Source organism: Dioscorea cayenensis, unplaced genomic scaffold (genome assembly GCF_009730915.1).
Source record: "Dioscorea cayenensis subsp. rotundata cultivar TDr96_F1 unplaced genomic scaffold, TDr96_F1_v2_PseudoChromosome.rev07_lg8_w22 25.fasta BLBR01000218.1, whole genome shotgun sequence".
Classification (NCBI taxonomy): domain Eukaryota; kingdom Viridiplantae; phylum Streptophyta; class Magnoliopsida; order Dioscoreales; family Dioscoreaceae; genus Dioscorea; species Dioscorea cayenensis.
The window spans coordinates 99434-171522 of record NW_024086609.1 but is presented as its reverse complement, the minus strand read 5'-3'; the positions used below and the strand labels follow the sequence as shown (position 1 = coordinate 171522).

General features: G+C 33.3%; 4 protein-coding genes across 4 annotated transcripts in view; 1 reads left to right on the top strand and 3 right to left on the bottom strand.

Annotated features, from left to right (window-relative positions):
• Positions 1–1466: 1466 nt before the first annotated feature.
• LOC120253816 lies at positions 1467–5301 on the bottom strand. Its single transcript, XM_039262036.1, has 6 exons — positions 5222–5301; positions 3434–3544; positions 3274–3369; positions 3068–3166; positions 2098–2161; positions 1467–2029 (listed from the first exon to the last, which is right to left on the bottom strand). Exons 2-6 carry the CDS (start codon positions 3458–3460, stop codon positions 1917–1919), a joined length of 399 nt encoding a protein of 132 aa, XP_039117970.1. The 5' UTR covers positions 3461–3544; positions 5222–5301; the 3' UTR covers positions 1467–1916.
• Positions 5302–28540: 23239 nt separating this feature from the next.
• LOC120253823 lies at positions 28541–41734 on the top strand. The gene is made up of 10 exons (XM_039262045.1): positions 28541–29972; positions 30101–30580; positions 30694–30995; positions 33111–33845; positions 33931–34209; positions 34327–34488; positions 34600–35481; positions 35571–35786; positions 37954–38214; positions 40953–41734. The coding sequence occupies exons 1-10, from the start codon at positions 28670–28672 to the stop codon at positions 41283–41285; spliced, it is 4953 nt and encodes a 1650-aa protein (XP_039117979.1). The 5' UTR covers positions 28541–28669; the 3' UTR covers positions 41286–41734.
• Positions 41735–47542: 5808 nt separating this feature from the next.
• On the bottom strand, positions 47543–51753 carry LOC120253824. The gene is made up of 3 exons (XM_039262046.1): positions 51401–51753; positions 49595–49791; positions 47543–48228 (listed from the first exon to the last, which is right to left on the bottom strand). Exons 1-3 carry the CDS (start codon positions 51693–51695, stop codon positions 47737–47739), a joined length of 984 nt encoding a protein of 327 aa, XP_039117980.1. The 5' UTR covers positions 51696–51753; the 3' UTR covers positions 47543–47736.
• Positions 51754–71213: 19460 nt separating this feature from the next.
• The window catches only part of LOC120253820 (protein DETOXIFICATION 16-like), a 3100-nt gene continuing 2224 nt past the window's right edge, over positions 71214–72089 (bottom strand). The window contains exons 7-9 of the mRNA XM_039262039.1: positions 71765–71883; positions 71569–71655; positions 71214–71447 (exon numbers count right to left, since the gene is read on the bottom strand). Coding sequence (XP_039117973.1) covers positions 71214–71447; positions 71569–71655; positions 71765–71883 — 440 coding nt within the window. The remainder of the gene's footprint in view (positions 71448–71568; positions 71656–71764; positions 71884–72089) is intronic.

Below are 72089 nucleotides of genomic sequence, written 5' to 3'. Positions count from 1 at the left end.
GATTAGGTTCGATTTGTGACATTCAGTCCAACTTATATGTCATCGTGCATGCGAAACTTTGTTACTCATGCAAGAGGATAAGTTATAATTAATTGATTATGCCACAAATTATTAGTTACAAATTAAATATGGATTTATTAAAAACAATTTAATTAACGAGAAGTACTTAAATATTCAATTCTTTAGTAGATTTCCATATTATTTTTTTATAATTTAATATAAAAAAACAAAGACTAAACTTTTATATATCTTCCGCTTTTTGAAACTTACAAAAATTAACGTAATTCATATTAAATTATATTTATTTTATATAAATGAAAAATATACTCGAGTAAAAATGCTCTCATGTAAAAACATTTGAATCATTAAAAAAATATATAAATAAATAAAATAAAATAAACATGAATATATATGTGTATATATATCAATTTGCCTGATTTTGTTGATCATTTAAAGATATATATATATATATATATATATATTCCAATATATAGATAAAACTCCCAAGATTTGTAAACTATGCAACTTATATAAGTATACTAGAAATCAAAAAGAAAAAGGAAAAAAAAATAAAAACAATTCCTAAAGAAAAACAAATAACATACATGAACATTAAAAATAATAACAACAAAATAAATAAAACATTGAAACCTTGGGTATACCGTATACGTACTAACTTAACCTACTATCTTATATTAGTATTAAATTAATTCTTGTATTTTTGTGTTAATTAATTTGAATTATTGAATTATTTAGTTAAAAAAAAAACCGAACCGTATGAACCGTCAAACCGGAATCGTTGAACCAAACAACCAGAACCGGAACCGAAACCGAACCGGAACCGAACCGCCAAGAACCTTGCCTAGGCGGTTCGGTTCCGGTTCAAGGTTTCCTTGAACCGGAACCGGCGGTTCAGGAACCGGCGGTTCAGGAACCGGCGGTTCAGGAACCGGAACCGGCGGTTCAGGAACCGTGGCCATGTCTAGGTTAGACTATCCCATAAAAAATACTAAGAGAGAACACAAAAAATGAGAGAGATAATAAGAGTGTTAGATAGGCCCAAAGAAGACAACTATTATATATTTTGTGTGTGGGGATCATGCACATAGGATGGAACAATTGGATTGCTATTCAACAGCTCCCAAAATGGATTGCTATTCAACAGCTCCCAAAATGTCCTCACAAGACACATGCTCATATATATATATATATATATATATATAAAAGCAAGACCACCATACTGTAACTTTTATTATCAACTGACCGGTCTGATATAGAGACACCAGCCTACTAAATAAACCAGTCAGTTCATGTGTTCAGACCGTCTCACATCCGATCTAAAACCCATAATTTGGCTTGGCATCAAAGTGTATAGATCAAATTAAAAAGTTTCACCTGGCACAAAATGTAATAGTAAAATAATTTCTCCAGTAAATTACTGTCAATTGTTGCCATTAAAATATCAATGAAACAAACCATGCATCTCTCAAATTTTCAAACCCTATAAAGATCACTTCATTTAATACATTCCACTGCCTGAATTTCTATACAAAAGCTTGCCATTGTCTTCGGTCATTTAACTAAAAAAACAGGAAGGAAAAAACGATGAATTATATATATATGACAACATAAACTCCACCCAAAATTTCCTAAAGATGAAAAAGATGGACTCAGATGATCTGCAAACCACCAAAGTACAAAATGTAGCCAGTCTTGCTTCCCGGAATACTTGTTCCTTCGGCTTCTTGGTAGGTCTACAAATTCTCTTAGCAGTTAGTATTTGCTCACGAAATGATCAAAATAGTTTTGTAAAGAAACTGAGATTAATGTTATGAAATTGTATCATAAGTTAAGATTCAAAAGCGAGAAGGCCCCATGTCTCATCTCCAAATTGGGATAAGAATTTTCAAGCAGTCTTAATCTTCTTCTTCCTCACTGATCCAACCATAGCATGGCTCCCTTCTTCTTTTCTTCGAATCTTGCATCTCCACTACAGGTAAAGGATCCTGAGCATGGCAGTGTTCCCTTTCTGGACAAATCCTGATGGTCAAAGATTATATATAAAGTATTGAGGGAGTGTTTAGAACGAGTCATTACCAGAGCTATGTGCAAGCTGTTCCACATGAGGATTCGAGCTTGACTCGCCCACTTCTTTTCCACCCTGTTTATGATTAATTTTAGCATCAATTGCATTAAAAAAATTAAGAAAAAATACATGCTATTAGATGATGGCAATGAAAAGATGCAACGTGTGATGAAACTTTTTACTCAAATGTGAACAGAAAAGATGCATACTATGGTGAGTTCTGCATCTCTAAATTCTTACTTGCCAAACTAGTTCCATATGGTTACTACATTTGTTGCAGAATGATATCAGAAATAGGATTTTTACAAATCTGTGATACTCTTCTTCTGTTATAACATAGGGATACACAACACACATCACAATAAGATACATATGAACGATTCATCCTGATAAGTTGATATTCACAAACACATGGCGCAAATGGAATGGCTGTGGTGCAATGTACAGGTCTAGGTAAGGATTTTCCAACACAAAGAAAAGTGCCGCTTAAAATAGATATATGGAACAAAGATTACTGTTTAAGAACAGGATTATTCAGTGTGGATTCAATATAGGCCTTTTTAAAATAAAGACCTAGAAAGCTAAACTTTTTTTTATTAAGCTACACATAAGATGCTTCCAAAACATGGTAAATTATTTTGCCTGCTTATCTTGGCTAAAATTGTTAACTTATATGTTAAAAGAATGAACTGGCCAAAAACAATGCTGTAGAAACAGAGCAACAAACATTTGTAGCTATGTTAATGTTAAGTTAGATAAATACAGAGACTAAGGAAATCAGAGAGATAAATTTCACCATAGAAGACGCATGTTCAAGGAACTGAATTACAATGCACAGTGCAAATGTAGGAAGTCAGAAGTTGACAATAGTCCACAATGAAGCAAGATATTGAGAAGAGCAATGACTGCAATAAATTTCTAATGCCCAAGCAGCAATGACAGAGAGATTGACCAACTGGAAAAAACAACAAATTAAGTTACCTTCTGTTGCTCACAACTCTGTTTGTCCAAGATTGAGTCGACCACAACCTGGTAACCGTTATCCTCAATAAAAACCCATCCATCCTCTCCACCGTATTCCTGCAGAAGAAGAATAAGAAAAAGAAAAAAAAATCCTTCTCAATTAAGAAAGAAATGAATGGCCACAGCACAAATCAAAACGTAATTATGGGAATTGAGAGCAAAACCTCAATAAGCTCCTTGATGGTGCTGACAATGTGATCCTTTTTGAAGCCATATTGGGTCAAGACCTTCAAGGCTGCACCCATCTTATTTGATACCACCTGGATGCAAATTCATTGAAAACAATGTAGCAATAGAAGCAACTGCAGCCTTGAGAGGGAGTACCTTTTTAGATTTTGCTCTAGGAGCCATCAACAATAATAATGACCAAGCAGTTGCAAGGATAATTAAGGCAAGAAAAGAAGCAGTCTCCCTGCAACAAGCCCTGCTTTGGTTCTGAAAACCACAAATAAGGAATGTTTTAAGTTCTATTCCACGTGTCCATCTCGGATAAAAAGAATCACAAGTAAAAGAAAGACATTTGGTTTGTTCTAACCCCCAAAGTAATTCACTCCATCTTACTAATAGGGCATCATGGCCCGAATAAGACAACAAAGCATAACTAAAGCTATCAAGAACAAGCCCATGTTGCAAGCAGACGCAGGAGAATAAACCCTATCAGGAGAATAAACCCTACCATGGCACGCTCCAACCAAAACACATCACATCTTCATAAATGAAGAATCTAACCTACAAACCCTTTAAGAAGCACATTTCTTTCAAAATTCTTAGCCATCCACAGGACCCTTTTTGCTTTAAATAAAAAAACACGCATAGGAAGAACAAGAGAGAACCAAAATTAGGTTTAAAACAAGTGTTAGTTCAATAAATAGTTGATGGCACTCCAAAACTGGAACCCATAGAATTTCCATAAACTGAACAACCTAAAGACACATGAGAAACACTTAAAAGAACCATATTTTCTCCCATGATTCCACAAAAGTCACAGGATCCTTTTGGGTCAAAGACGGAAAAACAAGGTGTGAGTGAAACCAAGAATTGATTTAATATGGGCATTAATTCCAAAAACAACCTATGACACACTCAAACCAGAACCCCATCATACCTTCATAATCCCAAAAATATAAAAACCCCAAGAGAAACACTAAAAAAAATGACATTTTTCTCATACTCCTAGAAAATTCACAGGATAAAAAAACAGAAGAAAAAGATCAAACCAAGAAATGATTTAAATGAGAATCAATTTGAAAAACAATCCAAAACACGCCCCAACCAAAACCACTCATATCTTCATAAACCCAACAATCTAAAAACCTCAAGAGAAACAATTAAAAACCCACATTTTCTCTCATAATTCTACAAAACGAGCAGTGTTCTATAAAACGTGAGAAGAACAAGATGAAACCCACAATCAATTCAAAGCAAGCATTAATGGAAAAATAATCCATGACATACTCCGACTAAAACCCATTCCTAAACCTAACAATCCAAAAACACCAAGAGAAACAATTAAAAAAAAAAAAACACATTTCCTTTCATAATTCTACAAAACACACAAGATTGGATCAAAGACGAGAAGAACAAGATGAACCCAAAAATCAATTCAAAACAAGCATTAATGAGAAAAACAATCCATGGCATACTCCAACTAAAACCCATCAAATCTTCTTGAACCCAAGAATCCAAAAACCCCCAAGAGAAACAATTAAAAAAACCACATTTCCCCTTTTAATTCTTACAAAACCCACAGAATTGGATCAAGAAAGAGAAGAACACGATGAACTCAAAAATCAATTCAAAATAAGCACTAATGAGAAAAACAATCCATGGCATACTCCAACTAAAACCCATTAAATCTACTTAAACCCAAGAATCCAAAAACGCCCAAGAAAAACAATTAAAAAAACCACATTTCCCCTTCCAATTCATACAGAACCCACAGAATTGGATCAAGAAAGAGAAGAACAAGATGAAACCAAGAATCAATTCAAAAAAGCATTACTTGAAACAACAACAGGTTAAAGAAAAACGGGAAAATGCATCAAAAATCGAAACAGGATGAAGAAAACAAGTAGAAATTTTGCGAAGAAACGAGGGAATTGGGAGCTATACCCAAGTTGGACACTGAGGAACGCTGCACTATTGAGACGAACTCTTCGCTTGATATGATCTTTGTGAAGGTCTCGTCGAACTGCGACCTAAATAACGATATTATTATGAGTGTGTTTTTTTTTATCTTAATTTTTTTAAAAAAAAATTACTTTTGTTTACTTTTATTTTTCTTTTTTAAAAAATCCTTAAATTAATTTTTTAAAAGAATATTTAGAATTTGAAAGGGGAGGGGCAACTTTTATTCACAAAAATATTCATATATATATATGGTATAATTGCTATACAGGTCCCTATAACCCTAAACCCTAAACCCTGTAATTGTGTACATTTAAGTCCTCATATTTGATCGAGTTGGGATTTTTTAGTCCGAGGTGTAGATGGCATTATTTTTGTCGTTTCTTTTGAGCTGGCACAGCTTTAAATATTCGCTGTTAGATACAATTAAGTCCTCATATTTGATCAAGTTGGGACTTTTTAGTCCCCCTATTTCATAATAAAAAAATCACATTCACCGTTAAGTACAATTAAGTCCTCATATTTGATATATTTAGGACTTTTTAGTCCCCCAATTTCGTAATAAAAAAAATCACGTTGGCGCAAAAAAAATGGCAAAGTTAACGCCATCTATGCCACGGACTAGAAAGTCCCAACTCGATTAAATATGAGGATTTAAATGTATCTAAAAGTATTACAATAACTAAAAGGGCAGAAAGTACACAATTACATGAACTTGTTCCTGTACGGCAATTAAACATATATATATATATATATATATATAGGGGCATGTCATTGATGGCATCCGTAGATTTCCAATCTATAGACTTCCCCTAAAGGATAATTAAATTACCATTCAATGGCCCATCATCGTCTCTTTTCCCTCATTTGCCCTTGATGCATTCCATGTTCTCTTTTTAGATCCCAACCCCACATCCGTAGATTTCCAATCTATAGACTTCCCCTAAAAGACAATTAAATTACAAATCAATGGCCCAGCATCATCTCTTTTCCCTCATTTGCCCTTGATGCATTCCATGTTCTCTTTTTAGATCCCAACCCCACTCGTCACTATCATCTTCCCCCTTTCTTATTTTCTATCATCTATGAACATCCTTCCTAGATGATGTTTTCCATTCCCATATATATATATATATATAATACTTTTAAAAAGGAATATGACCTTATAATTTTTTTCCATACATATTTTGATGTATATTATAACGAATGAAATACGTTTTAAGAAATAATTTTAGTTTAATAGATTTCATATATGGATATATTAACAATTTTAAAAAATAATTGTGAAGAAACGTAACTTTGTTATTCGACATATGATAATTATAAATAAATAAATGTCTCCATTAAAAAAATTATTTTTTTAGAAAAGAAAATTTAGAGTATTTTGTGAGTAAAAATAAACTATAATTATTGATAAAAAAAATTACTCGTTGTTTAGAGGGAAAATAAATTGAAAAAAGCTTTTAACTTGAATTAAAAGACTATATGGATCCCAAAATACTCTAAAATTGTTGTTTAGTGCATAAGCAACAATAATGTTTGTTTACTTAATTTACAAATGCTTGAAGTTTAAAATATTGTTGAATTTTAGGACATTCCTTGACATGTGTACTTTCACATGCAATAAATATATTTTGTGTGACACCCTTGTAGCCTCAAACTTTACTAATTATGTTTGTGCTAACTCTTGTAATTGTATGGGTCCAATCAAAGATTCCAATACAATACTATATGTTAGAAAAATAGAAAATCCATAGGGGAAACCAAGAGAGCAAGAAGACAACTCAAATACACAAAATTTACGAGGTTCAACAATGTGCCTATGTCCTTGGGAGTGGAGCGGCTGTATTCCTCTTATTTACTCGTCTTATCAGACAAAAGATCAGGTTACATAAATTTATAGGCAAAAAACCTAAGCTTATCCGGATACGAACCCTATCCGAATCCTAATCCTATCTAGATCTTATACAATTTACAAGATTACCAAATCATAATTCTAATTAGATACAAATTACCCTTGTAACGTACCGCAAAGGCGTTGCCCCCGCACCCCAACCTATTAAACCAATGCTCCCCCAATAGGACAGATGTTTTCACTCCGCTCCATCAGTTCCCGCATTTACTCATTTATTTCTATATATGAGTCATACATAACAATCTCCACCTTAGCGAATATACCCCATAAAGATATAAATCAGGGAGCTCCTTATCATCCAAATAGGTTGACTGTTATATCTTTTTAATATTGCAACTCCACCTACAATTGTATATCCCATTAGCTTGTAGATATTTTATGCATTCCTTTCCCCTTTCATCACTATCAAACCATCTTTACTCATCGTAATGTAATCCTTTTCAGTTTTATAGCCAAAACTTTTTTGCATACAAAGTACCTAGAGAAAACCAAAATTTTCTTTAATTCTATACCATGTCTAACATCACACAAAAGTCCAAAAAAACACCATTATGCATCCGAATCTTGATCTTCCCCTTTCTAGTAATAGCACACGCTTTATCATTGCCTACGTAGACAAAACCAAAATCCCTGGATTTGAAATGAATCAAACCAGTCCTTGTTCGAAATCATGTGAAACAAACATACTATATCCAAAATCAATGAATCTGAGATTTGACATGATGAAACTGAAAGATGATCCCATCGCTACACTCTTAATTACCATTTTGGACCACATTAGCAAATTTTGATGAATCATCGTTCCTTTCATCAATCTATAGCTTCCTGTTTGACTAGTCCTTTCTAATATGCCATATATGCCGATACTTATAATAGTGTACAGATTTTCTAATTCTGGAATTCCTATTGCTAAAACCATTATCCCAGTTTCCTGGTTCCCTTTCACATACAACTCTTCAGTCTAAGAACCTTTAGCATTATTCCACTTCTGTTGATTGTGGGGCAACAACGGTATAGTAATCTCATCTACTTTGATTGTATGTTCCCCCCATGTGAGTGTAGTCACTAGATGCTCATACGAAGGTGGTAAAGAATACGGCAAAATCATAGCTTTGTCTTCATCTTCAATCTCGACCTCACTGCAAATCACTAACTGTATGATTGAAGAAATTGATATGTTGTGCCAGATCTACATCCTCGGACATCGTCAGGCCGTACGGCTTCTGCTTCAGATACAACTTATTTGTCAGAGACTTTAACATATATCTACTCTCCAATTTTCTTGAGACCTCCACCGAAGATGAAATATCCATGATGTGATACATAATGTCAATCTGCCAAACACAGTCGAATAAGTGTCGTTGCTCTTGTTTGTAAATCCACCCAAACCTGGTCTTTCAAACCTTGAGGCTTTATCGCTTATAATGCTTTCAACATCCCATGTTGCACTAGCCACTAGAAAATCCTCTCTGTTGCCACAATCTGAAATTCCCAATTATATCAAACCTTTCCACATCAAATTTTATAACAGAGTTCATCTTGATAGCAAAACCTCACTCAGATACCACTTGTTAGAATAATAGAGAATCTGCAGAGAAAATTAAGAGAGCAAGAATACAACGCAAACACAAGATTTGTTCAGTAATGTGCTTACACCCTCGGGAGTGGAGCGGTTGTGTTCCTCTTTTCACTGGTCTTATTAGATAAAAGATCAAGGTTACATGAATTTATAATTAAAAAATCTAAGCTTATTCTGATACAAAACCGATCCATATCCTAACCCTATATGGATCCTAAATTTATGCAGATCCTAGACCTATCCATTACAAATCCTATTCATATATAATTTACAAGATTACTAAATCATAATTCTAACCAGATACAAATTACCCTTGTATCGTACCATGGGGCATTGCCCCCCACACCACCAACCATCAAACTGATGCTCCCCCAATAGGACAGATGTTGTCGCTCCACTTCACTTCGTTCCCGCATCTGCTCGTTTGCTTCTGTATATGAGCTATACACAATACTATATATTTAGAAATTGATTAGATGTATTTTATCATAGATATGTAATAAATTATAATATATTTTTATTAGATTTAGGTTTTATTTTTTAGTTGATCATGCATTTTTTCCCCCATATTTCTAGTTCAATTTCACTCTTTTAGTTCAAGTTACTGCTCTTCATCGTTTACATGTAGATAAGTGGAGTTCGGCTCTTATTTGAAACATGGGTGACCTGTGGTACCTACCACACCCATGGATCGTGATGCAGAAATTTAAAGACTAAAACCCTAGAAGAAGCACAACGTGCTCGTGTCAGCTAATATAGGCGTGGATCTTTGCCACCATCACAACCCTAATTTAACCCTCCTTTATATAAAGCCAAGAAAAAGAATTTTAAAGTATTTTTTGGCTATGAGAACGAAGGGACAATTTTTCTAAGGGGTTGGAGATCATCTAAAGCTATCAAAGAGGAGAGAGAAAACAAAGATCAAAGGAGAGATTCATCAATCTACAAGAACAATACACGTGGAGGAACAAGAGTTTATTCTTTCTTATTCTTTGATTTATTTCATGTTTAGATCTATGATAGATATGAATATGTTAGCTTATAAATCGAACATGAGCAAGTAGATCTTTTGTTCTAGGATTGGGATTAGCCCAATGTTTAGATAATTGATAATGTATTGATGTTTATTTTCTTATTAATGTTTATTTACTTTTGATTCACTTTTATGGAACTTAATGCCTGTGAATGAGTTGGGCCTCTCATATTTGCATGATTTTAGATACCAAAGGAAGGACCGAAAGGTGAACTAAGGTGTTGGAAACCCTAAAATTGAACATGAAATCCTAGATTATGATTTCTTGAGGATAACTGGATGTCATTGAACTTAAAGGATCTAATTAGATTCAATTACCACAAAAGTAGGAGTTGTTGTAAGTTAGATACCTCACTATATTCTGAAAAGAAATAGTAAGTATCCTACGATATTCCACCTTCAAAGCAATTAAACTAAATTAATAAAAAAAATGTCAATACGAAATGTTTTATCTATCATTGTGGTGAACCTTAATCCTAGAAGCCCTTGAAACCTGAATTATTCATCTAAGCCATTAGTAGCCTTAACTTTGACAATTTTAGTTTTCATTAGTTATTATTTCCACAATTCACATGCCTATTAATTCATTTGAATAACCCCAATTGCAAGAAATTGGTAATTAGCAACAAAGTCCTCGTGGGAACGATATTTAATTTACTACTTGAATGATCTGTACACTTGCGGTACACATCAATCATGTATAAGAATGTCATGAAGATAATGGAATTAAAAAAAAAACCTTATATAAAGGATTGTTTTGCGTTGAATTCTATTCATGATGGAATGCTGAGCCTGGATGTTAAACAAGTAAATCTCTAAGGCTACTAATAGCTTAATCCATAACATTAAAATACTAGCTCACCATCACACTTGACCTAACAAAAAATCATTTTCATTGGTTAGTTTTTTGCATGGTGCCTAACTATATGTAAGTATAAAGCCACTAGTTCCTCTACTGGCATATGAGTGGTATCCCTCATGTGACCAAGTTCTCTTAGTATAGTCTAGAGCCCGAGGAATGCGTTTTTAGCCATTTGTATCTTTTCAACGCAATTTCAACTTTTGTATCTTATATTTGAATAATGTGCACAATCTTACATAGAGTCCTAACTATAAAAGGTTTTTAAGGTAGTTCATATTGTCATTATCAACTAAACACCATGAGTAAAATAACTGCTATAGTAGCTTACATTAGTGTTGACATAGATAGATCATCTAAGCCACTGTTAGCTATTCTAGATCTATTTTTGAGTGAGAGAAAAGACTTTTGAACATGTTATATTAAGGCATAATACAAAGCAATTGTACCATATGTTACAAACAACAATATATTATTTAGTACCTATAACAACTAAATCAATGAATGATTGCCCAATTATTAAAAAAAAGTGATATTATTTAGAAGAAGATCCAGTGCATGACATTATTTAGAGTGAAATATGGAATGTTGTTTATTCCTATATTGATTTTAATATAGCATATTTGGATTACTTCATCATAGTTAATTGAATGAACTCAAACCAAAAATTATTTTCTTGGCACCTTAGAAGTTCACATAGTAATCTAGTTCCCGTAGTCTCTCTAGTCATTATATTTATTATGTTATTTCAAAACATAGACATATATATCAAGGTCTTTTCACTACTTAAGCATGCATATACATATATATATATATATATATATCAAGGTCTTTTCACTACTTAAGCATGCATATACATATATATAAGGTCTCTTCGCTTGATATGTTGCGATCTTCTGCATGATCTTTGCTGCTTTACTTGGTGGAAAGTATCCCCCAAGATTTTTTTTTACCAAGTCATTCCATGTCTTAAACAACCCTGGTGTTAAAGAAGTGAGCCATCGATATGCTGAACCTCTCAAATTGAATGGGAAAAATCACAATCTGACCGCATCATCTGTAATTGTGTTCACCTTCAATGTCAGAAAGATCTATAGGAACTTTGAGAGATGGGCATTTGGGTCTTCATCTGCTAGGCCATCAAACTGAAAATAGTTCTGAATCATCCTAACAGTACTAGCTTTGACTTTAAAGTTGTTTGTCGCTACTGCTGGGGCTTAGAACTGAACTCCTCTCTTGTAAACTGTGGCCTCTCATACTCAGGAAGTGTTATTCTTGGTTCAGCAATTACGACAAACTCTCTATCTTCACTATCACTTTCTACTTCCACAACTAACTTCTCTCGGACCTTTTTCAACAATGTCCTCTCGATCTCACTATCTCCTTCTATTAGGCCAATAGAGTTAGATCTGGCCATGAACAGTTACCTACAAAATAGGGTATTGAGAACGAATAACAAAGTAATAAAAGAATAAAATAAAATAATACAACAAAAGAATAATTGGCTAAAACACTAAACTATGAGTTTTCGTAGAATCTCTCGACTAGGCGTCCCCAGCAATGGTGCCAAAAACTTGACAGACGTGTTGCGTTAAGGGTTAAATCTGTATATACCGCAAGTGTACGGGTCATCAAGTAATTGTAATATCCTAAACCTTTGGATACCTATAAGAAATTTTATTCATGGTATTACTACAGTTGTAGTAAGATTTTTCTGCAGAGCAGTTTTGTTGAGAAACCCAAGTGGGAAGCTAAAGGACCTAAGTGTCAAAGTTTATTGAAGAGTTGGGTTCACCAGTAATCAAAAAAAGGTTTGATCTTAAGTGCTTCCGGAAACCAAGGACTAGAAGGTAAGGTTGCAGGGACCTTTTGAAAATACTGTGTTATATTCCAGGGACCGTTGGACAGTTTGTAAGGACCTTTTGAAAATATTATTTCATGATTCAGGGACCATTGGTGACTTTTCAGGAACCTTTTTGTAAGGGATTTTATTTTTAGGGACTGACAATGAATTTTGGCAGACATTTAAATTAAGAGTTAAGGTGTGGAAATTGTTGGCTTTTGTGTGGCTTTTCTTCTTCTTCTTTACAGTATCCCGAGAGAAAGAAAAAAGAAAGAAAGAAGAAGAGATGAGATGAGAGAAGAAATTATACATAGAGGCTTAGAGATGGTCGGAGGGAGTTCGCCGGAGTGCTTAGTAAGAGTTCTTTTGGTTTGAATGATGAATGATGTATGGTTAAAGAACTTGGGCAAGCATGCTAGAATTTTATCTCGTTTTCATGAGTTTTGGCTTGGTTTTGAGTGGCAAAAGCATGGTTTAGTGTTGTAGATGATAAGTGATTCAAGTTGCTTTGGAAAACCATTGTATTTGTGATGGATTTTGCTGGGAATGAAGAATAAATTCTCGGTTTCACTGTAGTGTTACTGTAACACTGAGATTAGGGTTTGTTGGGTGATTAAGTTGATGATGATGATGGCTAAGTTGATGATAATAATGATTAAGATGGTGTTGATGATGATGGCTGAAATAGAGTTGGTTGAGATGTTGGTTGGATCAAACCAAGTGGGAGTAAGTTGATTGAGTTTAATTGATTTGGGCTTGGTCCAGATTTGGGCTAATAACTATGGGCTGAACTAAATTAAGGAGAATTGGGTTCAGTTGAACCAAGCTGGTTTAAGAGGTTTTGTATAACAAATGGAATTGGTTCAATGCTGGTTGGTAAAATTAAACTTGGTTCAGTAGAATTAAGGTTGGTCCAGCTTGGTTTAGGAGGGTTTAGCCCAAATTGAGTTGGTTTAAGTGTAATTGGAGACCAAATTGATTATGCAAGGTCAGGTTTTAACCGATTGGAGTGAATAGGCCCAATTAGAGAGTCATTTATTTGTTTCTTGTATTTTCTTTGGGTTCAATTTCGTAATTAGCCTGCATTTATTCATTTTATTCCATTATCCTGTTAGGTGTTGTTCAGGCTTGGGAGGGAGTTTCAGGTCTAGCAAGGAAACGCAAGGGAAGCCAGGTGAGTTGGTAGTGACTATTGTTTTTCAATAATTTGTTAATTGCTATGATTTTGAAATAGTTATTTAAATGACTACTATTTGAAAATAATTGTTTAATTATTTCATTTTATATTATTTAATAATTTTTATTGTTAAAAGATACTTATATTTATTTGCAGTCTACTATGACATAGTAATCGTATTAGTATATCTGGTTTGGACAGTTATATTTAGATTCAATTGTGGAAAATACATGAAAAATATGATTCCCTTATTCTTTTTGGGTATTTATTTTAATGGGTATGTGTACCTTGACCTTGAGTTGATTTGTGTTAAAATCATTGAATATGCTTGTGTTTATCATTTCCGTGGGGAAATGACAGATATTTTAGATATTGATTTTTGTCCTGGTTATGGACTCCTCGTTGCGAGATGAATGTTTGTATTACTTGGTTGGTGATATCCTACTATAGTAGGCGGTTTTCAAGGTCAGCATGTTGAGGTGGCGTGATGGACCAGCAGACTTATTGGTCATGTTCAGGTGGGAGTCTAGAGCCCTAACTGGATGTTCATCGGGAAGTGGGGGTTACCACACGGTGGACAAATGGGTCAACGTTAAGGACATGAGTTCCTTGACGGCTCTGAACCTAACCGCGGCCACAACGAAGGTTTAGAGAGGTTTATAGACCATGTTGCGTTCCTTTGGTAGTATTATATTAAAGTTGTGGTTTTGGCAGCTCTCAACCTAGTCGTGACGGCGGCTAGGTCAGGGAGTGTTTTAGGCAGATGATTTGAGGGCGGATTTTACTTTACCTATTATTTTGGATTGTGATGAGGAGTAAAGGCAGCTGTCGCTCTTAGGAGGGCAGTCTCTCACAAAAATTTGGATTTTCTGGGAAAATTGTTTTGATGTTGATTTATGATAAATTTATGTTTCAAAATCTCTTTAAAGTTGTATTTTGCCAAAATTATGGTCTTTGTGAAAGTTTGGAAGTTATTTGGGAAAATGGATATTTATATACCTTATATACGCTATATATATAATTATTTAAAATTATTGAGCCACTATCGACCAACTGAATGTGTTGCAGTTGTAGGAGCAAGACCCTACTAGTTTGCCTATGCGAGTATAAAGCCAGTCGGGCCTGATTCATGATTGCAGTGGGTCCCTTTTCTTTCTACTGTTGGTGTCATGATTTTGTAGCGGTTATACCAGTAAGTTGGAGTCATTATGTTTATTGTATTTATACATTTGAACCTATAGCTGTGTCAAGTTGTTAATCATGTTCTGTAAGTCTGATTTGGTTGTTCAGGTGTGTCAGTTTTCCAGTTAAAATGGATTTTTGACAAATGGGTGCCACATTTACCTTGGTAGAAGGGGTGGGTGTGACAGTAATACTTCGTGGGTGAGAACAAGGGTCGTATTACTCAGGGAACAACAAGAGGCTCCTATTACTTCCTTTTCGGTTAATCAATAGCATAAATATCTATGGTGTATCTTAATTTTACTTCTACAAATTAATTAATAAAATAGAATTTAGGATCGTTAGGTATGATTGGAAGGAGTTTAGGAAATCGCATGAAGATTCCCTTAATGATCACTTGTGAAATAGCTTTAAGGGGTGATGATTCAATCTAATATTTGATTGGAGGAGTTCAAGGGCCTACTAATCCCAATCACTTAGCAACCAGGTCTTAAAAACTAGGAACTTAAGATGGGATCTCTTCCACCCCAGTATCCTATGTCTGTCTTAAGTTTAAGAACTCTACTAGAAGGGCTAATCAAATCTTTATCTAGAAATCTAATCAAACCCTAATCCAAAAATCTAGCAATACCTAATCTCTTAGCGCATACATATGTCTAATAGAGCATAGGTCTTCAAATGTGTGGGCATATCTTCCACTCCACATCAGTAAAATATCATTAAGTCAACATGCAATGAATCACAAAAAACTAAAAAGAATATTGAATTGCCAATAAAGAATCACAAGTAACAATCAAGGTGAATTTACATGGAATTCCCCTTGAATTTGGGTCTTCTCATAGATATAAAAGTGGTAATCAATGAATAACAATAATTCACAGGAAATATAGCAAAAAAAAATTATAGTTTAACTCCCTCCAATATGGTTATCGATGGTTGAGGTTGAGAAGCTATCAAGATTGTTAAGAAAACACCAAATCTCTTCGTGCGCTCTCCACTAGTGATGCACGTTGAATTTTTCTTGAGAAAATCGCAAGAATTAACTGAAATATTGATGAAAATTGTCTCCAGCTACACAGGTCTCCAGAAATCCGGTCACTTCTCCCAAGTTCGGCAAAAGAATCCTCTCTTTGTTAGTAAATTCTAGGGGTATTTATAACCCGAGTCCGCCATGGCTTCACCGCGCTAGTTGTGACGGCCGTGGTGAGTAAGTTCTGTTGCTTGGGCCACAAGTTACATCTTAGCATGGTCTGTTTTGGCGTTGTGTGGATTGGTCATGGCCATTACAATTCACAACGCCCGTTCTGAATTCTGTGTAGCCCGTTTTGAATTCGATGATGTTCTTTGTGATTCCACACTGACACGGCTTAATTATGGGCATGATAAGAGTGGACAACAGCTGTGGTAAATGTTACCATGGGTGTTGTAAGTCATGGTGTTACTCTAGTTCAGCAACTTGACATGTTTCGCTTCGAAACACCTCTATATTTGCTCATTTGCCCCTAGAACAAAATAAAAGCCCATGGTGAACAAAAGAATGAAATTATATACTATTTTGATGTTAAATATGCAAAATCTTATGCTAAATGCAGTATAAATGATATGTAAAATATGTACTCTCAAGCACTTATCATTCATCCTAAGGTATCTTACATAATTGTCTCTTTGACTACTTAGAATGCGACATATGTATTTTGTGATATCTTGCCTCTATGTTCCTTTTCTTTTAGAATACACTATTAGGGTGAATGTGCCATTTCTAGGGCATTCTTGACCTTTTGTTAGTATAATGCTTTGTAGTGATTTATTTGAACTAGTGAGAATAAAAGTTGCCTCAAACCTTATCCTTTATCACTTTATCTTCTCCAATGGGCTAGACTTAAGAGAAATTTTCCATCACTTTGACTATACATCTCTTCATTGGAGTTTCAAAAAAAAAAAAAAAAATTCAAGTTTTTTTGGAATTAAAGAGCCAATCTTCCTTCATTGAAGTTGATTAGAGTATCTTTGTAAGTTGGTGTTTTAATTGTCTTGTCTATGCTCTTTGGCATTTTGTAGTGATTCTTTAAGGTTTCTAAGTTTAAACTTTTCTACAGAGGTTATGGGATCTTTGTTTTGAGTAGTAAAGTGTTGAATTCTATGTTTTTTTTATCTTGTTCTTGATTCTATATGGAGAGTTTTGAATGTCCTCTTTTAGATGGAATTTTGGATTCAAACCATAAGCTTTGAATGCTATTGGATGAGGGATGCATTCTAAACCCATCTCCAACAATGACTTTAAATCCCAAATTTGGGGTCATTTAAGTATTTTGTGATTTAATAGTAATAATAATTAAAAGGAATGTGTAAGGAATATTATGAGAATGTAACTTTTGGGGTAAATTTTGGGATTTATGGTTAGAGTATAATTCACTGTAGTAGAACCAAATTTGGGATTCGGAGTAAAATTTTGGGGTTGTGCGTTGGAGATGGTCTAAGAAGACTTGTAGAGTTTAACTCGGGTAAATTTTTTACTAAATCACTAAACTTTGGCTCATTTTCTCTTTGATCACCAAATTTCAATTTGAATCAATTTGGCCACTCAACTTTAATTTGATTTCACTGGGCAATAAATCAAGGATTTCAACCCCTAACTGATTACATGGTTGTTTGAAAATTTGAATTAGTTCTCCCTATAACACATTATTAAGTCTATTGGAGGTGTCTATGTCATTGAAAAAGAGCCACATCATTCATTTGGGGTCGGAAATCCCTTGATTTATTACCTAATGAAATCAAATTAAAATTGAGTGATCAAATTGATACAAATTGAAGTTCGATGATCAAAGTGAAAATGAGCCAAAGTTTAGTGACCTACTAAAAAATTTACCCAGTTTAACTCTCTGTTACTATATCTCACACTGAAATTACTATAGACCTAGGAGATTTTTTTTGGGGCACTGTAGCAATCGCGCGTTGACACATGTCGTTTTGCAATATTTGAAGTTAGGGTTTTAATCTTTATCGAGCTGTCATTCCACCATCTTAAGTGCATGCTGAAATTTTTAGTTTTCGGCATCTAATTTGATTCATTTAGTTTGTTGCGATTGATTTCCATTTTGGTATTTTGTTTTTATGTTTTTGTATTTGGAATGCTTTCGTAATTGTAGGGGGAGAGCCTCCGAGAAAAGGCAGGGCCTTGGAGGGAGTTTGACCACATTTTGGGCTTCATTTGTGGTTAATTTGTGTTATCGAAACACATAATCGAGTAGAATTTGAATGATAACAAATATGAGTATTTACACTTGTGCATGATTTTAATGTTGAGGTTATATAACTCATGTTTGGTTGAGAAATTTTGATCCTTATTCTTCTTTGTGAAAAGAAAGGTTGTATTATTGAAAATGTGGTACCTCTTATGAAGGGTAAGTCTTGTGCTCTATTATGCAAATATTGTGAAAATGCTTTCGTCTAATTTGATGGAGACATGCTTTGTGCGATTCAATGTAGTGGAGATCCTCACAGCTGACCTGTAGAGGCAGCGTGGTTGATCATTATATTACCCATATCAAGAGACGTGTAGAGAGCCTGAATGGGACAAATGCTAACTGAGACACTCGAAGTCACCACACGAGGATCTCAAAGGCCTTTGGGAATGATTTATTGATGACTTTTGTAGTCTAAAAATGCTAAAAATGCTTATCTTTTCTTAATCTATTTTTTTTACTTCGATGGTGATTATACCTGAGTTCAAGCTTAAAGTACGTGGATTAATATTGCTACAACATTAATCATACTCATTGGTTTCATTTTAATTCTATTCGAAGTATGTGGCTTATTCACTCGCTTAGTAATAACATTACTCATTACTCATTTTTTCCCCTCCTCAGGTTTAGCAGTGTGTGTGTAGCTTTCCCCTATGCTAGGCAGTTGTTTGTGTGTTGTTTTGAGTTGGGTTTGTACACATCTTTTGCAGCATGTTATGTATTAAACATCCTTGTATATAGTAGATCCGTTGGGTTGTATATTTGAGCTATATATCACATCATGTACTCGTATTTTGGTTATATGTATGTCTATCTATTTTGTTCTTTCCAATTTTGTTTGGTGAATTCCTTAGCTGTAATCTGATATAGGTTTGTTCAAGTTCTCTATTAGTCTTGCTCTAATTCAAGAAAGGTGTTGTTCACCCCAATCGGATTAACACGGTGGTTGTCTCATGCCTAACTTGAGTCGGGGCGTGGCATATTTATTGCTGATTAGGTCCGGAATTATCTTGAAGGCTACACATACCTTATTGTCTTAGAAGCATACATTTCTTCCAAGAGAAGAGTGACAATGATGATCGCTATAACGAGTGTCATAGCAAAGGCCTCATTTTCACATTCATCGCCAACTATGTGTTTACATAATGAATGAATCAATTTAAGCCTATCAAATTCATCTCATATTTAGCTTACTAGAGCAATTTTTAATAATTTAAGTCATCAAAATAAATAGACTACATTGTACATTTTATTTCTTATGAAATTGAGTGTGTGTTATGAAGGAAACTTCAACCTAAATCCTTTTGAATTTTGCACCATAAAAACCCAGGAGCAGTAATATCATGGTTGTCAGACCCGGACCGGTCCGGCCGGTTCAACCGGAAAAACCGGGAACCGGCCATGTGACCGGTCCGGGCATGACCTTTGAACCGGGTATATAAAAACCCGGTATTAATTTAATGACCCGGCCGATTCGACCGTGAACCGGCCGGTTTACCCGGTAATCCATTGGCCCGGATAATAAGTTTAAAAAATAAATAAAATAAATAAAGGTCACGGTGGATGGAAAAGAGGCCGCAGCTAGAGGAGATGGAAGAGAGACGGAGGCAGGGATTTGCGAGGGAGATGGAAGAGAGATAGAAGAGAGACGGTGAGAGTTGGATGAGAGAGAGAGAGAGAGAGAGAGACGGGGAGAGACTCAGAGAGATGGAAGAGAGACGGTGAGAGCTAGATGAGAGAGAGAGAGAGAGAGATTGGGTGGAAGGGGGCGGCAAGTAGACGAGAAAGAGAGAGCGGGGAGAGAGATTGTATTTTTTTAAATTTTTGTTTTTTTGAATTTTTGTGAGTCCCGGGATTGAAGTCTTGGGACTTGGATTAGGGTTTTTAATATTTTATATATTTTTTAAAAATCTATATATTACACTAAAATTTTGAATATTAAATTCATTATGTTTTAGATATTTTAAAAATAACAGAAAAGATATAAATTAAAATAATTATGTTTTTAAATTATCAAAATATAAGTTAAATTATTTTTTTATCATTATTAATTATTACAATATTTTTTTAATATTTTATTATTGACCCCGGTTCAACCCCGGTTCGATCCGGTTGAACCCATCGACCCCTGACTCCTGAACTCAACCGGGTCAATGCCCGGGCCGGGTCTGACAACCTTGAGTAATATATCACCATTTCAAACATCTTCTATATAGAAGAAGACAATCAAAGCAAGAATAAATCATGCGCCTATATAAAATAAGGAAACATATAACTTACAATGTCATATGAAACTTAAACAGAAAATGCCACTCATGCAATTAAGTTTCAAAGCACAAAAGAACATGACAAATCAAGAAAAAAGATTATACTAGGAGAAGAACACCCTCACCTTTAATTAATTACTAAGAATTGAGTAGAGTTGAAACATTTAAAAAATTAAGCAAAGGAAAAGCATCAAATCAAAGAACACACACCCCTTATTTATTAATAATAGTTGAGCAGGGTTATGTCATGAACAAAAGAAGAAAAGAAAAAAGAATAAAAATTCACAATGTAAACATATATGTTATATAGAAGAAAAAAGTTAATTAGCATTTGAACACACCAGAAGGTAAGGTAGATGAAGATTAAAGAAGAAACTTAAAAACCATAGAATTATGTATAAAGTCTATTTAATTAGCATGCAACACTAGAATAATGTCATTGTCATAAAACCAAAATTAAGAATATATCCAAACAAAAATAGGATAGAAATAGAAGCAAAAAAGAACATGCCATAAAATGCTATCAACTTTACCCAAAAAAAGACAAGGCAAAGAAAAGCAAGCTTCAAATCAAGGAAGAATGGATAAGGATTCTAGCACTATGTTAAAAACAGTGCATGACATTAGAGAAGCATGCATGTACTTTAAGTAATTAACATATAATACTAGTAGTGCATGTATTAAAAACAACCCAAAAAATGGCATGGTATTGAATAGAAATTACAGAACATGCTATTAACTTTGAAGCTACTAGAAGACAAATTAGACCTAGAGAATAATTAGAGAAAATAGTAGAGTTCTACCATTTACAGAAGAAAAAAAAATCAAAGAAAAAATTTATCCATGATAAAAAAAGAAGGTTTAAAACCAAAAAAAAAATGCTATTAATGATTGAACACATAAAAGGACAAGCAAACCAAGAAGAAAGCATAAAGATCATGGAGACATGCATGTACTTGAATAAATTCATTTGCAACAGTGAAGTAATGATATAAAATCAAGAAAAAAGCATGAAAATAAGTTTGAACCCAAAAGAAGACAAGGTAAACTAAGAAAAGCATCAAATCAAAGAAATAAACATGCAACACAAGTGTAAGAAAATTAACAATAAAATAATAAAATAATATTGAGCCAAAACACAAATTACTAGAAATCCAAAAATAGTAAATAGATCTACTCTGATTGAACAAAAAAATTAAATATGTCACAACAAATCATGCATATATGTGGAAAGCCTTGATCTCCAAGGCTTACATGAAAAAACAAGATAAGAGTGAATATAGCTATGAATCTAAATAACATACATTAGTGTTGAGTCCATCCCATTTGGTGGGTTGGATGAATAAATGGGCTCCAAGACCATGGTTGAATAAAAAAAGCTATGTTAACTTATGGAGGGCATGAAGGGTATTTCACAAGAGGGCAAAATTCTCATCTTTGATGAGAATAAGAGGAAAGCGAGATTGATGGATTGAGAAGAGAGAAAAGAGAGTGAGCATCCAAGGAAGAGAAAGGAGGAGCTAGAGTTCTTGGAGAAAACAAGATTGCTTAGTTCCATCGCTGGATTTCTCCCAATCCTACTGTTTGATCCTTTAACTCTCATTCCTTGAAAGCCTCTATGAACCATCCTAGTGTAAGGATGATGTATGAGTTGTAGAGTCTTTCTCTTGTGAAATTCATGTTCTTTGCATGTATTCCTCTAGTGAGCTAGAGAGAACTTAGCATTATCTCATAAGTTGACATAGTGAAGCACATTTAAGAGGCTCTAAGAAGTCAAGCGGTTATTCTCTCGATTTGTAGGGTTTCCACACAAAAATCTTGGTGTTTGATTGTGTTGTTGTTCATCTCATTCTAACATATTGAGGGGTTTGATAGTGTTTTAAGGTTGTTTTGAAGCTGTGAAGAGTTGTAGAAAACTTGGGAAGGCAATAGAAGCCTCCGGGAACCTCTTCAAGCTTGGCTTAAGGGTGTGCAGACCACACACAGGCCGCACAAACTCGGCTGAGAGGTGTGCGGCAATTCTAAGTCGCATATAACCCGCACGTGAACAGTGAAAATTGATTAAGTATTAATGAATAGTAATTTTGCTACAATAGTCTCTTGTTAGCAGAAGGTTATGCGGGCTGAAGAGAGCCTGCAGAGGGTAGACAAGGAGATGACAACCACCAAAGGAACCTTCAAATCTCACAAAGGATGGAAGTGGGGGATTTGATCACATAAGAAAAAAAATGTAGACGTCCCTTTCTATCTTTCTTATTTTTATTTAAAAGTTATTTGGTGAAGTGGATCAATTTCAAAACTTCAACTTTCAACTTTTAGTCTGCGTTTAGTGAGTAGGAAAGTGTCAAATTTCCTTAAAATTTTTAATGTGTAACTTTCCCTAAAATTTTTAATAAGAGAAGGATTTAATCATATTCCCTGGAATCTTATATTGCCACGAGAGATTCATTCTCTCAAATTGAGGGGACGTGATTCCACCATATATAGGAAAAGTAACATTACCGTGGGAATGGACTTCGAAGTTATAGTATTTTGATCCAAATAACCCTGACCTAGGGTTTCTCCTCATCTATTGTTGTTTTTTTATGCCGCTGCCTATCTAGCATTCATCATAGCCCTTGACACATTCTTCTCTCTATTGAAAGAGATCACTATTCTTGTTCACTCTCTCCTTTCATCTGTCCAATACATGATTCTTGTTCCTATTTATTGTATTCATCTTTATATGATGTTTCTTCTAATTTGATTATTGAGCCTTTATTTTATTTTATTTTTATTGGAGATTACTATTTTGATGCCTGAAATGAGGGTTATCAGGTTTGGGATCTTCTTTATCTCATGTTTTTTTTGGCCGATTATGGCAATTTGCTCACTAAAGAGCTTTTGTATATAACTTTTTAAATCAAGATCATTAATGAGTTGATGGGTTGGTGATAAGTTAATATTTTGTTAAAGGGAATGGTTCTTTGAAGTGTAGAGAAGAAAAAATAATTAAAAAAAAATGTACATAAGTCTTCAAGGTGTGGACACACTTTCTTTCAGACTTAATTTGCCTCCATTTATTTTCAAACCCTGGATACAAATTGGATTGAATGACAAATCTCTTTTAGGATACAATGAAAATCCTTGAGCATGGTTTGCATCCCAAAACTAAATCGAATATAGCAATGATTTTTGCAAAGTAACATTTTGTTTCTATTTTTTGTACACTAAAAAAATAAATAAAGCAAGTGAATTTGTGAAGTGATATAATTTTTCAAATAGTGATTATACATCTTCGATCTTTTCATATAACCTTCTTCATTTTTAAAATCCTCTCACATGTTTTTGAACTATAAAGTTGTTAATCCATTAGATAGAATTATCAAGATCAATGATATATAACTTCTAAAATTATGTGCCCAAACCAAGTTGTTAATAAATTATTTTTACTATTATAGAAAATATAGAATTGTTAATCTATTTGATAGTTGGATCTTAATAGCTAATATTTTTGGATTAATGAAAAACCTCAACACGGGAAAAAAGACCTATTTTGATATGAACCCTGCCAACATAAGACAAAACACATAACAAACCTAGCATGGATTGTTTGCTAGTGCTAGCTTGGGAAGGAACCTCAACCTGTTTCTTATGTCAAGCAAGAACTTCGGTATGTGAAGACGCTACAAACAATTGCGAAAGTCTATTCAACAAGTTGATGGTTGAGTACCACAGAAAATCCAATAAGCTCGAATAATTTTCAACGAACAAAAAGAGAATTAAAAAAGAATATCACAATTTTATGGTAATAGGTGATATCATTATTTCTGCTGAAAAGGCTTCTTAAATAGAGTCAATGAATTTTGTCAACTAACAAAATCTCTAAATTAATGTCAAAATTTTTAAATTATTCAAACTAAGTAGGAAAAATACTAATTTCTTGGCATGCAAGCCTTACAATCTTCAAATTAAGCCAAACTAAATAAAGAATAGAATAACAATTATTTTGCTAAAGTTGATTTTCTAATATAGCTAAAATGGTAAGTATCTTTAATTTTGATTTGTGTCTTTTATGTTGCATCTTTAAAGATTTCCTCACAAAGTCAAATTTGAATGATAGATTTTCCGCCATGTGGCACACCTTCATCACCTCCAATAGGCCTCCACAGATTAAGTTGAACCCAAACTTCTTTAATCAGACCATTTAAACCTCATTGAATTGCTTATTTCGCAAATGAGTGACCAGACCAATTGGAACTTAAATATAAGCTTTGCTAGTCATTTCCTCATCATATTTGATGGAATTGCATTTTATTTTGGACCTAAAAAGTGAACAAGGAAATGGTTTGCCATATAAATTGAGAGTTTGTCTTGCTAGCATGATGTGATTTCTTAATTAAAATTTCAATTTAATCTCTTGCCTCAAATATTTTATTTTTCCTTCTTTTTTCAGTTTGCTATCTATTATCTAAAAATATCATCATAATATTATCTCAAATAGTGGAAAAATTGATTATTTTTTTTAGCATCCTAGATGAGTTCAAAACTATTTATGGACGTTGTCCTTTTGCAAGAACAATTTTAAACTTGTTTTGAAGTTGACTTGGTATAAATGAGTGTGAATTTTTTTTTTTTTTTTTTTTTTTTTTTGGTGAGTGGTCAGCACATTTTAGACCATTGGCTTTATTTTGGATATTACATACTTCAGATTATTGCAAGTTATTTTGGATGAATTCTTAATGAGCAGGTAGTGTCTAAATATTACAGTTGTGTATTCAGCACATTTTGGATTATTGCAGGTTAATGTTTATTATGTTGAGATTGTTAATGTGTATTATACTGAATAGGTTGTTTATGCAGTTTTTGAAATAAATATTATGCTATAATGCAAATTATAGTCTGTTGAAAAGTGATTTACTTTTTAAGATAAAATTATTGCATTTTTTGATGCTGAATATTGTAATGAAATGAATATTATGTTGTGTATATTTTTGATATTTGTTAAAAGTCAATTGACTATTATTATAACATTAAAAATGTTTGGCATGTTTCTGATAGAGAAAATAATGTAAGAAAATATCACATTCCTCTCAATTTAATTAGATTTTCTAATGTATATAAAAAAAAATATTTTTTTTTATCAATTAAATTTCATTACAACATTACTACGGTAAAACACCGAGCGCCTCCTAAAATCCATATACAAAGGTAGATTGTAGTGTTCTATTTTTCTCAAATCATCTCCCATTTTTGAGTAACAATCACATGGTCTTTTTAGGATTATCGGACATTTTAATGTTTGACTAAATTTCAATAAAATATAATTTTAAAAATTAATTTCTAATCATATAATTTATTTATAATAGAATAATTATTCTTTTATATACATTTATATATTAACTTTCAAGGCGGGATGAGATACCAAAGGATGGGGATTAGGGAAGATAGTCCTTTTCTTAACTCTGCTCCCATCCCCAGTTTAAAATAGATTAGAGATCATATCCTCTTTATACATAAATGATAAAAAATGAGAAATCCTTTTTTTTTTTATGTAAGGGTTTGGCCGCTTGGGATCCTTATATAATTGGATTGGGTTGTCATCTCTGCGTATTCTTCTATATCCTCATCCCTTCTGTATTTGTACATTCTCTTCCCTTTATGTCTTGGTCAAAGGATGAGAAATTGCAAGTTACCAAATATACTATTTAAGAAAATAATCAATTTATGGGAGGTAAGTAAAACGTACCAAATAAAAACAAGGGAAGAACTCCTCAATTATGTGGAACATAAAAATATTTGTATATATCAAATGAATGAATTCCACAAATCCCTTCGTGACACATATCATATAAATAAACCATATAAATAAACCATTTAGACAAATATTTTGAAAAAGATTATTCTCGCAATCAAATTAAATCTCTGGCCCTTCTCAATCACTTCTCAATCACATATCTAGGCATAATATGAGAAACACTCTAAAATTAAGGAAAAAAACTAGTATATAATGAGAAGAAAATTTCTTAATTAGGTAGAACATAAAAGTCATGTGTATATATATATATGATATATCCGTTGAATGAATACGGTAATTTTTTTATAACACACCACACAACTTGTTCTGGAACATATAAATGGTAGTAATTACTAGCTTTGAGTGTTTTTTTTAAACATAGTAATTACATAGTTATTAAGAATTGGTACTTGCTAATTACATAGTTACCATAAATGATTATCATTAAATATCATTTATACATATTGACTAATGAATAAATAATGCGGTTTTTTTTCTAAAAATACAGAGATATATAATTTGGTTTAATAAAGAAATCATGTGTTAAAACTATAAAGTATTATTACATTTTATAATGTAGATTATAAAAGAGATTATATATATATATATATATATATATATATATATATATATATATATATATATATATATATATATATAAGGGGGTGAAAAATGTTAATTTAATCCATTTAAAAAACATCAAAAGTTCTCTGTGGATAACAAGTAAATTCTCTATTTTTTAGGGGCCACAAGTGAAATATCTTCTTTATACATTTATGATGACATAATCTTTTTTTTTTTTACAATTTATTTATAAAAAAATTATTTTTGCAAACAAAATCAAATGGTTCAAATCCCTAACCCTGTCCAATCACATTGTCAATAAATCCATCAAATTGAAAGCAAAAGAAAAAAAATAAAATTCAAAAACAACCCAGAAATGTGCAAGACATTATGTCATATATGCAAGACTAGAACCTTCCACTTCTCCCATTCTCATTTTACAAAAAAAGAAAAAGAAAATGTCATATATGACCCCACATTAGGTAATATTTGGGTGTATATTCCAGTAAATAATATAAGTTTAACCTTCAAATTTTTATTTCATATCTATTTATAGATCCGCGGAGAGTACCTGTTTAGGGTTTTCACATAAAAACTGATATTTTTTTCACAAACAAATTAAATGAGAATAAAATGGATTAAAGATATTTGGAATGTATGTATATATTGTGTATATATAAATAATGATATAGATATAGCCATAAAATTTTATGTACAAATCCAAAAGAATCTGTTTAGATATTTTTTTTTATTTTAGATACAACGTCTATTAAATTAAGATGTACTTACAAAATTTGAGTAAGGAGAAAAATAAAATATCATCTCCTTTGTTATACGGACGGTAAAATGTGAGATTTATGAGGTATACATATAAACACATCATAAGTATATTTACTAGAGTATGAATGTAATTTTAAATTTTATTAAAATATAATTATAAATATTTCTTGAAGAAAAATTCCCAAGTCAATTGGCAAAAATAAAAAAATTTAAAAAACCAAGAATTAAGACAAAAATCCTTATGGTCATAATTTTTTTAAAGATATATATATGCATAACAAAAACCATCTCAATCCCATTAATTCAAAATAAAAAAGCACACACCTATGGGGTAAATATGTAATTTCAATCTTTCAAGGGTACATTTGTAAATGCCCCTACAACACTTCCCGAAATTCGAACCAAATTTATAAAATCAAGGACAAAAATAAAAAAAATCCCAAAAATTAAGAAAAAAAAAGCCCCACAACCCTTATTATGGTCATAATATATATATATATATATATATGGGATAAATAAAAAAACAAATTAAAAAAAAAACTAAGAATTAAGACAAAAACCCTTATTATGGTCATAATTTTTTTTTAAAGATCCATATATGTGCATATCAAGGACTACGTACCTAAATCCCATTATATACATATATAAATACATAATTTCAATCTTTCAAGGGTACATTTATAAATACCCCTAAAACACTCTCTCAAGTCCCCAACCAACTTTATAAGATCAAAGACAAAAATTTAAAAAAAAATCCCAAAAATTAAGAAAAAAAACCCTTCAATCCTACAACCCTTATTATAGTCATAATATATAAATATATATGGGTGTAAATAAAAAAAAACCAAAATTAAGACAAAAAAAAACCCTTATTATGGTCATAAATTTTTTTTAATATGCATATCAAGAACTATCTCAATCCCATTAATTAAAAATAAAACCCCCCTCAGAAATGGCAGTAAAATACATAAATTTCTAAATCCTTACCAAATTTATAAAAATCAAAAACCCCTACAACCCAAACCCATTCACTCCTCCCTCTCGTGCGCCCCTTCCTCTATCCTACGCCCCCTCCCTCCCCTTCTTCCCCCTTCCTCCTTCCCAAAATCCCCATCTCCTCCTCCTCTTCTTCTTCCCTAATCTTTCTCTATATATATATAAATATCCAACAAATCAAGGACCCAAAAGCAAATTTCCAGCTTCCCGTTAACCAATGAAACCTCATCACACCGACTCATCGGCGGCGCCGTCATCGTCATCGTCCTCATCTCCGGCCGCCTCGCCGGACCAACGCCAGAGCTTGCCTCCCTCATCGGCTACCCCATCTGGCGCCGCCCCTGAGGAACCCACCCTTCTCCGCGAGGGCGGCGGCCAGGAGTCTGTCTCCGTCGAACGCCGCAGTGACTACTCTGCTGTTTGCCGGTGGACCGTCTCCGGCTTCCCCCGCGTCAAGGCTCGCGCGCTTTGGAGTCGGTACTTTGACGTCGGTGGCTTCGATTGCCGCCTTCTTGTTTACCCCAAAGGTGACTCGCAGGCTCTTCCTGGTTATCTCTCTATCTATCTCCAGATCGTTGATCCTCGGAGCTCGCCGTCGTCGTCCAAATGGGACTGCTTCGCTAGTTACCGCCTCTCCGTTGTCAACCTCTCCGATGATTCCAAGTCCATCACCCGTGATTCCTGGCACCGGTTCTCGTCCAAGAAGAAGTCTCATGGGTGGTGTGATTTCACGCCCTCCGCTGCTGTTCTTGACCCTCGGTCTGGGTTTTTGATCAGCCCTTCTGATTCAATCCTTATCACTGCTGACATCCTCGTGCTCCATGAGTCGGTGTCTTTCACCCGCGATGGCGCTGAGGCACTGCAACCTCTTCCTGATGTTCTGAGTGGCAAGTTTACCTGGAAGGTCCATAATTTCAGCCTTTTCCGCGAGATGATCAAGACTCAGAAGATCATGAGCCCTGTGTTTCCTGCTGGTGAGTGCAATCTTCGGATCAGCGTTTATCAGAGCTCTGTTGCTGGGGTCGAGCATTTGTCTATGTGTCTTGAGAGCAAGGACACGGAGAAGGCTGTTGCCCCAGAGCGTAGCTGCTGGTGCTTGTTTAGGATGTCTGTGCTTAATCAGCGTCCAGGGCTTAATCATGTTCATCGTGATTCTTATGGTCGTTTTGCTGCTGATAATAAGGGTGGAGATAATACCAGTCTGGGTTGGAATGACTATATGAGGATGACGGATTTCATTGGGTCAGAAGCGGGGTTTCTTGTTGATGATACTGCTGTTTTCAGCACATCCTTTCATGTGATCAAAGAGTCTAATAGCTTCTCAAAAGCACAGTTGGGTGGGAGGGGACTTGGAGGGCAGAGGAAGTCTGATGGGCACTTTGGCAAGTTCACTTGGAGGATTGAGAATTTCACAAAGCTCAAGGACCTCCTCAAGAAGAGGAAGATCACTGGTCTCTGTGTCAAAAGCCGTAGGTTCCAAATTGGCAATCGCGATTGCCGTCTGATTGTTTACCCCAGAGGTGATTGCATTTCTTTTGCTTTTTCTTTTTGAATGTGTAGATAGTATATATGCTTTTCGAATTTGGTTTGTTCAGGCAGTAATGCTGATTTAATTGATACAATTTGTTCCATTGTTAATGGAAACCAGGGCAGTCACAGCCACCATGCCACCTCTCCTTGTTTCTTGAGGTCACTGACTCACGCAACACAACTTCTGATTGGAGTTGCTTTGTGAGCCATCGTCTCTCAGTAGTGAACCAGAAGATGGAGGATAAATCTGTGACGAAGGAATCACAGAATCGCTACTCCAAAGCTGCAAAGGACTGGGGCTGGCGTGAGTTTGTAACCCTGACCAGTCTCTTTGATCAGGATTCTGGGTTTCTAGTGCAGGACACTGTTATCTTCTCTGCCGAGGTTCTTATACTGAAGGAGACTTCAATAATGCAAGAATTAACTGACCAAGAAACTGAATATAGCAATGCAGGTTCAGTTTCTTCTATTGATGCCATTTGTAAGAGAGGTTCATTCACCTGGAAGGTAGAAAATTTCTTATCCTTCAAAGAGATTATGGAAACTCGAAAAATCTTCAGCAAGTTCTTTCAAGCTGGTGGTTGTGAGCTGCGAATAGGTATTCAGAAATTTTGGAATGTTCTCATCTGACCTAACCCTTGTAAATGGTTGTTTTTAATGTTTTTAAGTTTGCCTCACATGATAAGATTAACTATATGTGCCCAAATGCAGGTGTTTATGAGTCATTTGACACAATATGCATTTATTTGGAGAGTGATCAGTCTGCAGGGAGTGATCCAGAAAAGAACTTTTGGGTCCGTTACAGGATGGCTGTGGTTAATCAGAAGAATCCTGCCAAGACTGTCTGGAAGGAGTCTTCCATCTGTACAAAGACATGGAACAATTCAGTTCTTCAGTTTATGAAAGTCTCAGATATGCTAGAGGCTGATGCAGGATTTCTTGTTCGTGACACTGTAGTTTTCATCTGTGAGATCATAGATTGCTGTCCTTGGTTTGAATTTTCTGATCTGGAGGTGAGTTTTAATGCACTGGTATTATTTCAGTATTTGTATATCTAGCAAACAGTGTCTTTCTGTGTGCATGTCTATTGTTACTGCCCTTTTAACTAACCAGTCTGCCTGGTTTGCTACTCCTTCTCTGGTGCATGCCTGAGAGTCCTATTCCCTTTGGCTGCTTCAGTCACCTCCTTTGATGATTCCATAACTCACTCATGACTCATCTCATGCATCTGATCCAATTAACTTTATTTGTGCTTTGACATATGGAGAAGTTAATAAAACTCACACCATCCGTTGCTTTGTTTTTCTATTCTTTCTGAGTATTTCTTTTTTGATGTATTTCTTGCCTTATGTTCATTCTTCTTCTCCTTCAAAGGTACCATCCCCTGTACGTTGTATTTGAGTGATGTCTGTTGATCTCACTCTTGCCATAACAAATTGGCTTTGATACATATATGCAACTTGAGGCATGTTATATTGTTGATACCATAGGTGTCTTTTAGAACTCCGATTATAAGAGGCAACTTATCCTAGGATGAAGTTGCTGCTTGTTTGTTTCATTGCTTTATTTCTTCTTGAAAGCTTCTTTTTTCTTCCATAACTTGGTTTCTATAATCCTTCATAAATGACTGTAAGATGCCTTTTGCCCTCCTAATATCCCCTGGTTGTTCTAGAATTATTTCGCCAAGAATCTTTTGGGTTGAAACCTAATGTTCCTCTTCCTCAGTGTTGAAGCTCAAAAGAACTTCTTTTCATGTCATCTGAATATAAGATATGCCCAATTATCTTGGGCTTGTGAAAATTTTTTGTGGATCTTTAATATGTTTTCAAGCTTCTATTTAGTTACTTTTCATCTGCACTGCTATGCTATGTCTAGATTCTAGAATATTATGGTTAATGAAAGTAGAAAAGGAATGGTATACAAAGTTTTCTAAATTTATGAAAAGCTAATATCCTCCTGCAAGAGATTAAAGATTTATCATCCTTTGGTGTTATATATATTGGTCGTATGAGATTTGACACCCTCACAGATGGAATTGGACTAACTATTTGATGGAATCTGTTGCAATTGATCTTGTTACCTTCATTTACTACAACCTGCCTGGATAATGATATATCTTTTGACCTAGAAGATTGTGAATTTATGTTAAATCCTTAACTAGGGTTTTAGGTGTGGGGTCAGGATTTGGAATTTTGTTTTTGTTAAACTTTTATTTTTGGGAGTGGTTAGCTTCTTCCCTTCTCTGTTAATTTCTTCATGAATCTTGTTTCTTTTCTGATGAATATACATTCAAGTTTTTGATGTTAGATGGTCTGCTCAAAAAATAAAAAAAATAAAAAAAAGGAGAATAAAAGTTGCTTCTTACATCCACCTCATCTTGTGGAAAGCTTGAACAGACAGTATGGCTTGTCTGATCAGGTGTAATTGTTGGATCAAGCATGGGTATGCTTTCTCATTGCTACGGTGTTAGTGATTTCTTGTGAGTTCATTCGCTCAAGACCCCTTGATGCCATTTGTAATTTCTGGCCTCATTGGGCTTGTTTGCCGGTGTATTTGTTCCCATTGTATGCTGGAATTCTCTCTGTGTTTGCTTTGTGTGCCTTATGCCAGTTTCATGTATGTAGCAAATGCCATTGTCCCTGATGCAGCTAATGCCACTAAGTCTGAATGAGTCCTTCAGGAACATATGAATTGACTATGTGACTTTGGGCCCTAGGATTATGGTCTCCACGATGTCTAACACAACCCTAGTACCTGCAAACTATCTGACTAATTTCCAGCCATCTCCATCCATCCTTTTTTCTTTTTCTCCACTTCTATCATTGTTACGGTCCTTAAAAGTAGAATTTGTAAACTTAAATAATACAGAAAGTTTAGAGCAGCTATTTGCATTCTCCATGTATCCTTGAAACTATACATGTATATGAATTTCTGAATGAGGTATCTGGTGATTAATTGCTTGCCTGGTCACACTCAAAATGAATCTTTGAATCCTCGTTTTGTCTTGGGATGGAATCTTATCTCACCTTCACATTTTTTTATTGTTTGAATGGAACTTGTTTATAAGCCAGTTGCATAGGAAAGTAATGTCCATAGTTATTTATTTATTTATTTTTTCTCTTTTGTAGGTTTTGGCTTCAGAGGATGATCAAGATGCATTATCAACAGATCCAGATGAACTTGTTGATTCTGAAGACAGTGAAGGGATTAGTGGGGATGAAGAGGATATGTTCCGAAACCTTCTGTCTCGGGCAGGTTTTCATCTTACATATGGAGATAACCCATCTCAGCCCCAGGTTACTTTAAGGGAAAAGCTCCTTATGGATGCGGGCGCAATTGCTGGATTTCTGACAGGTTTACGTGTATATCTTGATGATCCTGCTAAGGTGAAGCGATTGCTTCTTCCAACAAAACTTTCAGGGAGTAATGGGGGTAAGAAAGATGCCACGAGGGTTGATACAAATTCCCCAAGCCTAATGAATTTGTTGATGGGTGTTAAAGTATTGCAGCAAGCTATCATTGATTTGCTCCTCGATATAATGGTTGAGTGCTGTCAATCTTCAGATGGCAGAACGAGCTATGATTCTTCTGATACAAGCTCAAAACCTTCTCCTGATTCTATTGAAGCTAGCACTCCTACTGAGCCCAGTGGGGACCCTGAAGCAACAGAGTTTGCACAATATCAGGTGTACCAGAGATTGGAAGCTGGAATTAGTGAAATTTCCCAGGCTTATGCTGTACAGAGTTCTGACCTGAATACAAATGAAATACCTGGTAAGACTAACCCTGTACAGCCTATTTTTCCTCCAGAGACATCTGCCGGGGATCTTTCTGCAGATGATAGTTTTGTTCGAACATCCAAGGTAATTGATTCTTTTTGACCTTCTGATTTTAACTCCTTTATTTGTTTTGTGGTTCTCCTAATTTATAAGCCAATAATGTCTGAAGACAAAATGGCCGGAGCAGTCAGAGGAGCTACTGGGATTGATTGTGAATTCGCTGAGAGCCCTTGACAGTGCTGTGCCGCAAGGATGTCCTGAACCAAAGAGAAGGCCTGAGTCTGTCCAAAAGATTGCGCTAGTGTTAGATAAAGCACCAAAACATCTTCAGCCAGATTTAGTTGCTCTGGTGCCAAAGCTGATTGACCAGTCTGAACATTCACTGGCAGCTTGTGCTCTTCTAGATCGCCTTCAAAAGCCAGATGCTGAGCCCTCATTGCGATTACCAGTATGATAAACATAAAATTTGCATGGATTCAGCAAGAAAATTATTTTTAAATTGCTTAATCTGTCTGTCATGCACATGTATGTTGCTTTGACGCTCAGTGAAAATTGTTCTTCTCAGGTTCTCAGTGCTCTAAGTCAATTGGAATTTGGCAGTGAGGTTTGGGAACGTGTTCTATTTCAAGCTTTTGAAATTTTGACCGATTCTAATGATGAACCCCTGGTAGCAGCTATGAGTTTTGTTTTCAAAGCTGCATCACAGTGCCAGCATCTTCCTCAAGCCGTATGCTTCCATGCATTTCTTAATTTGATTTTAGTGTTCATTTTTTGGCTTTTCAAGAACCTAATTTTAGCTATTTTATCCATTCTTTGCAAATTACTTGCTCCTAAACAGGTCAGAGCTGTTCGTTCGAGGTTGAAAAGTTTGAGTGCAGAAGTCCCACACTGCGTGTTGGATGTTCTCACAAAAACAGTGCATACATGGCCAGATGTAGCAGAGGCCATTTTACGAGATATTGACTCTGATTGTGACCTTGATGGGCTTTCTGGTGAAGTGATTAATATGGGGGAGGAGCAACAGATTCCGCAAGCATGCCTTCATATGTCTGATGTTTACATCTTGATAGAGATGTTATCTATACCTGGCATATTTGTTGAAGTTTCAAAGGTTTTAGAGAAAGCTGTGCTAAGAGGAAATATTGAACTGCAATCAGTAGCTATGGTATTGGAAAGACGTCATAGGTTAGGTCTTAAATGTAGGTCTATAGATGATTCACCAAACAAACAAATCTTGATAGATGGAAAAACTGACCCGCTTCCTGTTCAAGAAGATGATTTTACATCGATTCTTGCATTAGGTGAAGTATTTTCTCTGTCTAGGGATGCTCGTGTACAGGACTTTGTGAGAATGTTATATGCGATCATGTTCAAAATATACTCTGAGGATCACTATCGGGTACGGATGCTCAAGGGGCTGGTTGACCGTGCAATGAATACTTCAGATAGTTGTAGGCTAGTTGATATAGATATGGACGTCCTGGTATTTCTTGTTCGCGAAGAAGATGAAGTTGCAAGGCCTGTTCTAAATATGATGAGGGAGGTTGCTGAAGTTTCTCAAGGTCAACGTGCTGCTCTTTGGCACCAGATTTGTGCCATTGAAGATGAAAATATTCGTATTCAAGAGGAAAGACAAGCAGAGCTTGCGAATTTTACTCAAGAGAAAGCCCTCTTAATGCAAAGGCTAACTGAATCAGAGGCAACCGCTAGTCGTATTAAGGTACTTTTATTATATGCTGCGGAGCATTAGTAATCTGTTGATATGAATATGTAATTCAGATTCACTATGATACTAACCTTTTCTTGCAGTCTGAGTTAAAAGCTGAAACAGATCGATTTGCTCGGGAAAAGAAGGAACTCTCTGAGCAAATTCTGGAGATTGAGAGTCAACTTGAGTGGGTTCGTTCAGAGAAAGATGAGGAAATTATGAAGCTTTCTGCTGACAAGAAAGTTCTTCAAGACCGCCTTCATGAAGCAGATGCACAACTTTTACAATTAAAATCTCGAAAACGTGATGAGTTAAAGGTATTTTCTTAAATTAGAGGAAATGTTAAAACTATTTATTAACATTTGGTTTTTGAACTGTGAAGAAACATCTATTTAACTTTCTCTATTGGTGACTGCTGCACCTACATTTCTCATGTGAAATGCTTATGTTTTATTTGTCTTATTTATGTGCGTGTGATTATGTGATCAGATTGGAGGATACATAATATAAATTGATTGAATGTATCAAAATGTGCTGCTTGTTATGCCAAAGTAAATTCCATTTTTCCTACTTCTGCAATCTTGATACAAATGTTTATGTATAGTATAAATATCTTGTTATGCCATGTCTATTAATTTCATTTGTTCTTCTGAAAAAAATGGAATTATGAACATACAATTACTAATTTAAATAACTTGAATGAATGCGAAGGAGGATTGCAGTTCCAAGTTTGAGTGCGTTTTGTAAATATACCTGATGAAATGCTTATCTTGTATGAAATGATTAGTATGAGTATGGATATTTCTTCCGTTGTGCTTCCATGTTTTATTCTCATTCCAGGGTTTTTGTAAAATTCTATTATTGACAATAGGGTGGCTAATAGTTGATTTATGCATGATGTTTTTGTATAAAATACTGACCTTTTGATGCTGAAAATCTTAAATTCAAATCTCTTACCGGATTATGTTTAAAATTAAAATTTGTTTGTTTTAAATTTAATTTTGAGCAGTGATATTAGGATATGGATAAAGCATGCAAGTATTTGAGATTATCCCAAATGTGAATTTAAGGAAAACTGAATACATGGGCATGGCTGTTTTGGCAAAGCTGGTGGCTAATCCTCAATTTAGACATGATGTATCTGCATAAAATATTGATGTTTTTGTACTTAATTTCTAATCCAAATGTCTAACCTAATTAATTTTAAAACTTGAAATTTTTTTAATTCAAATTTAATTTTAAGCAGTGTTATTAGGATAAGTACGCAGGGAATATCCGTTAATTTAATGAAGACTGGATACATGCCCATGGCCATAAATATAGTGTATATATGCGCAAACATATATATATCTTTATGTCTACATAAATAGACAAAAGAATTGCGTTGTAAAATATCATGTGTGTATATATATACACACGAGAATCCCATTTTACTTAGGAGTGGCAGCAAAACAAGTTTTTTGGCAAATTAGCTTATCATTTTCTTTGGGGTAATATGTTCTTGTAAGTTTCGTAGCTAACTTTCAATTTATGCATGATGGACCTGCATAATATTGACCTTTTGATATTGAAATTTCCTGATCCAAATCTCTAACCTAGTTATTTGTAAAATTGAAAACTCTATGATTTAAATCTTTTCTTAGTGGTGTTAATGGGATGCCATGAATCACATTATAGCGAGTTGTATTAGACAAATATAGCTTCAAACTAGAAATTTAAATCTTATTCAAAGTCTAAAACTTTGAGTTAATTGTTAAAACCTTAAAAATTCATGAAAATCACTAGAAAATGATTAGAAAGATAAAGATAAGAAAATATTGAGATTGAAAAGATAAGAAAAAGATTAAAAAAATATGGAGGAGTTTAAAAAGATAAAACACAATGATATGGTTATTGAAAAATTATAAGATTCAAATTGAAATTAAAAGAAAAAATTTAAATGGTATGTGGAATAGAATGGAGATTTGTTCAACCGAAATCCTCATAAACTTATCATGTGGATTGCATATAATCCATACATGTCCCTAATATTTCATAGCGTATCTAATAAGTATCTCTTTGTGGATACCGTAAATTTGCATGGTCACTATAATTAATACATAAACGACAATTACCATCTCTCCAATTAATGTGTATATGGCAATTTTCAAGTTTTGTCTTTTACTGATTAGGTTGGATTAATTGAGACATTTTTTTGAAACTAAGAGCACACTCACACTCACTCAGATATGATTGAAATTAAATTCTCCGCCTTCAGTTAGGTTTTCTTGATGATTTGGAAGTTTGTTAATCATAGAAAATCAATGTTAATTTATTTTTTAACTATTTTCAGTCAGTAGTTATGTTGTGTATCCAGCAAAAAGCAAAAATATGTTGAATATTACGGTTTAATTTGTGAGATATTTATGTGAGCAGAAAAATGAACTCTGCTTGCCTATTAGATTGATAAAAAACTAATAATAATTTTTGTTTTGATTGTTGCAGAGGGTATTAAAAGAAAGGAATGCCTTAGCTGAACGACTAAAAAATGCAGAAGTCGCTAGAAAAAGATTTGATGAAGAACTAAAACGCTATGCAACAGAGACGGTGACCCGAGAGGAGGTTAGACAATCACTGGAAGATGAAATTCGTAGACTGACGCAAACAGTTGGACAAACTGAGGGGGAAAAACGGGAAAAAGAGGAGCAAGTTGCTAGATGTGAAGCCTATATTGATGGATTGGAATCAAAATTGCAGACATGCCAGGTTTTGCATCTGTCTCTTACCTTTTATCAAAGAAATGAACCTTTCAAATTTAGTCTTTTATGCATTGCATTACAGTTACTGTTTGGTTTTGATCTTCGTGACGTTGGGTAATCAATTTGCATTCTTACAAGATTTTTACTGAAAATAATACTATATGAACAATTAGCATAGCCAACTAGTGCTAAAATTATCATTTACAAATGTAGCTAATTGAATTTATTGTTCTTTAATATCATTATACATATCTTCATGTTTTGCAAATGGATATATAATCTATTCATGATTAATCACAAAATCCTCTTATCTTATCTCTTAATCAACATGATCACCTATTGTGCACATTTTTGTCTCACATTTCTTTCATACATATCTTTGCAAGTCTTTCTTTAGTTATTTTGGCCACAACAGCTTTAATTCTTCCACTTTCATCTTAATGAATTTGTATATTTATGATATGCATATCCATATTATATTAACTCTCTCTCTCTCTCTTCTCTTCTTATCATCCATTGAAGTTACTCCTGATTTAACATGGTTGCCTTCATGCATGATTTGCCTCTTACTTTGTTACCAACATTTATATTTTGTAAGCACTCCCATTTACAATATTGTCATTTTAGGATATACTTTTTCTTTTTTATATCCACTGTTTTTTGCATCAGAAAGGAAACAAAAAGCATTGCAAGTAAAATTGTGCGCAACCTCATCATCCTCATATATTCGCCTCCTAAGATTATTTAAACTTTTACTTCTGGGCATATTTTTTATCCGTTAATATTTGCCAATGGTTTACTGAGCTTTCATGGCATATACCAACCTCAGAATTATTTAATCTAAAAATCTTGAGTTCCTATCATATCTGCATCATCCAATTTACTTTACTTTGCACCTCCCACCCAAGAATCACACATGCACTCATGCACACACACACCAGTATCTCCTTTTAGAATGAAAGGGAAGGTGCAGGATTTTTACTAGTTATAAAAGAAGGAAGAAGGATGCTACATTCTGTTGTATATTATGACATAGAAATTTGCTATATCTATTTAATGTGGTTGGTTTATTAATGCTTTAAAAATTATTAGTGTTCTAATACAACTTTGAACTCTGCCATCTGATGTTTTTGGTTTGAAATCTCATGTGCATGATTCATTATTAATGTTTGCATTAAATGATTGTAGCTGATCATGCATATCATGTCTCATGTGGTATCATATTTGCTGGATATGATAGCTTCATACTAGCGGAGCATTGGGATATCTAATGATCTCTCATTTTGTCAGCCCTCACTGCTTGGAGTCTAGTTATTGACTGTCATTTTATTTGACACCGATTAAACTTGCAATTGTTAATGCAAAATGAAATCAAATGATTGCATTGCCACCTTCAGAGTTAGAGATTATACTTACATGATCTTTTTTCTAATTAAAAAAAAAACCTATATTACATATTTTTTTTTTCTTAAGTCCTGGTTGACCACCATACTTTTTTTTCAAATATGAATTCTTGCCCATGCTGGGATTTACTTCAATGTTGATGTCATAGTAAATCAATGACTGTTCTTTCTGATGTCCTCCTTTTTGCTATTAAACATTGTATTTGGCAGAGTATTCTTAATTTAGGGAATTCAAAATTTCTCAACTCATGAATTGGAAAATTTGACAAGATATTTTATCAGTTGTATGTTCTAGTGGAGTATGTCTTTTTATATTGTTCCATGTGGCTTATTGTTTTTGTTCTGGTTGATTTGTTTGCATTTGATTTGGGTTTTTTTTTTATTTTTATGTGGCCTTAGAGCCGTTAATTTAAAGTTCTCTAAGAAATATGATGAGATTGTTTTTTTTTTTTATCATCTTCGAACCATCAAACAAACAATTTTCATCCACCCAATTGCATTCGGATTTAATTCCTTATGCTTGTTAACTGTGAACCAAACACATTACCTAGCCCCAATTGAAAACCAGAAGTGTAAGTTTGTAAGATGAGAGACTCGAACATTAATATGTATATTTAGTAAGTTAACCGATATGGGGCTATTACTTTAATTATGCTAATATATAAATACTTGATTTTGGCATTTTGTGAATCTCTGAAATATCAATTTTATTGTGTGAAATGAATATAATGTTAGATGGGAGATCAAGAAAAATTGCTGTAGGTTTTAGAATACCCATGTACAGAGGAGCATGAAAACCTTATTTTCAGTTGCTATTCAAAGGATCCTTATTGTTCCTATTTGTGTGCTGTACTAATATCATTTGACGTGGTTATCTAACTTATCTTTCTTATGTCTTATCTTTGGAAATCTTTAATCCCATTTGTTACTGTTACTGAGATTTAATTCACCAACTGTTGTCAAAAATTCAACTATAAGTTCAAGTTTTATGATTTTATATTTCTGGATAATGCATCTTACATTGCCATTCAACTGATATGCCATTACTTTTGCATGGAAATGGGAACTTATGCAATATCTTTGCATCCATTGCTTAAGTCTAGTTATGCTTCGAAAAGATTAGGGGGTCGACATTGCATCTCATGTGAACTCCAGTTTGGATGTCTCTGTTCGAACCATACTAAAATAGATCCTATTGATAATACCAAGGAGTCTCCTATCTTTATTAAGGTGGCAGAATTTCTGTTAATACCTTAGTTTAACCTAAGTCAAACGAGTTTCTGTCGTATTTAGTTGTATTATGGTTTACATGAAAAACTTTTCTTATCTGATTCCATTGCAGGAGTACATCCAAACACTTGAGGCTTCATTAGGAGAAGAAATGTCCCGTCATGCCCCGCTCTATGGTGTAGGCTTGGAATCCTTGTCAATGAGCGAGCTTGACACACTCTCGCGCATTCACGAGGATGGTCTGAGACAAATCCATTTGATAACTCAACAAAGGAAAGGTAACAACAATCCCCTGGTGAGCGGACACCCTCTCCCGCACTCTTCTGGTTTATATTCTTCTGCTCCGCAAGTAGCTGTTGGATTACCACCTTCGATGATCCCTACCGGCATGGGAGCCCATGGAAATGGGCATATCTGGGCACATGGTTCAGCCCCACCTAGATAGAAAGTAAATCAATTCTATGCAATTGACATTTTTAATATTTCCCGGGCCTTTTCTCTTTTTTATCAGCTGCCAAGTATTTCATATGATCGCTTTTCTTCCCTGGTTCATCTTTTTTTATTTGAACTGGTAGAACTATTGGCTTGTTACCTGAGGAGAAGTGTTGTCATATAAATAAGATGGAGATTAAAAGAAGAAAGGAGAAAAAGAAAAAAAGAAAACAAACAAACAGAGAGGATGATTTTGTAATAATTGTATGCGGAATTGAGGTTAGATCCGATGAAGCTAGCGGTTGCAAATGAGAAGCTTTTGAAACAATGTTTGCTGGCGAGGAAAGCTGGTTCCCCAACCCCTTTTGTTGTCAATGCTCTTTGTTCTTGGAAAGGAAATGTATGGAACACCAAATGTGATTGAATCGTTATAATATCGCCTTTTGCCTGCTTTTTTTGCAATTTTCAGATGGGTGAAACCTTCCCTATCTATTGCTGTTTTCTTTTTTTAGGTAAAATGGAATTTGGTTTCCATTTACAGCCTGCCATGCTAAGGGTTTATAGTGATGTAGTGCAATGTCTAGTATAAATTTTGAATGCAAGAGAGCATGGAGTACTCTATGATATAGATAGATGATTTTACCTTTTTGGGATCATAGTGGATTATTTATTGCTCTTTTAAAGAAAAGTCATTCGTTACCCTTATGAGATGGTTTCTCATCTTTTAATTAATCTTATACTTTATTAGCATTATTGTTGCCATGACCAGCTGTTTATTAAGATATGTATGAATAAATATGTGCAAGTCAGTGTAGTTATTTTCAGTTGTATCCAATGCAATGATTCTTGTTTTATATTCAAAAATAGCTATTGCAAATGTCTTAGTCATATATTCAACTGTTTTATGAGTTTGTTTGATTGACCGGTACAAATATATTTTGCTGAGGTTACTTTTAAAGTTGAAACTTATTTTTTTAGAAATCTTGCACGCAAAGTTTATAATTGATATGCAATTATGGTTACAATGATTGTGTTATTAATTTCTGTGAACTACCCAACATTTTTGTGACCTAATTAACAATGCTTTGTCAAACATTTTGTGTTCAATTTTTTTATGTTGAGGTTGAAATTCATGCAATAATTAATTCATAATCTCTAAATTATATATGTGTATTATACTTTTAAATTGAAATTATTCACATTGTTGTCGCATTTTTAACCTAAAACCAACATATTTAAAAGAAGACAACCTTAACATATTAAAACTTAGCAGTCAATATATATACGATTTAAATGTCTTAAGTGTTGAAGGAGAGAATGAGAAACGCGTTTCCCAGACCAGATGGAACTGGAAACCCCACAAGATTGATTATGGTTCAATCCATGCAAGCCCATGATCTCCGCCAGCGTGTGCCACGTCAGCACGTGGTATGGGCCCCACGGCCCAAGTTATATACCTCCAATGTTCTTGCCATGCATGTATTTTTACATTTGATCTTCTACGAAGAAGAAGAAGAAGAAGAAGAAGATGAATGGTGGGCATTAATTGTTTTGGTTGTTAATGGTGATATGTTATTCCTGCCTAATTTCTATTGAAGAAAGTTTTAAGTGTCCCCTCATATTTTCGCCAGTATATATATACATGTTCCTACCTGACTTCTATTTCAGATGGTGAAAATTATTTGAAATATAATTATATGTCACTCATTAACAAGATTTCAACCATGAAAAGGATCAAAGCAGTCCAAACTTCATTTTGTCATGCAAATTAAAAAGCATTGTATACCCTTGTGTTTGGTCATTATATAACCTATTTATCCATTTTTATTGTTCTATAATTGGTGAAAGTCTATCAGTATTATGTTGGAAGTATGTGATCATGAAATCAACTCAATAAAGAATGCTAGCTTGAGTTAAATCCAAAAGTTCATTATTAATTCTCAGCAACAAGAATATCAGAAACAATCTCCGGCTCATTTGTAATGAGATCAACACTATTGAAGAATGAAAAGTGAAATTTAATCCAAGAAATTAAACCAGGGACAGTATTGAAATTACAAGCATCAGTTCATAATTCTCTAGCTAACATTCACTATCAAACATAAAGAATACTAGCTTGATGTATATGTATGTATATATGTATGTATGTATGCATGTGACATATAAAGATAGGTTAGTTGTAGTTGTATAATTTTAATATTTTGTTTTATTAATAATATGTTAAATGGGTTGTTTGTAAGCTTGATTTTTACAATGTTTATAAAATTGTGTAGTTTGTTAAAAAAAAAGAAGATTATACTAAAAATTTATTTTGTATAAGGATTTATATTATATTTTTTTTATACTTAAAAAGAACTAAATTCTAATTCTACTTTATACGAAGGAGTTAACTTAAATTATCTTATAAACCTTGAAGAATCCTCTTTATCAATCAAAATGATAGAAAATGATACTTCAACCATTGCCCTAATCCCGTCTCACTAGTCTCTAAATTTATAGAGTTCCTCCACATTTTTTATCCAGGGGCTAATTTTTGTGTTTTCCCTCCCTTTATTGGAGTTTTTTTTTAAATATGTTTGAGCTCAAGCTACATAAATTGGGTCTAGTAGAGCTTGAGCCAAGCCCACTTAGCTCCTTTACATCCCTAAACAAAAAATGATGTAATAATTGTATACATTATTGTATCGTCAAAGAGAGCTTAATTTTTTCATCTTTATTTTTTAAATACTTTAATTTATTCTTTTTTTTTTTTTAGTAAATTGATTGTGTTGCATAGATGTCTTTAGATGTATCTATGTGCTTTTGATTTCTTGTAGGAGAGTTTCTTTCTAAATTTAGGATGGTTAGTGTGAATATATTACTTGTAGGCGTGTGAGTTACCATGTGATGAATGAAGTTTAGCAATAAGACACCTTAATATTTAAATATGTATCAAGGTTTTTTTATTTGATTTTCTAAATTATGTGCTATTTTGTCACTTTGAGAACTTTTTCACAACTAATTTTTGTAATAATTATATATATATATATATATATATATATATATATATATATATATATATATATATATTAGCATACGCTAAGGCTTTAAAAAATATAAAAACAATACTAGATGCCAAGGGAATGACTATTTTCCCATTTTATTCTTCAAAATTTCAGCTTGACTAAAATGTGTAGCTATATACTTTAGTAAAATAATGGATATTTATTATTAGAGTAACCAATAACTCTACATTAGTTTATTTGGAAAATATGAATTTACGAATATAAGCTGGGATTTTTCATCTTATTAACTTAATTTTTTGGGTTAAAACAGGCCCACATAATATGTTTAGTTTGTTTCTAAAATAGTATCAGAGCCGGTTTGTTTGCAACATAACTAGTTAAAATATACAAGCTCATATAAAAGAATGTGTTGGAGTAACTAATAGTCCCACATCTTTTATTTTGAAAAATATGGATTTGAATGTACGAGCTTGGGTTTCTCATTCTATCAACGTAAGCTTTTAAGTTGAACCAGATCCACATAATATATTTGGTTTATTTCTAATATAGTATCAGAGCTTGGTTTGTTTCACTTGTTTATAACATAGTTAGTTAAAATATACTAGTATGTATTAAGGTGGTGCATTAGAGTATAGTCTATCAGCCCCACATTGTTTAATTTACAAAATATAGATTTGAATATATAAAGCTTGTGTTTTTCATTCTATTAGTTTAAGTTTTTGGGTTGAACCTAGCCCACATAATATATTTAGTTTATTTTTATAATTTAATTATGTTGGTAGGGCAAGAAAACCCATTCTTTATACAGTGATTAAGGTGCATAGCATGTCAAATCATTTCTTAATTATGCTGTGGAGAATCTTAATTGTGCAAGCTATATTTTAACTTAAACTAAAGCTTTGTTTTATAGACAATAATAATACAATAAGAAAATTTAACTGTTTACAATTTAGCATGATTATGGATATTATATACTTGACAACATATCTTTTATTTTAGTGAGAAAGAAAGTAGCCTAGTATTTTTAATGCTTGTAGGTGCAAATGGATGTACCTAGCATGCTTATGTGTGGCTAGTGGTCTTGTCTCTACCATAATCTTTTTTACAATTGAGAGAAATATAACAACCCATTTTTGCTTATTATCTGGTACTTTGGTCGTAATTTCATTAAAAATGGGATCGTCTATCAAAAGCAAAAGTTGCGGAAATTGAATGTCAATATTGCATCATAATAGGAAAGTACAAAAAAAAGTAAAAAGTAGCATTTTCTTTTTGTTGTAATTTAATATTATTGATATCGAAGCATGTTATGCTAAAATTGTATTTATTTGTTGAAAGTCATATTTTATACTAATGTTTTAGTATTGGTTCTAGTTTATTTCTATCTTGTATTAATTAATTGTAAGAAAAAAAAAACAACTGAGATGAAAGTTAGGAATCTTAAAATAAAATGAAGTTTTTAATTATTAAATTATAGAAAGAGAAATATGTTAACGTATCAATGTCAGAACAAGTAGAATGGTCTACAAAAAGCATCTTGCTATTAAGTGAGCCATAAAATCACCGAGATGCAAAGTGCATTTTTTGAGTAATGAGAGTAATTTAATGAATGCGGGGAGTAGTTCACGCTATATAAGGGAAATGATAGGTAATGCGCCAATGTGAGGGTAGAGTGTTGTTGTTTTATTCTTTATGGAGAGATTTTGATGATAGAGGATAGTATGATAAGAAAACTAATTTATTTCTTTCTATTTATGTTGTGGAGGATAGTATAGTACCTGATAACTCAGCAATCTTCATTTGTATACTATCACTCATTGTGGATTGATTTCCAAGATTTGCACACATATAAGAGCATGTTTAGATTCAAGACTCAAGAAGATCAATGGGAGGCTAAGGGATAGGATAACCCTAGCAACAATGATGAAAGTAACACCAACAGTTATTTTTTTTTTTCTTGTTTTACAAAAATATAATAATGTAAATCAAATTTTATTTATTGAACTATACATATAGCCAACAATAGTGGCAGGCACTCGATGATTAATTGGGCCCGTCGGGCCTTACTTGTAGGGTCTAAGCTGGCTAAAGAAAAATTCATAATCTGCCTGGTCTATAATGGTAATCCATCTGGTCGGGTTGGCCCAATAGACCTAGCGGGTCACTTTAGAGTGACTCAAACCAGGCCAAGCAACCCACCAAATCGGCAATTTGGATTTTATTTTTTATTTTTAAATAAAACTATAAAATATAATTTAAAAGCATAACTGAAAAAAAGTAAAAATAGGTTGGCTATGCTGCCTAGCGGGGTTGCCATGTTTTTTCATAGACTAGTTGACGTGGGACCAAATGTAAATAACTTAAGGCTTGTTTACCTTGCAGTAAAGGAATAATATCAACCAATAAATCCCAATAATTAAAAGCTTTTATATTTATTGATTTATTTTGTTAAATACATATTATTGAATGTTAATAATAATGTTTTCAATCCATATAGCACTTGATGTGAGATTAAATTAAAATCTTTCTAAGAATTGATTTGATTAAAAAGGATTATTCCATGTTGGAGAATTGAAGAGAACTTACCAAATAAAATTTTAATTTAAAAAAAAAAATAACAGATAAATATGGTTCTTTTACGATGAGAAGGGTATTATCATTATCACATAATGAATATTTTTATCCTAATTTAGATTTCTTTCTTTAAAATATATTGTTAACTTGGAGATGGATAAAAATTTATAATTAAAAAGGTTTTTTTTTGTAAATTATGTTGGAGTGAAAACTGTTTTATAAATTTAACCTAATTTTAAGTTAATTTTTTATTAATCAAAATTTTAGAGAATATTATAATTTAAAGTTATAATATATTTAGAAATACGTAGGATTTTAGAGATTCCACAAAAAAAAAAGAAAAAGAAAAGAAAAAAATGTTGTCAAAAAATTATGGTTTAAAATTAACTAGTTTATACTACTACACACCATTGAAATTATGCTACTTTGTATAACAATATTTTTCTATACAAATAATTTGATATAAATTCCATTTATTATAAATAATGTCAAATGTTGACTGATGGATTTTTCTTAAGTAATGTTTGCTAATAAATGAATAATAAAATATTTCAGATTTAAAAAAAAAATTCACGTGTGAACAAAATAAATAAATAAATAAATAGATGGCAACAAAAAAAACTAATTCATCAGTACAAAACAAACTTCCACACCATAAAACAGTCAAGATTACCATCCCATGTTTCCAATCTGAAAAACAAAGGCTTGCATTTATCTATATATTTATGACAGAGATCAGAAAATTCGTGATACATTATGCAGTTGATTATATTAGCTTCTAATTCACTGAACAGGAGGTCCTGGATACTTCATTTACAGTGTTGAACATAGAAAAATATAATAAGATAATAACACAAGGATGAACAATATCTTCAAATGAGAACCCTAAGTTGATCTTTCCACCATTTCGAAGTCGGACTCTTCTGCGCTTTGCCATTCGCTTGACTCGACGTTCACCTTCTTCCTCTCTTCGGATGTGTGATGGGCGGTCATCGGACGGTCTCTAGAAGCATAGGACCTTTTCCTCAACTGCACCCAATTTGCCGAGGAGCTAGAAGCTTGCCCTGCCGTTAATGAAGATAAATGTTTTGACACAATCACATGATCTTCCTCTTCTGTGCCACTGAATGAAACATCATCTTCACTCTGAAACTGTTTTCTGGTGTCACATGATGCAGCATCTGATTCACTACGGTTTTCCCACTGCCGCTCGATGTACTGCTGAGTTGATATTTCACTGGTTGTCCGACAATGCTTCTCTTGAGTGTCATCTTCAACTATGCTTATCTCGTCACTGCCAACTGTCCCAGGATTTTTCAATGGATGATCCACTCTTTCTTCCATCTTCTTCAGGGTAGCCTTTGCCGCTTCCACAATCTACAATGTTTATCACAATGTATCATTATAAAAATAATCCAATACAGGCGGTGGAAATGGTCTATGAATTAATGAGATCGCTAGAGCCCATTCTTAGCAAATAAATTCATATAGCATGGAAATAAATTTGTTTTGGAGGGAAAAATGTTACTGGAATTGAGCAAGGTCTGACTTAATTAATAATAATACCATTATTTACCAAAAAAAAAAAAAAATTGTAAGAAGCTACTTCATATCTCCATGGTGTTTCTTCCCAACCATTAATTCCATGAATGCATCCTTTCCTAATGATTTAAAACACACCATATATATGCATCAACAACTAACTTACTGATGGAATCTAAATTTTCATTCCAGTAAGGAGCTCTAGCTGATATGAAGTAGCTTACAATTCTAAATTGTCCTTCTTCACAAGCAATTTTTAAAAAAAACTTTATTTGGGTCCAGAATGTGTAATTTAACAAATGAAAGCAAATGACAGCAAAGGTACTCTAGGTACCAATCCCTTCGGCCTCAATAAAAAATATTGAAGATAAACCATAAGCAAAACAGTTTTGCACGGTATGCTTTTTAAGTACAAACAGATTAAGCACCTAGACTTGGTGGCTGAATTTGTAGCTTGGTGATGATTCAGTGACCTAAGCACAACTATGGCAGTCATTTGATCTCTCATGGCCACACAATGAAGGGTCTCAAACATAATGAAATAAATTTAGCAAAAATCATGTGATTAGCATGGCAGAGTAAACCTGTTGTGAGCTGCCCAGGTGAAGCAAAGAAACCAACGTAACATAAATGAAAACATAAGTATGGCAATGATATTTATTGTGCATTTATAAGCATACTGAAATTTAAAGGTATTTAAAGGATGGATAATGGTGGGAGACAACTAACAGAAAGTATGTTGAACAATAAGCATTTTGTCGCAACATTTGCATATGTTGTGTAAAAAAGTCGGACAGGTCAGGCTTGAAGAAAACAAGGCCAGGGCCTCGATTTTAGGGTTGCAGTACAGGGAGGCACACCTGAAGGGCATTAAAACAAACAGCCCACCTATCATGCTTGCAACCCTCATCTTAGCTGCTGTGTTGCTGAAACCTATGCCTCACGCTTACTCAGCCTTGGATGCAATAATGTGTAGTAAATTTCTGAAAATACTTCTCAGTGTTCTCACTAAATTTCTCCACAAAATAATCAGATGGATAGCTAAACTAAAAAATATCATTGATGGTATGCAGAAGGATATAATAAAGATAGATGAAGCAAGAGAAATAAATTAAAATATGATGAAGGGTAAGCCTTTTTAAAGCAAAATCTGCACGCATGATACACAAAATCATGCTCAATTAGACATTAAAATCCTTACCTTCTGGGTTGACAAAACCTCTGCCTCATACTTATTCAGCCTTGGATGCAATAATGCAAAGTACACTTTCCAGAAGTGCTCCACAGACATATGGCTTGGACAAAGAGTAACCTTTAGATCAGCCAAACTTGGAACCAACTGTTCAACAACGATTATATGTTCTCTTTGTGGGCCGGACATATCAAAATCTGCAAAGCCTGAAGAAAAACAAAAGTGAACTTTAAAAGTAAGATGAACAGATGCATAAATTTACTCATGCATGAAGAATTTCTAGGTATAACAGAAGTACCAGAGATTGCTAACATTTATGAATAGACTTACTTTTACCCTCTGACGGACTTGATAATCAGCTTTTATATTACGAACTATTGGCTTTCTCAAAGACTTCAAATTCCAATAGCTAAGAGAAAGAGATAGCATGCAGTTCACTAGTTTCCCTCATTCCATTTCAGTTATCACTGATTTAAAAATGACACATGGTTGCTCATTGTTCCCAAAACCAAGAACATCCCCTCAAATATTTAAAATGGTGATTGAGAACTGGTAAAATATATTGATCTAACATCGGTACCTTAAACTCAACATGTTAGTGGCACAGCAGCCAAACCAAAATTGGCATTTACACTGACCATTAGAAAGGCCATCCTCACAAAGAAGGTTACAGAAAGAGCAACAAAAACTTCAAGAGACCAGCAATTGGCAGCCTCCAAAAGTTCAGCTAGATATTACAGTCTCCATCAAGACCATATTGAGTAACCCTAAGGATCTATATAATTTCATCAGGTCATTAAGCTCTACGACAAAAGACTAGTGATACAGTAGAATCTTACTTGCATCAATTTTGTTTAAAGCGACAGAACGACAAACGTTAAATTTTATTAATTTTTCATACAAGGCACGGCCAAAAAAACGTACGAACTACGTAAGCTTAACAAACACCTAATAGAGATCATGTGACTAGTAATAGATATTGTCGACAACCAAACATTCTTCCGACAATAGGAAACAAATCGAAACCGTCCAAGCAATGTCGCGTTCAATTCACAAATCTCATTACCAACTTTGCACATGCTTCTTTTGGTCTAAAAAGCACCCACCATGACAGCCAAGGTGGTTCAACCACAAACGGAAGAAGTTTCTAAACGACAGGTTCCGAAGGAATTGGGTTTGAAGAAGCTACCAAACCATATTGATTATAAAGCTGATAGCATGGTAATGTTTATAAACAAACATCTTTTATGAAATCCTTCTTCATTAACTGAGATTAGCTTGAATATAAGAAAAGCTTTATAGTATTAGTTCTCGATGAATCACAACTCATTCACACTTTTGGCAACATAACCTACTATATACACGGTACAAAAGCATAACAGTCTCTGGTCAAAACCAAATGCAGATTGAGGGATAGTACTTTGATAGCTCATGTACAATAAAGCCCTAATTTTTAGTCATCCAAATTAAATAACACACTGTACAATAATGGAGCAGTTCCAGCATCAATCACATCAATACTAATCTACATACAATTGAGAACATATGCTAAAAAAAACTCAAATTCATTATGTTCTTCACACATGAACCTTCAAACACCATCAAAACACATAAATCTGCCAAGAAACCTAGAGCTTCACCAAGGCAAAGGCAAGGCAATCAAGAACCACGTGACACTCCTCCAGAGAAGCCAATTCAATTTCAATTAATGCAACAGTGATCATAGAAATCAATAAAATAAATTGTTAAACTAAAAAAAAAAAATTCAACGAGAAACAAAAGGCAATCAGGTCAGAGAGATCAAAAGCAACTCACAATCATCAAGAGGAACAGGGAACTCCAACCAAGACTCCGGCAGCTTAACAAGATCCTCAACGAAGTTCCGCACATCCTCCGACACCAAAACAACACCGGCGACGTCCCTTCCAGGGCTGGAATCGAATCGCCCATCCACCTCAGAGAGATCATCGAAAACGGCGGCGCGAGAGGGCGGCGGGGAGTTCTTGTGGTAAGGTACGGCGGTGAGCGGGCCAAGGAAGCAGGCGATGTCGAGAAGGTGACGTCCAAGCTCGGAGAGGTCCTCCTTGACGCCGCGGAAGCCCTTCGCCATTGCTGGATTGAGATGATATTGATAGGGTTTCCAAGCTTTGGCAATGGCTTTTGCTGTGGAGAAAACTCTTTGCTTTTAAGCTCTTTTTTTGGGCCCCATCCCACCGCATCCACTTTTATTCAGATAAATATAGTAAAGGGTATTTTAGTCATTTCAATTTTTTAGTTTTTAAATATCCTCAAAAATTGGAGAAGTAATTTTAATAGAGCTCGAAGTAGAACTATCTGTAAAGTCAGTGTTTTCTGCGGAAGTCCATAGGGCCATTGGATCAACACCAAACGAATGCTTTGTCAATCCTAATCTTAGCCCCTGAGTTTGTTACCGTTCTTTTCTAAATCCTAACTCCACTTGTCTTTCTGATAATTTTTTTTTATTTGCCATTACTTGATACTGTCTATGTATGTGTAGACAAATGATGCTGAATATTTTATTTATACGCTTTCAAATTAGTGTAATTTTATAAAAAGATTAATAAATTAATAAAGTTCATAAAATTTGGGAAAAATTGATTATGGACTAAATTACCTTTTTTTTTTTTAACTATTTATTCTGTTAATATTTTATTTAATACTCTATTGGGTATCGATACAGGGGAGAAGATTTGAAGTTAGAAAAAAATGATAAATTTATCTTTTATGTTATAAAAAAACTAATTATTGGGAAGGAAAATGTTACTTATTTAAGAATGGAAGGAGTATAAATTAGATTTTTTAACGACATGTGCCTCATAATTTTAGATTCATATTTTAAAAAGTTTAACAATTTAATTATATTTTGATTAAATGATATATGTAAATTATAAGAAAATTTCTTATATATACAAATATGTTCAATTTATATAAAAATTATTTTTTTATACGTTTTGATTATTAAAAATTTAAAATTTTTATATAAAATTAAAAAAAAGTTTACTATTTATATTTTCTGACATCTGTACAAGATAGATAAGGTCAAAAGAGTGAAATCATTTAGTTTTTGAAATTATTTTAAAACGAGGATACTTCATCTAGAGACTTTTACAGTCTGCAGCCCGTGTCTCCGGCCACTCTTTCTCTAAATAATAACTTCACATGTCCCATTCAACCCTTCCTCTCTCTTTTCTCTCTTTGACTTTTCATCATTTACAGTCTGTAAATGATGTTAAACATTTTTAAAAAATTGTCTCTTAGTCAAAACAGATATATAAAATTTTCTTCTATTTTATTTAAATATTTTAACAATATAACTATATTTTGATTAAATGATCTATGTAAATTATAAGAAAATTTTCTTGAATATGCAAATATGTTCATATATTTTTCCAATATATATATATATATATATGTTCATATAAAAATCATTTTTTAATTAACATTTTGAATATTAACAATTTAAAATTTTTAAATAACAAAAAAAAAGTTTATCTTTTATATTTTTGTGACATTTGTCCAATTTGGAAGAGGGCGAAAGAGTGAGATCATCTAGTTTTTGGAATTATCTTATAAAGAGGATGCCTCATCTTGGGTCGTCTAAGGCCTCTTAGATCATTATCCGACTTCACCTATTTCTTTCACCTTTTACTTTTTTTATCATTTGAGATGATGTCTAGCATTTTAAAAAAGTTGTCTCTTGGTTAGAAGGATATATAATTTTTTTTTTAATTTTATTTAAATATTTCAGCAATCTAATTATATTTGATTAAACGATATGTTTAAATATGTTGATATATTTTACCAAAAGAAAAATATATGTTTATATTAAAATCATTTTTTTTATACATTCTTATTATTAAAAAAATTTTAAAAATTAAAATAAAGTTTATCTTTTATATTTTTCTGACATGGGGCAAAAGTGTGTGATCATCTGCTTTTTGGATTATTTTAAGAGGAGGATGATGAGAGACTTCCACCCCCAGGGTTTGTTATCACCGTCCATCACACCCCATCCCCTGACTATTTCTCTAAATCCCAATTTCACCCATCCCTTTCAATAACTCTATCTCTCTTTTTCTTACTTTTCATCATTTACGGTCTGCAAATGATGTTTAGCATTTTAAAGGTTGTCTCATAGTCAGAAGGATATATACAATTTCCTGCAATTTTATTTAAATATTCTAACGACCTAATTACATTTTGATTAAATGATATATGTAATTTATAAGATTCTATCTCTCTCTCTTACTTTTCATCATCTACGGTCTGCAAATGATGTTTAGCATTTTAAAGGTTGTCTCATAGTCAGAAGGATATATACAATTTCCTACAATTTTATTTAAAGATTCTAACGACCTAATTATATTTTGATTAAATGATATATGTAATTTATAAGAAAATTTCTTGTATATGTAAATATATTCATATATTTTTCCAAAACAAAATAAGTTCATATAAAAATCATTTTTTTATACACTTTGATTATTAAACAATTTAAAATTTGAATTTAAAATTTAAAAAAAAACAAGTTATCTTTATATATATATATATATATATATATTTGCATCGGTACAAGATAGATAAGGGCAAAAGAGTGAAACCATTTAGTTTTTGAAATTATTTAACAACGAGGATACCTTATCTAGAGACTTTTGCAGCCCCGTGTCCTCCAACCGCTCTTTCTCTAAATCATAACTTCACATGTCCCTTTCAACCCCCCTCCCCCTCTCTCTCTCTCTCTCTCTCTATATATATATATATATATATATATATCTGACTTTCATCATTTGCAGTCAGTAGATGATGTTTACCATTTTTAAAAAGTTGTCTCTTAGTCAAAAGGATATATAAAATTTCCTTCAATTTCATTTTAATATTTTAACAATTTGATTATATTTTGATTAAATGATCTATGTAAATTATAAGAAAACTTTCTTGAATAGGCAAATATGTTTATATATTTTTCCAAAAAAAAAATGTTCATATAAAAATCATTTTTAATATATATATATATATGTTGATTATTAAAAAAATTAAAATTTTAATTTAAAATTAAAAAAAAAACAAAAAGAAAATTTGTCTTTTATATTTTTGTAAAATCTGTCAAATTTGGATGAGGGTGAAAAAAGTGAGATCATATAGATTTTGGAATTATTTTTAAAAAAATGCCTTATTTGGAACGTCTATGACCATTTAGACCACTATCCAACGGCCCTTTTTCCCCAACTATTTAGTTTTTGAAATTATTTAGATCCCAACTTCACAAGTCCCCTTCAACCTCTCTGCCTCTTACTTTTCATCATTTGCATTGTGTGGATGATGTTTGGTATTTTAAAGAAAAGTTGTCTCTTGGTCATATAAGGATATATAAAATTTCCTTCATTTTATTTAAAGATTTTAACAATCTAATTATATTTTGATTAAATGATAAATATAAATTATAAGAAATTTTCTACTATATGCGAATATTTTTATATATTTTTTTTCCAAAAAAAAATGTTCATATAAAATTAATATTTGTTTATACATTTCTATTATTAAAAATTTTAAACTTTTTTAAAAAATAAAGTTTATCTTTTATATTTTCTGACTTCTGTCCAAAATGAATGAGGGCAAAAGAGTAAGACCATCTAGTTTTTGGAATTATTTTAAAAAACCGATGCAGGGACTTCTACACCTCGGGGTCCGTTGGATCACCATCCATCAACCCCTGTGTTTCCCAACCGCTCTTTCTCTAAATCCTAATCTCACCTTTTTTTTCAGCTGCTCTATCTTTCTCAATGATGTTTAGTAGTTTAAAAAATTGTCTCCCAATCAAAATGTTATATAAAAATTAATAATTATTAGCTTTCATACCAGGGTATAATAATTATACACATTTGCCATCGGATGCGAGAAGAAATGTAATGTCCTATTGATTGAATCAATCAAATGAGTGATTATAATTAATAATTGTGAAATAATTGGTTTCAATAGAATTATATAATTAAATAATTACAACTTATTTAATAATAATATGGACAATTATTTAATATTCTGAAAATTAAAAAAGAAAAGTCAATATATGCTCAAGCGGATTACGATTTAGTGCTCAATATTGAAAATAATATTATATTTGTAAAACTCAAGGATTGATATTCAAGAATTTTACTTTTTGGGAAAAATACATAAAAGATACAAAACTGACATAATTACGTAAAAATTGTACCTAGAAATTAAAGTTAGCTATTTTCTTAAACATTAAATTAATCTTTATATAGATTTTTACGAATAAAAACTTAAAAAAATTATATTGCATACATATTTAAAAATAAATAAATTCAAATTGTAAATTTATAAAATTTAAAAATTTTAAATTCAAAAAATTTGAATCAAATGAGTGATTGTAATTAATAAATGTGAAATATTTGGTTGCAATAGAATTATATAATTAAATAATTACAACTTATATAATAATTATATGTGTTAGTTCGGAGGGGTAGGTGTGTAAGGTAAACACTCAATCTCACAAGAAATTAACACACACATGCAAGAGAAAGAAGACACACAAGTTGGTAACCCAGTTTGGTAAAACCTTGCCTACATCTGAGGGGCCAAGCCCGAAGAAACAATCCACTAAAAGAGGTGATAGAGTAAAGAGTACAACACTCCCTTACTCGCTCAAGACAAAAGAATACCCTCTTAAGATTGTCCGATGCCTACTCTCCTCAGCCCTCACCAAAAGGTCTCTCACTTGCGGCTCATCCCAAATTTTCAAGCATGATATCTTATATAGACGAACCTACGTCCATTAGATCCTTCCTCTTTTAGAATTCACCGCAGTTTCCTAACTTGGACACCTTCCAAAGTTAGATGTTGCAGCACCCAGTTGCAACAATGGCCACCTTACTAAACATGACTGAGTTCTAGCCAGTTGTAACCGAACTTGCGACACCTTCAACCATCCCGGTTCCCTCAGTTCGCTTCGTAGCAATTGACTCATTCCGAGCTCCTCTTGCCTGCAACCGCTTCCTTCCTTACGTCATTTCAGCAATCCCTTCTCTCGAGGATCGCGCCTACCAAGGCACACGCAACCATCTCACCAATGATGGTCATCGAAAATCTCTCGATCTTTTTTCCAAACTTGGTCCAAGTTTGGTCTTCCCTGTGATCTTCATTTGAATCATGGAAATATTGTTGCTAAACTTAATCTCTTCTCATCCAAGTTTTAGCCTTCAATATCTTCAAGCATGATCTCCAATCATCCATGCTTGGATCTTCAAATCCTCAATCAAATCTCAATTAATCCTTAATCAATCCTCCATATATGATTTGTCTCCTTGAATAGTTTTATCCATAATTAGTCTTCTTACTCTCTTTTACTCCATGATGATCTTCTCGCAAAGAATAATGCCTCTTTCTTTAAAAGAAATATTTCATAAAAAGAGTTTTACCAAAGATATGATTTATCATATCAGATCTTACCAAGGATAGATAAAATCATACCTAAGATAAAACTTACCTTTTTTGATGAGATCCCTTTATCTTGATCTTTCTTCCAAAAATAGTTCTTTTCAAAATGATCCTTTGAGAGGTAATTCTCTAATTATAATTTCCATCATGATCTTCTATTCCACATATCTTTATTTGCCATGTTACCATGCTTTTAGCCACTTCTTCTTTTTGCCAAGTCATTATAGCCACGTCATCTTCCATTGCCATGTCATTCTTTGACTTGTCATATAATACCAACTCAAGTCTCCAAACTTAACAATATGGAATATAATTTATTATTTTGAAAATTAAAAAAAATAATAATATATGCTCAAACGGACTATTTATTTAGCACTTAGACCAATATATATATCCTAGTCGTCAACTGACAAAAATGACCTTTCTTTTTTTAAATTTTAGGAAAATATATTAAGTAATGCTTTGATCATTTTAGTAATCGATAAAGATAAAAACTAGTAGTTTGATGGTAAAATCCTGAAATTGGGCCTTTATTATAACCTCTTTGCTTTTAGTTCTTCTATTATAAACGCCTATCAGCTTCTCAATTCTATATTATGGATGTAGCTTAAAATCATAACAAGAACTTATTAAAATAAAATTAAAAATTGCATTAAAATAAACAATATTAAAATAGTATCAAGAATTCTAAAAAAATAAAAAAAATTAAAATGTTATTAGAAATTCCAAAAAAAAACTCAAAACTTTATTAAAATATTATTAAAATTCCAAAAAATAAAAAATTATGAAAACATTATTTAAAATTCAAAAAAAAAAGTTGCCATGTCCACTTGGTCAGGTTTATTACCATGCATAGCTATAAAATTAATAAGGTAAATGAAATATTTTTTAAATATTAAAGTTTAATTATAATAAAGAAATTAAAATATAAATTGTTTCGTGGTATATAAGGGCCGCACATATATAGATTTATATCTAAAGTAATAATTTTTTTTTTTGCCTTATAACCGATTGTTGTACAATTATGTAAATTATTTAATAAAGTAAATGAATACAAATATAAAAAATTACTCCTTTTACATTGTGATTTACTAAATTATTATTTTATGTTAAATGTTTTGAAATTTTAATAAAATATTAATAAATTTATTTTTTTAGATTTTTTTTTAAAATATTTTAATTTTAAATTTATTTTTTTTTTGGAAATTTTTAATAATATTGTAAACAATAGTTGACATCACGATAACTGCCTCCACGCAGCCCCTCAAGTCAAGAAAACTCTTTTTTTGACTTCTTGTAATTTATAATATTATTTTAATAATTTTCTGATTTTTGGGCATTTTTAATCATATTTAATATTTTTTTATTTTTTAGAAATTTTAATATTTTTTATTTTTAAAAAATAATAATATTTTAATAATTTTTCGTTATGATTTTAAGATAAGTGAACAATATTAGAAGAAAAAGTTGACGATTGTTTTCTATTAAATTTGATTTACCGAATTGAAATAATAGAGGAATCAAATTATAAACTTTTATAATAGAGGAACCAAAATGACAGAATGATTATGATAGAAGGATTATCTCAAAGATTTTACATAGTTTGATTATTATTATTATTATAACAATAAAAATAAACATGGGTGTAAACCCATAAATTACAAAAATGCCACCCATCCAAGAGATTTAGAATCAATGCCAGGAATCTATTTCTAACGTATCCTCGGTGTTTATTAGCAAAGGAGTACGCGCTGGAACGGCTAATAGCCGTTAGTCTCCCCAGCAACAAGAAGTTCATTAGAGTGGCAAGAGAGCTATATGAAGATGGGAGTCCACATCTGACGCATTAATACAATTAGAAGGCACAATAACAAATCAAAGATTATTTGATATTGTTTCCCCTAGTTCTTCTGTTATTTATCATCCAAACATCCAGTCAGCAAAGTCCAATGAAGATGTCAAAGCGTATATAGAAAAGGAAGGTGATTACGTGGATTGGGGTACATTCCAGGAAGACTCCTAGTCAGCAAGACACGGAAGACATGCATTAGCTGATATTTATGATGATGCTCTAAATTCAAGTTCAACAGATGAGGCATTAAAGATTATCAGAAAGAATGATCCTAGGATTTTTACATTACAATACCATAATCTAAGACCTAATTATGAAAGATTTTTTTTTTCAAACTTCTGGATCCTTACATGTCTTTCTGGGCTTATTCTACGTTTAAGATTACAAGGATTATAAATGATTGGCTTGAACATAATTTCCAGATTAATGACGCTGCGCGGTCAGATGGGAATATAATAATACATAAGGAGGAGTGCATTCGGCCCACTAGTCTAATTATTGAAGGCCCAAGTCATATTGGTAAAACTGCATGGGCCCGTTCTCTAGGTAAACATAATTACATCTGTGGCCATTTGGATTTCAATCCAGCAACATTTCACTAAGATGTTTTATACAATGTTATTGATGACGTCGCACCAAGTTATCTACGTATAAAACATTGGAGGGAGTTCATCGGCGCACAGAGAGATTGACAAAACCAATTGCAAATACGGGAAACCGGTTCAAATTAGATGTGAAATACCGTCTATTATTTTATGCAACCCGGGCAGTGATTCTAGTTACAAGGAATTCCTTGACAAGTTTGAAAATGTGGGCCTGCAGAATTGGACCTTGAAAAATGCCCAGTTTGAGTTCCTCTATGAGGCTCTGTTAAACACGGCCCAAGCCCAAGATAGTAACACAAGTCCTTCATCCGGTTGTTTGACCTAACAATGGACAGTAGAACCGGAGAAATACTCACAGAAGAATAGGAAAATACAGGTGTATTTTGCTGGGAACTACGTAATCTTTTGTACTTCCGGGTGAAGGAGCACATAGATAGACCGTTCTACAACAACTAGGACCGGATAACAATGGAGATAAGATTCAACTATAATCTACGGAGAGCTCTATGTATCAATAAATGTCGGTTATTCTTCCATATATGGACTACACTACGTCCACGTACAGAGAATTTTCTACAAGTATTCTGATGTAATGTTTTAAATTTTCTTAATAGTTTCGGAGTTATTTCTATTAATTCTGTAATTAGAGCTGTTAAACATTTCGTGGGCCGGTTCGAGAGACATATAGTTTCTGTGGATAACTCGGCCCAAGTCCAACTTTACTTGTACTAATATAATCAAATCATGTTTGTTATATGTGATTTATTTGTACTAATATAATCAAATCATGTTTGTAATGTTTTAAATTTCCTTAATAGTTTCGGAGTTATTTCTATTAATTCTGTAATTAGAGCTGTTAAACATTTCGTGGGCCGGTTCGAGAGACATATAGTTTCTGTGGATAACTCGGCCCAAGTCCAGTTTTACTTGTACTAATAATTGGTAGCTCCACAATTATTTTAATAAAGCTTGTCGGCCAATTATTTATTTCTCTGACGAGAAATATTATTTAATTTCTTTCTCTACGAGATATTTTATTTAATTTATATCTTTGGCAAGAAATATTATTTAATTCAGTGGTGAGACCCACTAGTTTGAATTCTCGGAGAAAGATTCGAGACGCCATATTTAATTTTTTATTTAAAATTTCAAAAAATTTTCAGACAACAACTTTAATTCAAATTGGCTAATCTGAGAATGACACGTGGCGGAACACAGCCGGCGGCCATCAGTTGAGTTCTGTAATTTATGACACATTGCCCACGAAATGTCACGTGATTTGCTTTAAACATTTCCCGATGTTGTTGAGAATGAGTTTGGCAACTCTTTAGATTGGAATTGGATTGAGAGTATCAAAATTGAGAAATGCTATTTGAGCCGAATTCGCAGGCCGAATGACGTGGTTGCCGATGTGGCAACCACGTCATCAATTTTCTCTCTCCTCTGTTTTTTTTTAAAAAAACCCCCCAAATTGAAGCCCTATGTTGAAACGAACTCCTCCTCATCTCGTCTTTGAAGCCGCCGTACCGAAGAAGAGAGATGGGCGAAGAGGTTGCGGTGAGAGAACCCATGGATGCCACTCCCCTCGCCGGCGACCTTCTTGGACAGAATGCCTCCTCATCTTGTCTCTAAACCAAAGAAGAAGAGAGATGGGCGAAGGGGTTGCGGTGAGAGAACCCATGGACGCCATTCCCTCGCCGGCGAGCAGGCCATCTTCTATGCTTTCTGCCGATAGTATGCATATGGGTGTCCTTGCTGCCACAGATCTTGCTGCATCTAGTCGAAGCTCTTTCACTGTTTATTATAATCCAAGGTTCATCAGTCTCTCTTCTCTTTAATACCTTTGTTGGAATCCACTAAACACAGGTTGGTATCATTATGAGAGCCTTTGAGTTTAACTTTTAATTATCAATATTTATCAAAGGAACAACATGTACTTGTCAAGCATAATCACCACTTTAATCCTGAAATTTTCAGGAAAATTTAAGAACAGATCTATGGAGAATGTTTGCCCTTTTATTATGTTTATGTTATTACATTGAATCACTACGAACAAATGTAAAGTTTCGCTCTTTGTTCTTAAGATACATGGGGACAATTATGGGTATTAGTGATTATGATCCTCTGAGATGGCCAAATTCACAATGGCGTGATCTGTGGGTGAGTTTTTTTATGTATATTTTGGAATCATTCTTATGCAGTGACATTTTCCGGTTAAACCTTGCGAATTTGCTCTTCCATATAAAGCTTAGCAATCAACTGTAGGCTCTTGTGGAATGAATCACTATCAGCTTGGCCTTCCTTCTCACAGTTATTTTGTACTGCCGCCTCATACTTTAAAAGAAATTGCTTCAATGTGCTCTTTGGGTGTATATATCCATCAAAATACGAAACCAGATTCTCTTTGTGTTGAATACATGACAACCCTGCAGAAAATATTTCTTTCACAAAAACTGGAGCCCTGGAATGCCTACTTTCATACAAGGATTCGAGCCAGACATTGTCTTGAAGCCCATGTTTTTCAATCATATTTCACCAATCTTCTTTAAATTCTTCAATTCTCAATATAGCTCTCTTGAGCAATCCTTTGACTGCTTTGTATTCAGAAAGTTCTCCCAGATTATCCTGCATTTCTCTCATTATATGCCGCAGACACATGTGATGACGAACTCCTGGAAACACTGCAACAACTACTCCTCGTATGGCCTGAGATTGGTCAGTGATGATAACACTTGGATGATTTCCTGACATACATGCTAACCAAGACTTAAACAACCATATAAATGCATCAACATTTCTCTCTGATAACTAGCCCTGCCCAAACAAGAACCCATTTCTACACACACAAATGCTGAACAGAATGGAAACTTTCCAATAATCCAATAATCCAACATGGATTTTAGTGAATAAATGCTGAGCATATTAAATACACACATTCATTCAGCCATGTGAAAACATTCATTCAGCCAGGTGAACAAAACAAAGGATCCAATTACAGCAGCCAAGGACTAATAACAATAGCAGCCAGGTGAACAGACTAAATACATGAAAGAGAACAATTACAACAGCCAAGGACTAATAACATTAGTTGAGCATAAAACAAAACCAGACTACAGCAAAGTATAAATCCTAAATTATGGCCAATTACAACAGCTAAGGACTAATAACATTAGTTGACCATAAAACAAAACCAGACTACAGCAAAGTATAAATCCTAAATTATGAACAGAACAAAGAGATCTAGAAGTGCATTCACTTCACCCGCAGCTTCTGCAGCTGCACCATAGGTACTCCATCTGCAGAAAAATATGAAAGTGAGTGATAACAACAGCTCATAAACAAAAATGTGTTATAATTGATGCCCGTCTTGCTAATAAAAATTGGATGCAAAAAGCTGTATGTTTTTACTAATTAAAAAAAAACAGAAATTAGTTAATAACAGAGGCTTTGTTTTTAACAAGGATAGACATTCATAACAACATTTCTCAAATAAAATTTAATTATATGATTTTTTTTCCATAACAAACACCAATTTATAACAAATAGAATGCAAACAGTAAATATATTAAATCCAACACTAAATCAAATATTATCAATGAAAAAAAAAATTCTCTATGTAGCAAATATTCATAACAAATTTTCATGCTTCGGATACAATAATAAACAAAATATAATCAAATAAAATCTTCACCATCACAAACTAAATTGAAACTTATCTCTGTAAAGCTAACGAAGATATGGTTAGAGACAAGATTAGGCAAAAAAATATTTTTTTCACCATATGACATGGTTATTATCTACACTAAGAAAGATGAAATAATACCTCCATTGATTGATGTCAAGAACGGTGGAGAGATGAGGAACGGCTTCACAGATGCTTCACAGTTGACGAAGAAAAAGAAGAAGGCGTTCTGTCCGAGAAGGGGGGAGCGGCTTCAGTTTGGAGATGAGATGAGGAGTGGCAGCTTCATAAAGGAGATGAGGAGGAGCTTTGATGAGGAGCGGCGACTTCAATATGAGGAATGGCATATTCGATACAGAGAGGAGATGAGGAACGACGGCTTCAGTACGGAGAGGAGAGGCCGCTTCAGAGAGGAGATGAGGAGCTTCGATGAGGAGCAGCGGCTTGAGATGAGGAACGCATGCCCAGAGGAGGCAGGGGCTTCGATGCGAGAGGAGATGAGGAATGACAGCTTCAGAGACGAGATGAGGAGGAGTTCGGTCCAAAATAGGGCTTCAGTTTGGCTTCGGTACAGAGAGGAGATGAGGAACGACAACAAGATGAGGAGGAGTTCGGTCCAAAATAGGGCTTCAGTTTGGCTTCGGTACAGAGAGGAGATGAGGAACGACAGCAAGATGAGGAGGAGTTCGTTTCAACATAGGGCTTCAATTTGGGGGTTTTTAAAAGCAGGAGAGAGAGAAAATTGATGACGTGGTTGCCACCGGCAACCACGTCATTCGGCCTGCGAATTCGGCTCAAATAGCATTTCTCATCAAAATTAATGAGCCAGAAAACAATCTCTGGGTTTAGAGACATCATTCTTGCATAGCTTCCATTGCCTCTACAGTTTATGGTCATGTCATTGGTTTCAAGAAGTTTAATGAACCTTGGTTAGGTTGGACAATTATTTGGAAACTCCCTATGCTGCCTAGTATAAAAATTTTCCTTTGGAAACTTGCTCATGGGGGACTTTCAACTGGAGATAACTTATATCAGCTAAATATTGGTCCAAAATTGTCTTGTCTTCTCTGTGGTTTGGTTGATAAAACAACAGATCATCTGTTTTGGAATTGCAATAAGATTCTTCATTATTGGTATGATGCCTTTGCTAGGATTGGATGGAATCAAAATGATATTCCTTTTCTTAGTTCTGGATACGGGTTATTGAATTCTGTTCATTCCAAAGATCTGGACCTTCGGGCAAAGACTCTGATTGTTGCTGTAGCTTCGATCATTTGGAAGAATAGATGCTGTTGGTGGAGATGGTTCTTTGAGGAATAAAGAGGAAGAGATTAGAAAGAATGTAGTGCACAAGTCTTCAAGGCGTGTGAAACACTTTCCTTTAGGCTTAATTCGCCTCCACCTAATTTCAAACCTTGGATGCAAAATGGATTGAATGACGAATTTCCTTTAGGATACAATGAAGACCCTTGAGTATGGTTTGCACTTCCAAACTCAAGCAAAGACAACAATGGCTTTTACAAAGTGAAAGTTTGCTTCTATCTTTTGTGTACTCAAAGAACAAAGCAAATGAACTTGTGAGGAGTTTGTTTGTCATTCAATTGACTTGAATGATGGTAGGAGATTATTTTTATAGGAATGAAGTGGTGTTTAGTAAAGAGACACACCACTTCAATAATGAGTGTCATTTAAAAAGACACATCATTTCATTATACCACTTCAATAAAATGACATATTATTTCATTAATGAGACACCACTTCATTAAATAGACACACCACTTTACTAATGAGACACTATTTCATTAATTAGACATCTTTTCAAATAGAATAAAATAATTATTCATTAATTAATGAAATTACAAATGATAAGCTCTCATTAGTTGTCTTACAAGTGGTGCTTATTACATTAATATCTTTTTCATTTTTAAAAATCCTCTCACAATCCCCCACCATTTTTGAAAAATGAAGACAAATTCGATCACTTTGAAATCTCATGTTTTTTTAGTAAAAAGTGTCTTTAAGACTTGAACTTTCACCTAGCAAAAACATAGTTTCACCCATCCGAAATAATATGGTAGACAAGCTTTTGAACCAATTATCCCATTTGAACAGTGTACATGCCTTTACGCATAAGATCTCGAACCATTGTATGTCACCGAAGTTGACACAATTAAGATGGCCTTTGTGTCTAGTATCCCTTTCATGAGAGCTTTTTAGAGTCAAGCCCTTAGACTCCAAGAAGCGGCCCCACTTCACTCTCACATAGGTAGACTCTATCAAGAGCACCACCATGACAGTGCACTCCAACAAATATATGCTTATAGGTTCATTAAGAGCTAAAGCTCAACCTTCCTCTTGTAAACTCATGGTAACCAAGTACTTTTTCAATCTTGGGATGTATACAAATCAAGTACTTACAATTACTCTAATAGTGTACTTTTCACCATTGAACTCAAGACTTGATGTTACTCAAGTGTGAGTTGGGTTTCCACCATTGGTAATTATGATTTTATGGGCTTCAATCCCATCCCCTTTGATGTTTTTAACACCATATCCCTTGTCAATCCTTTTGTCAAAGGATCTGCAAGATTTAATTCAGCACCGTATATAATTAATCGAAATTACCCCACTTATAATCAACTCTTTTACAAAGCTATGTCTTAGTCCAATATGTCGGAATTTTCCATTATAAACTTGGCTATAAGCCTTTGAAAGTGTAGACTCGATTATCACAATGTATAGATATTGGTGCCATTGGCTTGGGGCCATATAGGAATTTCAAGTAATAAGTTTCTAAGCCATTCTCGCTTCCTTACTACATGCAGCCAATGCTATAAACTCGGATGCCATGGTGGAGTCTCGCAATACATGTCTCGCTTCTTTGATCCCCAAGAAATAGCACCCCCACCAAGTGTGTAGACCCATCCACTTGTAGAAGCATGATCCTCAGCAGTGATTTACCCAACTAGCATCTCAGATATCCTTCTAAATTTAAAGGATTACCACTATAAATTAGATTATAATTTATTGTTCCTTTTCAAATATTTTTAATACTCTATACACAAGATGCCAGTGGTCTTTTACTTGGATTGCTTTGTGTATCTACTTAACCTTCCTACAAAGATAAGCTATATCCTGGTCTTGTACATGTCATGGCATACATCAAGCATCCAATTATTTTTAGCATATTCTAGTTGTCTCACAGACAACCTTTTATTTTTGTTCCAACTTGATACTAGAATCAAATGGTGTAGAAACAGGACAACAATTAAAATAATCAAACTTCTTTAATATTTTCTCAATGTAATGAGCTTGGGACATACTAAGATAATTGTTATCCTTAATTATTTTAATGCCTAGAATGACATTCGCTTCTCCCATATCTTTCATGTCAAAGTTGTTAGACAAGAATTTTTTTGTTTTCATAACTTCATTGATATCGGTGCCAAATATTAACATGTCATCTACATATAAGCAAATTATGACACCTTTTCCGTAATTAAACTTACTATAGACACATTTGTCGGATTCATTAATTTTAAACCCATTTGCTAGAATCACTTCAACAAATTTTTGATGCCATTGTTTAGGGGCTTGCTTAAGCCCATAAAGAGATTTAATTAATTTACATACTTTGTGTTCTTGACCGGGAACAACAAACCCTTCCGGTTGTTTCATATACACTTCTTCTTCCAATTCTCCATTAAGGAAGGCTGTTTTAACATCCATTTGATGTATTACAAGATTGTACATTGAAGCAATTGCTATAAGCACTCTAATAGTAGTAATTCTTGCAACGGGTGCATATGTGTCAAAATAATCTATTCCTTCCTTTTGTGTAAAATCCCTTTAGCAACTAATCTTGCTTTTAAATTTATCAATAGTTCCGTCTACTTTTTATTTTCTTTTTGAAAAATCCATTTACAACCAATTGGTTTAGAACCGTGTGGGATGTCAACTAGTTTCCATGTTTTATTCCCCATTATTGAGTCCATTTCATCTTGTATGGCTTCTTTCCAAAAGGCTGCATCTTGAGATTTCATAGCCTCTTCAAATGTTTCAGGATCACCTTCTATATTAAAACAAATTGATGCCTGACTTTGAATTCTTTCACTTGTTCCTTCAATAAGGAACATGAAGAAATCCGGGCCATATGTTTTTGCCCTCCTAACCCTCTTAGTCCTTCTAGGTTCTACTTCTTCTAATGTATCATTAGAAGAAATATTATCCTCTAGATTGCATTTGTTATTTGAATATAACATGTCCTTTGGCCTAGGAATAGAATTAAATCTATTTTCTTGAAAAATAGCATCTCTTGATTCAATAACTGTATTTATAGGATAAGAATCATTTGGTTGAATTACTAAGAACCGATATGCTTTACTATTTTTAGCATATCCTAGGAAGATACATTCAATTCCTTTTTCACCAATTTTCTTCCTTTTGGGTTCCGGAACTTTAACTATTGCCCTACAACCCCAAACTTTAAAATAGTTAAGATTGGGTTTTCTTTTCTTCCAAAGTTCATATGGGGTTATCTTGTTCCTTTTATTAGGAACCCTATTTAATATATAGCATGCAGTTAGCAATGCTTCACCCCAATATCCACTTGTCAAACCAGAGTAAGATAGCAAAGCATTTGTCATTTCTTTTAACACCCTATTTTTCCTTTCGGCTATACCATTTTGTTGTGGTGAATAAGGAGCAGTTATTTGATGAATTATGCCAATAGACTCAAAATATTTTTGGATCATAGTATTCACCTCCTCTATCCGACCCTCAAACATTTAATAATCAGCTTTCACATTGAAGTTCTACTTCAGTTTTAAAAAAATCTTAAATTTTTTTGTAAAACTTCATCTTTTGAATGCATTAAATAAATATAACAATATCGAGTGCAATCATCAATAAATGTCACAAAAATATTTTTTTGCCACCCTATAGTAGGCCAACCATGTAAATCACAAACATCGAATGAATCAATTCTAATATTTTTAGAATTTCTTTCTACCCTAAGAAAAGATTGTCTTGTTATCTTAGTTAACATACAAGTAGTGCAAGATTCATGTTGTTTAGAAGTCATTGGAATTAAATCAAGATTCATCATATCATTTAATTTTCATGAAAAATTAACATGACCCAAAACGATAATGCCATAAATCACAAGAGTCAACAAAGTAAACAGTAATTATAACTATTATTATTAATTTTAGCAATGTTCATCTTGAACATGTTCTCACAACAATAACCTTTGCCCACAAACATCCCACCCTTAGAGAGAATAAACTTATCTCCCTCAAAGACTGACTTAAACTCAAACTTATTAAGTAAAGGTACAAAAATTAAATTCTTCCTAACTTCTGCTACATAATACACATCTTTCAAAGTAAGAACCTTTCCAGAAGTAAACTCAATTTCAACTATCCCTTTGCCCTTGACTTGGACACTTGAAGCATTTCCCATGTAGAGCACATTTTCATCTTCTTCCTTGAGTGTCTTGAAGAGATCTTTATTTTTGCACACATGACGAGTTGCACCAGAATCAACCCACCATGATTCATTATCTTCAACCATGTTGATTTCAGATATCACGGCCACAAGATTGTCTTTTGAGGAGGAATTCTTCTCTTGCATCTTTTTGTAAAAGCGACACTCTTTCTTGTAATGGCCAACCTTCTTACAGAAGAAACAACTTCCTTTCTTTTTCTTGTTATTGCGGCCATCTTGTGCATGTAACTCTCCATTGTACTTTTTCCTTTTCTTGGAGTTTTTGTGGGACTCCCCTTCTTCCAATACATGTACTTTCTCATGAGCCTTGATATCTTTTGTATCATCTTGTTTTCTATACTCCTCTTCCAAGCGAAGATGATTTCCTAATTGCTCAAGAGATATATCTTCCTTTTTATGCTTGAGATTCTTTTTGAAATCTTTCCATGATGGAGGAAGCTTGTCTATAATTGAGGAGACAATGATAGACTCATCCATATGCATGTTATGTTGCTTGAAGTTATTCAAAATATGTTCAATTTCATGCATTTGTTCCATGATAGATTTTCCATCAATCATCTTAAAGTTATTAAAACGACTCACAAGAAATTTCTTACTTGTTGCATCCTCTTGCATGTACCTTGCTTCTAGTTTCTCCCAAAGTTCTTTTGCCGAGATTGAGTCTTGATAAACATCAAAAAGTGCATCACTAAGCCCATTGAGAATATGTCCAATGCAAATGAAATCATCATTTTCCCACTTTTGCCTTTCTCTAATTTCCGCAACGGTCTCTCCTTCTATTTCTTCGGGTTTGGAAGTAGTGAGAACATACGCCACCTTCAATGTAATGAGGAGAAATTTCATCTTCTTTTGCCATCTTAGAAAGTTTCCGCCTTCAAACCTCTCCAACTTCACAAAGTTCATGGTTAAATCCTTCAAAGAAGCCATTTGTTTGCAAGAGGAATTAAGCCTAAAGATTGTTGGTGGAGATGGTTCTTTGAGGAATAAAGAGGAAGAGATTAGAAAGAAAGTAGTGCACAAGTCTTCAAGGCGTGGGAAACACTTTCCTTTAGGCTTAATTCGCCTCCACCTAATTTCAAACCTTGGATGCAAAATGGATTGAATGACGAATTTCCTTTAGGATACAATGAAGACCCTTGAGTATGGTTTGCACTTCCAAACTCAAGCAAAGACAACAATGGCTTTTACAAAGTGAAAGTTTGCTTTTATCTTTTGTGCACTCAAAGAACAAAGCAAATGAACTTGTGAGGAGTTTGTTTGTCATTCAATTGACTTGAATGATGATAGGAGATTATTTTTATAGGAATGAAGTGGTGTTTAGTAAAGAGACACACCACTTCAATAATGAGTGTCATTTAAAAAGACACATCATTTCATTATACCACTTCAATAAAATGACACATTATTTCATTAATGAGACATCACTTCATTAAATAGACACACCACTTTACTAATGAGACACTATTTCATTAATTAGACATCTTTTCAAATAGAATAAAATAATTATTCATTAATTAATGAAATTACAAATGATAAGCTCTCATTAGTTGTCTTACAAGTGGTGCTTATTACATTAATATCTTTTCATTTTTAAAATCCTCTCACAGATGCAACTTGATTTTTCAGGGTTGTCCAATCAACCACAACAAGATTGTTGCAACAGCTTGGTCTTTATATCTTGATTACAAAAATGTTTATATCAGGGAGTTTCACAAACAAAAAATCTTTCAAATCATTCCATTACAATTTTCACAGATACTTCTTGGGTTTATAAGCCTATGCCTTCCGGTCTTGGATTCATCATAATAGCTAATTTAAATCATATTTTGCTTGTAGGAGCCATGGGAGCTAAAACTAATTCACCAATCATGGTTGAATTAGCAGGTATTAATCTTGCTCTTCAATTTTGTAATTCTAATGGTTGGTTTCCTGATCGTATCTTTTGTGATTGCCCAGGGGTTGCAGATCTTCTAAAAAACTTCAATGTTTGTACTGCTTGGCACATTAATGAAGAATACATCAAATTGAAGAAGAACCTAGCTTCCTTTCCTCAGACTTGTGTTGATTATATTCCGCAGGGAAACAATGAAATAGCTGATGCTCTCGCAAATTTTGGAAGACTCAATCATCAACTCTCTCTCTTTTACCAAGGGTTTGATCGGCCTACTTGGCTTGAAGACAGTTGCTCAAGAAGACACTTTGTATTTTAGTTTTTCTTTTAGTTGAGCTCTTTGCTCTTTGTTAATTATAATTATAATTAGTTCCTTTTAATGTTCGTATGTTTAATTAAATCTCAATGCTATTTTGTGTTTTTAGCAGAGATAATTATATACACTTGAAATATCATGTCATTTTAATAAAATTGAGGAGAAACAAAAAGAAGACATATTTTCTATTAAAGCGAATAAACATAACAAAGAGAAAGCATATTTATCTTCTACTAAAGATTAATATATATATATATATACATATATGTATATATCAAAGTACTCGTAATCAATCAGAATACTAGTAACAATCACTAGATAATTGTATTTCCTCGCACAGTGAATTATCAGCTTGTATTTCCTCGCTCAATGAATTATCAGCTTGAGGATTATCATTCATTGCTGTTACCATGCCCCCACAGCCACTTGTACTTCCTCTCTCAGTGAAATTATCAGCTTGAGGATTATCACTCATGGTTGTTATCCTGCCCGTAGCCACTGTGGACTTGTTAACTCTATCCACTGCCTTCCTTGCCTAAAACAGATTCAAGGAAATGAAATTATTAAATATTTCTTTGAATCTTATATAAAACAATGAATCCGTCAAATTATCTAGTGCTCCATATAAAATAAACTTATGAAAATAGATAGCTTACTACTTTTTCCCAGTCAGCAAATACAGTGATGATAAGAAGTAAAAATAGTTGTATAGATAGGCCACACATAATTCCAAGCCACAAGCCCTGCATATCATAAAAGATAAAGTACTTTCACACAAAAACATATATAAAAAAAATTAAATTAATTAATATCATATTGATCATAATTATATATCAAACAAATTAAACTAACCTTCACTTTAAGATGCCAATAAAATGCAAATAGACCAGCAAAAGGGAGCCCAACTATATAGTAAGCACTAAAGTTAACAAAAACTCCGAGTTTTTGCCAACCACATCCTCTAGTAACACCTGAATGTTTAAAAAAAATTGAAAAGCCTTATTTCGGATACAAATTACTTATGAAAATTTTGATTTGGTTATAAATACCTAGTAATACACATTGGGAGGCATCAAGAAAGTGTGAGAGTCCAAGTATAGACATCATTCTTGCTATATATTTAATAACTTTTGTTTCCTTGCTAAAAATTATGCCCCAGTTATTACGTGCTAATAGA

Bases quoted from the DNA above. Each gene is read 5' to 3' on its own strand.
- LOC120253816 (XM_039262036.1), bottom strand. From the start codon at position 3,460: ATGGCTCCTAGAGCAAAATCTAAAAAG. The intron at 3,167-3,273 runs GTTTTGCTCTCA...CTTCTTCTGCAG, and splicing joins CCATCAAGGAGCTTATTGAG to GAATACGGTGGAGAGGATGG. The intron at 2,030-2,097 runs GTAATGACTCGT...GGATTTGTCCAG, and splicing joins ACAGCTTGCACATAGCTCTG to AAAGGGAACACTGCCATGCT.
- LOC120253823 (XM_039262045.1), top strand. From the start codon at position 28,670: ATGAAACCTCATCACACCGACTCATCGGCGGCGCCGTCATCGTCATCG. The intron at 29,973-30,100 runs GTGATTGCATTT...AATGGAAACCAG, and splicing joins TCTGATTGTTTACCCCAGAG to GGCAGTCACAGCCACCATGC. The intron at 34,210-34,326 runs GTATGATAAACA...TGTTCTTCTCAG, and splicing joins AGCCCTCATTGCGATTACCA to GTTCTCAGTGCTCTAAGTCA.
- LOC120253824 (XM_039262046.1), bottom strand. From the start codon at position 51,695: ATGGCGAAGGGCTTCCGCGGCGTCAAGGAGGACCTCTCCGAGCTTGGA. The intron at 49,792-51,400 runs GTGAGTTGCTTT...GTTTTTCTTCAG, and splicing joins CCCTGTTCCTCTTGATGATT to GCTTTGCAGATTTTGATATG. The intron at 48,229-49,594 runs GTAAGGATTTTA...TAAACATTGTAG, and splicing joins AGGTTTTGTCAACCCAGAAG to ATTGTGGAAGCGGCAAAGGC.